The sequence below is a fragment of the Caretta caretta genome, chromosome 17 (genome assembly GCF_965140235.1).
Source record: "Caretta caretta isolate rCarCar2 chromosome 17, rCarCar1.hap1, whole genome shotgun sequence".
In the NCBI taxonomy this organism is placed as follows: Eukaryota; Metazoa; Chordata; order Testudines; family Cheloniidae; genus Caretta; species Caretta caretta.
The window spans coordinates 24,372,962-24,443,517 of NC_134222.1; the positions used below are offsets into that span (position 1 = coordinate 24,372,962).

Consider the following 70,556-nt stretch of genomic DNA (forward strand, 5'->3'; position numbering starts at 1 on the left):
CACTGAAATAAATTGCGACGGGAGGTTGTGGAATCTCCATCATTGGAGGTTTTTAAGAACAGGTTAGACAAACACCTGTCAGGGATGGTCTAGAAATAATATTTAGTCCTGCCATGAGTTCAGGGGACTTGACTAGATGACTTCTCAAGGTCCCTTCCAGTCCTATGATTCTATATATTGTAACTGCAGAGTCATTTATCTGTCAATATAGTTATTAAAATGAGAAGAAGAAAAGTGAATGATTTTATGGTTTCACAGTAGTGAGGGTAAGTGGAGTCCTGCATGCGCAGCCAGGGAGTGACGTGTTTTGTGGGCATTAAAGATTGTCTTTTCAACCCGCAATTCTTAAATGCACACACTGGCAGAAGACTACAGGGGAGCTAAGGAGTCAAAAGACAGACTAAAAAGCATGATTTGGGGGCCCCGAGTCACGTTTTTTGGTGTCTTGAGGCTGACAGCCATGTGCCCATGTACCCCAGAAGGGCTGCAGGGGAAAGGTGGCTCAGGCCACCTGGATGAAATTTTTTCTGACAGAGAATCCCAGACAGGTAGAGCCGGAAGGGATCCTGAGACATGCCTGGCAGCTATTTGCCTTCTTAAAAACCTCCAGTGGGTAGGATTCCAGGACCCAGCTTGGAAGTCTGTTCCAGAGCTTGACTGGGGGGGAGGGGAGTGTAGTGGGAGATTGCGGGGAGCAGGGGTTAGTGTTGCCAATTTTGATTGGATGTATTCCTGGGGGTTCATCGCATGACTCCTGTCAACTCCCGGACAATCCTGGTGGGTTGGCAACCTTAGCACGTGGATACTGGGAGCCCGGCGCTGGGGGATGCAGGGAGCGGGGGAATGGCTGGAGCCTGGCCGAACTCTCCAGGGCCTTGCGGGGAGGCTTGAGGCTGCCTGGCCCAGCCGAGATCCCGGTGGGACTTCCCCGCAGCGCCACAGAACCTGCCGGGAAGGAAGCGGCTGCTCTCGGGTGCGGGTGTCCCGATGGCGGGACCTGTGTCCCCGTGAGTCAGGAGCGAGTATCGGCTCCGCAACCGAGAGCCCGGCCCGCGTCACACACACGCCCCCCCGCCCTGCCCGCACCCCCCCGCTGCTGCCCCCAGTCCCCGCCCGGCGCCCGCATCCCCGGCGCCGCGGCCCCCCACCGCCCGGCCAGTTCCCGCATCGCCGGTCAGCCCCGCTCACACCGGGCCGGGGCCCGGTCGGGGTCGATCTGGTCCGGGGTCCCCGCTGGCGCCCCTGCCCGCTCCTCCCCGCCTCTCCTGGGCGCCCAATCCCGGCCGCGGAGGCCGCTCCCCTCCCAGCCGCACCTGCAGCCGGGAGCCCCTAAGCCCGCAGCCGCCGCACGGAGCGCTCGGCCGCTAGCCGCGGACCCAGGTCCCGGTGAGTGACCGGAGCGCGACCTGCCCCGGGGGGCTACCAGCGCCTGCCCTGGGGCTCCCGGACTGGCTGGCTGGGGTGCCCGTCTGGGACCTCGGTGCCCCATGGGGGGCTAGGGGGGGGCTGGCTGTCCCGACTGGGACCTCGGTGCCCCATGGGGGGCTAGGGAGAGGCTGGCTGTCCCGACTGGGACCTCGGTGCCCCATGGGGGGCTAGGGAGGGGCTGGCTGTCCCGACTGGGACCTCGGTGCCCCATGGGGGGCTAGGGAGGGGCTGCCTGTCCCGACTGGGACCTCGGTGCCCCATGGGGGGCTAGGGAGGGGCTGCCTGTCCCGACTGGGACCTCGGTGCCCCGTGGGGGGCTAGGGAGGGGCTGGCTGTCCCGACTGGGACCTCGGTGCCCCGTGGGGGGCTAGGGAGGGGCTGGCTGTCCCGACTGGGACCTCGGTGCCCCGTGGGGGGCTAGGGAGGGGCTGGCTGTCCCGACTGGGACCTCGGTGCCCCGTGGGGGGCTAGGGAGGGGCTGGCTGTCCCGACTGGGACCTCGGTGCCCCGTGGGGGGCTAGGGAGGGGCTGGCTGTCCCGACTGGGACCTCGGTGCCCCGTGGGGGGCTAGGGAGGGGCTGGCTGTCCCGACTGGGACCTCGGTGCCCCGTGGGGGGCTAGGGAGGGGCTGGCTGTCCCGACTGGGACCTCGGTGCCCCGTGGGAGGCTAGAGAGGGGCTGCCTGTCCCGACTGGGACCTCGGTGCCCCGTGGGGGGCTAGGGAGGGGCTGGCTGTCCCGACTGGGACCTCGGTGCCCCGTGGGGGGCTAGGGAGGGGCTGCCTGTCCCGACTGGGACTCCCCCTCACATTGCTGTTGCAGTCCCCTGTCCCCAAACTCCTGAATTGCTCTTGGCTCCGTCCTGTTTGGGGTTGTGTTGCTTAGCTGCACGGCTGGCCCCGTCACCGGCAGGCCTGGGCGAGCGGGGAGACAGCTTATTTTCTGGCTGTTGTTACCTGCAGTTGACCAATAGTATTTATCTGGTGCTATCCCTTGGAGCCCCTCTGCCCAGGGCCCTGTGATGGGCAGTGGGAAGCTGTGTCAAACCCATCCATGGGAAGGACAGAGAAGCCTAAAAGTCACTGGGCAAGATGTTCAAAATGGATGTCTACACGCAGGCATCTTTGTCTCTGCATCGCCCCCCGATACACTTGGTCAGACCCAGTTCTGCTCCAAGACTGTCCCTTGACGTGAGTGGGAATTGCACCAGTTCCTTGAACTCACTTTAATTTCCTCTGTCTCTAGGATTTTATACTGTGCACATTGTCATGGGACCTGAGTGCCTGGGACTGAGGATAGGGATCATCCCCACAGGGGAGGTGGGAAGGCAAATTCATGCATGTCTGGAAAGCACCCAGAGATCCTGGGATGGAAGGTGTTGGCATTAATTCATTAGTATAATTGTTATATGCGGAAAGAGGGACATCAAGTCAGTTAGGGCCTGAAGGGAAAGGAGGAGAATGAGATAATGGAGGCAGAGAGCTCGATTCACAAAGGGGTTTAGGCACGTAACTGCCACTTTGGGCACCGAAGTCCAAAATTCAGATCCTCAAACAGCTGCCACCTGATCTGCAGGTGTCTAGGCCTCCCCAGTACAGCCCCTTACATCTCTGCCAGAGGCTGCCTGCTCGGCATCTAGATCCTCAAGCCAGGCATCCCCCTGCTTATCATGCCTGCCAGGCCCAATCCCGCAGGCATGCCCAGGGGCTGCCTGCCAGGCCCCATGTGAAACAGCAAAGGAGGAGATGGTTGTGCCCCCATAGACCCAAGAGGCCTGTGGTTAGAGCATTCACACAGGACATGGGAGAACCCAGTGCAAGTAAACTCAGGGCTCCCCACCCCAAGCCCTGAGCTACAGAATCATGCCCACTCTCTCTTTTTGGTCAGGTGAATATGTCAGTATTTTAAACACAGTGAAACAGCTCCAGCCAGACCGATTAAGAGGTTGCTGTGCCTGGTGGTTCAGGCGCTCCCTGGGGAGACAGGCGAGCTGCTCCCAATCAGGCTGTGTGGGGATTTGAACTTGAGTCTCCTGTATTCTGGGTAAATGTTGTGGCACGGAACGAGGGGAAGGGGGAATGCTGCCTCCTTAGTTTTTCCTGAAAAAAGGCTGACCTGGTTCAGGCGCTAGACTCACAGCTGCCTAACTCCCCGCGAGGGCTGGAGTGCTGGCTCACTTAGGCAGCTCCTCACTCAGCTTTTGTGAATCCCTTTCTTAGTGGCTCACTTTCCCGTGCAGTGTATAGCAAGCCTGGGTGCCTACCTCGGGTCTTTGAATTCCAGTGGGTGCAGGGTGCCTAGACATTAAGTGCTGCAATGCGGAGCAGAGTCTCCTTGTGAATCTAGCCCAAATTCTCCAAGGAGCCCTTTGGGAGCTGCCACCACGAATATGGCTGAGAGGGAAGGCCTACCTTCCTGACTCCCCATGTGCCATGGGGAGGAGTAGGCTGGGCCCGGCTTCACGTTAGCGGGAGGTTATGCAACAACAGCACCCTGGGATGGGCTGGATACAGTGGTTAGAGGAAGGTCAGAACAGTCAGATTATAGTCACCTCCTGGGGTGGGGTCTGTTCCCCTGCCCCCTCCCAGTCCCCCAGAGGGCAAAGCACTGGGATAAACAGCCTGGGAAGAATCTGCTCCCGACTTCACATGGTCCCAGGCAACAGGGGCTCAGGAGCCACGAATCACAATGTTTGCGAGCAGCGGGGCCGTGCCACATGACTCCCATCCCACGGGAGCTGCACCATGGCAAGGCTTGAGAAGGGCTATGCTCCTGTCACTGAGGTGTAAAGGGGGAGGAAGTAGGTCTGGGGATCGGAGCCTCTTCCCCCCTGAGCTGCCAGAGTGGTTTCCCCCTAACTATGGGCCCCTCAGTCTGACATCGAGCCCAGGCAAAATAATGGCTTGACTGATACAGGACTTGGTTCACAGAGAATTAAAGGAGGGTAATATAGTTCATGTCTATCAGCACAGGCTTATGGAAAATAGGTCGTGTCAGACTAATCTGATATCTTCTCTTGATGAGATTACAAGTTTGGTTGATAAAGGGAATAGTGTTGATGTAATAGACTGAGACTTCTGTACGGCATTTGACACGGTACAGCATGCCATTTTGAGTATTAAATTAGAAGAATATAAAATTAACATGACACACATTAAATAGATTAAAAGCTGCCTAACTGTTGGTTGAAAAAAGTAATTGTAAATGGGGAATCACCATTGAGCAGGTGTGTTTCTAGTGGGGTTCCACAGGGAACCTTGGTCTTGTGCTATTTAAGATTTTCATCAATGACCTGGAAGAGAACAGAAAGTCATCATTGCTAAAGTTTGCAGATGACACAACTGGGGGAGTGGTCAATAATGAAGAGGTCAGTGATACAGAGAGATCTGGATCTGTTGGTAAACTGGATGCAAGCAAACAATATGTGTTTTAATACAGCCCAGTGTAAAGTTATCCATGGAGGAACAAAGAATGCAGATCATACCTACAGGATGGGGGCTGTATTGTGGGAGCAGCGATTCTGAAAAGCATGTGGGGGTCGTGGTGACAATCTGCTGAACATGAGCTCTCAGTGTGATGCTGTGGCCAAAAGGGCTAAGGCAGGGGAATCTTGATTAGGAGTCGAGAGGTTATTTTACTTCTGTATCTGGCAGTGGTGCTGTTGGATCTTGTGTCCAGTGCTGTTCCCCCCTATGCAGGAAGAATGTTGATACATTGGAAAGGGTCCAGGGAAGAGCCACAAGAATTATTAAAGGATTGGAAAACGTGCCTCTGGGCAGGGGCTGTAAACACTTCCTGTCTGATTGTGTTTCAGGAGGTGGCCTGCTAGATCCTCTCTCATCCAGAACAGACGCTCTGTTGTTGGGTATTTCATGAGGCCCTTCTTCAACAGCAGGTAAATGAGCTCTTAGCATGAATGGCAGCTCCTGTCTTGGCTAGGAGAGCAGGAGGGGTAGGATACAAAGAACAACAGACTCCCTGTCTGCCATCTTGCACTAGGGTGTGTGTATGTGAGTCGGGGCCCCTCCCCGGAGCCCTGAAACTTGTGCTGTGCAGCACTAGGAGGCCAGTGCCTGCTTCCCCAGAGGGCCCCTTGAGCTGCCTCTGTAGGGGAAGAAAAGGAGTACTTGTGGCACCTTAGATACTAACCAATTTATTTGAGCATAAGCTTTCGTGAGCTACAGCTCTCTCTAAGGTGCCACAAGTACTCCTTTTCTTTTTGCAAATACAGATTAACACGGCTGTTACTCTGAAAACTGTAGGGGAAGGTTTGCTGTACTGAGAGGGATGTTGGGAAGGAAACTTTCCCTGCTGCTCAGAGCTCGCCTGGGGACCCTGCACAAGGGCCACGCTGCAAAGCAAGGGAGGCCTCTGACTGCTAGATGCGGGACAGTACCGGGGGGTGGGGAGCATGTTTCCATTGCACTAGAATGCTCCAGGCCAGGGGCCCACGCCAACCACAATGGTCCGTGCTAGAGAGCCGATGCGGCTGGAGCACACATGCCAGTGGCCCTCTTCGCTACTGAGAGACAGAGAGTGCGGGCATATGTAATGCACATTGGTGAGAAGGTTTAACTAACCAGTTCCCTCTACTAGGTTTCTCACTGTTCTTTGGATCTGTGTTCCTTAGCTAAAGTACAAGCAGGAGAATTTATATAACTCTTTGAGGCTTATTTGCTTTCAAAGTTGTGTTGGCTAATAAGAAATTACAGAAAGCAGAATACAGATGGTTGGCTGATAATGTTTATGATGTGAAAATGGAATTTAACATGAGAAGTTACAATTATCAAGAGATGATAAATCAGTTAAATGCATTTAAGGTCTTATCACAACCTTGTTACAAAGGTAACGTTGATCCTAGTTCTGTACTAGTCTAGTGCAAGTGATTGTGGTTCCAGCACAGAATTATGGATTCTTAATTACAGCTCCTTATTTACTTCTCGTCAAGATTATATCCCAGTGGAATTATGGAACTGCTCTTGTCAGTTCCACCAAACAATTCTACAGCAGGATGTAGAATTTTAGATAAATTACTTAGTTATCAAAGAATGTCAGTTTTCAGTTCAGAATGACCTTGCCCATGACACAGAGCCATACTTTGCCACTTATACATGCACAAGACTATCATATGCTAAGCCCAAACTGTAATATGCACGGAATAATGTTGAATTTGTTCTAGTTTCTCAGGAATTTCACCAGCGCTGTGGGTTCCTATGCCACTTTAACCAAAGGTTCAAATAGTGGTCAAATAATTTTTATTTATTTTTTTTGTAATCTTTCTTGTTTGTTTCTTTATAAAAAGATGAATTACTCACAGCAATAATGGGAAAATCTTTAGTTTACAAGCCAATTCAAAGTGTCTTCCTCTTTTTGTCTAATTCTCTTGAAAGCTGTGCAATTTCTAGGTTGACCTTTTTAAAACACTCAGGATTTGACAAAATAAATTTTGCTGTAATGAAGCCCAGCTTTCAATTACATCATTATTAGGCTGACCTAGAGTGATGAGTTTCCCTTGTCCTAGCACTCTCAACTGACTTAATGAATCAGCATGACTTGTAAATAACTAAGACTAAACTTGTTAGTGAAATACAAGTACACATACATTTGAGTCATTCAGAGGATTTTAATAAAGGTAAAGACTTTCTGAGAAGCATTTAGCCTAACATGAGGAAGTCATCACATGAATAAAAGTTGTTCGGCTACTTATCAGTTGGAACTGGTATGAATGTGGGTTCTCCAGCTTAGCTTCACTGTTTCAATGACTGGTTCTTGAGTTAGATTAGAGTTCATTCAGGTGAGTCACTCAAGGCGTTATTCTTTTCCTGAATTTTGCAGTGGTCTCCCCAGATAGGACTTTAAAAAACAGAGGGACCACATTCAGAAAGGAACTTATGGCATTGCCACATTGAATCCTTAGGCGTCCCGCTGCCTAGTGGAATTCTGAGCCCTGATTTAAGCGAATGGCTCCATTGTACAGTGCATGGGGAGACCCAGGGATTTAAGACGGGTTCTCAGAAGCCAGCATGCGGAGTGGTGGGCTGCCTAAGAAAGCCGATAGGAAATGCTGAGGACTGGGGCAAGGCTTAGCTCTCAGATTCATAAAGGTACTTAGGTACCTATCTCCCATTGATCCCAGCCTGTCAGGCCAGAGGCCTGTTTTTTATTAGGGTTCCCAGGCTGGCAGTCCCCACTTTGCCTGATTTTGAGCAAGGACATGAATTCAGCTCTCCCAGGTGAGTGCCCAAACTGCCAGGCTCTTGGCTAGTCTGGCATGTGTCTCTCTTAATCTGACCTGTTGAAGCCGTTCCATTTCGTATAACTATTAAAATATTCATTGGGTCAGAGTGAGTGTGTAAGTGAGTGACTCTGTTGCCCAGTGGTTAGCGAACTCACATGGCATGTGGGAGAGTCAGGTTCAAGTCTCTGCTCCAAATCAGGAAGAGGAAGGATTCAAACGGGGTGTGCCCTAAATTGTTGGGCTACTGGCTGTCCTGGGTGTGGGTGCACATATGTGAGCCTGAAGAATGCCCAGCTTGCCTGCCCCTGACTGTTTTGTGCAGGACCTGATCCTGTAGGCATGGTCTGAGAACACCTACCGGATCAGGTCCTGCTGTGGAGACGGGTGGGGAATGTCTCATCTGAGCGTCCAGTTGATGTGTCATTGAGCAAGGGCTCAAAGCAGCTTGTTAGCTGTGGGGTGGCATCAGGATTTAGGCATCTTTGCCCATGCTTACCAGCAGAAAGTGAGGTGCTTGTGGGGTTAGGCCAGGGGTCTCAAACTCAAATGACCATGAGGGCCACATGAGGACTAGTACATTGGCCTGAGGGCTGCACCACTGACCACCCCCCACCCACTGCCCTGGCCCCGCCCCCACTCCACCCCTTCTGTGAGGCCCCGCCTCTTCCCACCCCTTCCCCCATTCCAACCCCTTCTCTGAAAGTGCTTTCATTCATGCTTCTGGGGAAAGTTTGAAATGTCAAACCAGAAGCTGAGTTTTGTCCCCTCTCCTCATTCTCCTTTATGGCTTCTTGCAACTTTGTCTCTGGATAATTCCTGTTTCTTTGTGCAAAATATCTTGTGCCATATCAGTTTGTATAGTACATGTTGGGCCATCTGCTGAATTCCCACTGGCTCATCTCCAGTCAGTAACCCGCTTCTGCAAGTTACCTTCCGTGGGCCCCTCTGTGGTGAGCTCCTTTGGCCAACTCTTCATTACTCCAACCTTCTTCCGCAAGTTACCTTCTGTGGGCCCCTTTGTGGTAAAGTTCTTTGGCCAGCTCTGTGCAACTCCATGTTCTTTTCATTAGCACTCTTTGCTGTCTGCAGACACGTCCATTTTGAAGTCAGTCTTTCTGGAAAGTCTCCTCACACTCCTGGATGGCTCTATCCTGCAGCAATGTCAAATCATTTGACTCATTTGCTTGGTCATCACCAACAGAAGAGAGCAATTAATGAAATAGCACAAAACAGTTGTTTGCATCTCTGTACCAGTCCTGGATTATTCCCTGAAACTCGGTAATAAGGTTAATAGGAGCACCATATGCAACGGGCTCTCGGTGCAGCTGCCAGTCATACAGCTGGTCAGGACTTTTGGCCTGGCACCGTTTTGGTTGGTGCACTGTGGGCTTCAGCATGACACAGGGCTGCGTCAGCTCTTTTAATGCAAAATCAATACCTTATGAGATGTAGTTATGTTAAAAATGAGTTCTCTTTCTTGTAGATGGCTGGTGTGTGGGCCAGGGTCTGCACAGGGTTTATGGGGTGCGCTGACAAGTAACCCCCAAATAAAGCAGCTCAGCACGGATCACAGCTTCTTTGCTTGACCCTCCTGCTCCTGGGCCTCTTCCCCAGCCTTGCAGCCCATCTGCTGAGGTGGGGGGAGCCCCAGGAGCCAGCCTGCTTCCTGTAGCTCCCCTTCTCACTCTAAGCCCTTCAGGGCCTAGATCCACACAGGTATTGTGGTGCCTGGTGTCCTGCCACCTAGCGGCCTTCACAGCTGGGAGTTAGGTACCAGGCCTGGATTCCCAAAGGGACGGGGGTGTTGCAATACTCAGCAATTTGGCATGTAGGAGATCACAGGAACAAACCACTGTTACCCGCAAAGCCTGGGTTAGGCACCTAGGCTCCCTCTACAAGGCACGAGGAGCAAGAGGCACCTCAGAATGTGAGTCACCAAAGCCATCACACTGGGTGGGGAGCTGCCAGCGGTAGCCAATGAGAGATGGTGACAAGATGGATGTTTCCTAAGCCCTGCCCCTCCCGTGGAGTTTGGTACCTAAGTCCAAGCTTCAGGGAGGTGCCGATCTCTACTTGTGATCCACAGCGAGGAACTCCTCTGCTGGAGCCTGGTAGCGTAGGTGTCTAAGGGTACATCTAGGCCAGGGGTCGGCAACCTTTCAGAAGTGATGTGCCGCGTCTTCATTTATTCACTTTCATTGAAAGTTTCACGTGCCAGTCATACATTTGGACGTTTTTAGAAGGTCTCTCTCTATAAGTCTATATATTCTATAACTAAACTATTGTCATATGTAAAGTAAACAAGGATTTCAAAATGTTTAAGAAGCTTCAAATGTTTAAGAAGCTTTAAAATTAAATTAAAATGCTGATCTTACGCCGCCTGCCTGCTCAGCCCGCTGCCAGCCTGGCCTTCCGTTCACCTAGGCCGGCAGAGGGCTGAGCGGGGCCTGCAGCTGGGACCCCGGCTGGCAAGGGGCTGGCAGCTGGGACCCCAGACCGGCAGTGGGCTAAGCGGCTCAGCCCGCTGCCACTCAGCCCGCTGCCGGTCTGGGGTTCAGTCCGCTGGCTCCTGCCAGCCAGGGTCCCGGCTGCTGGCCCCGCTCAGCCCGCTGCCGGTCTGGGATCCCAGCCCTGCCCACACAGAGTGGGTACCTACCTTCTCCCAGGTTCTAGCCCATTCTCTTCCTCTCTCTCTGCTCTGAGCTGAGGGTGGGAGTGCACTGAGCACAGGGCTGGGCGTGAAGGAGCAGGCTGGGGGGTGGGGTGCAGGGTCTGGCCAGGAGCTAGAATGAGGGAGGGGGCTCAGGGTTGGGGCAAGAGGTTTGGATGTGGAGTGCTTACCTGGGCAGCTCCCATTTGGTGCGAGGGGTGCAGGTGGGAATGTTGGAAGGTGCAGGAGCTCCTGTTTGGTGCTCAGGGTGGGGGTGGGAATGTGGGGGGTGCAAGAGTCAGGACATGGGGTGTGAGGGGGCTGGGTAGTGTGGGGGGTGCAGGAGTCAGGGCATGGGGCGTGGGGGAGGCTGGGTATGTGTGGGGGGTACTGGAGTCAGGGCTGGGGTGTGTGGCGGGGTGCAGGGGTCAGGGCAGGAGGCTGGGGTGTGTGGCGGGGTGCAGGGGTCAGGGCAGAGGGCTGGGTGTGTGTGAGAGGTGCAGGGCTCAGGGCGGGGGGCTGGGGTGTGCGGGGGGATGTAAGGTACAGGGATCAGGGCAGAGGGCTGGGGTGTGTGGGGGATGCGGGGATCAGGGCAGGGGGTTGGGGTGTGGGGGGGATGTAAGGGTCATGGCAGGGGGCTGGAGGGGATATGCCCTGATTCCACCCCCCTTCCCCCAAGGCCCCGTCCCCACCTCGTCTCCGCCTCCTCCCCGGAGCAGCCAGTGCCCGGTGCTCCGCTTCTCCCTCTCCCGCACAAGGGCCATCAGCTGATCGGGGGCAGGGAGGGAGAGGGGGAGGGGCAGGCACCCAGCGGGGCAGGGGAAGAGGTGGGGGAGGGGGCAGAGGGGGAGGGGCAGGCACCCAGCAGGGCGGGGGAAGAGGCGGGGGAGGGGGGAGAGGGGGAGGGGCAGGCACCTAGCAGGGCGGGGGAAGAGGTGGGGGAGGGGGGAAAGGGGGAGGGGCAGGCACCTAGCAGGGCGGGGGAAGAGGCGGGGGAGAGGGGGAGGGGCAGGCACCTAGCAGGGCGGGGGAAGAGGCGGGGGAGAGGGGGAGGGGCAGGCACCCAGCAGGGCGGAGGAAGAGGCGGGGGAGAGGGGGAGGGGCAGGCACCTAGCAGGGCGGGGGAAGAGGCGGGGGAGGGGCAGGCACCCAGCAGGGCGGGGGAAGAGGCGGGGGAGGGGCAGGCACCCAGCAGGGCGGGGGAAGAGGCGGGGGAGGGGCAGGCACCCAGCAGGGCGGGGGAAGAGGCGGGAGAGGGGGGAGAGGGGGAGGGGCAGGCACCCAGCAGGGCGGGGGAAGAGGCGGGGGAGGGGGGAGAGGGGGAGGGGCAGGCACCCAGCAGGGCGGGGGAAGAGGATGGGGAAGAGGCGGGGGAGGGGGGAGCTTGCCTGCCCTGCAGCAGCAGCCAGCAGGACCAAGCTTCTTCACCCTGCCCCCGCGGGGGGGGATGGAGAAGAGCGGGCCGGGGCGGGCAGGATTTTCAATGGCACGCTGCTGCCTGCCGGGGGCCCGCCTGGGTTCGGCAGCGGGCTGAGCAGGGCCGGTGGCTGGGACCCGGCAGGCAGCAGCGTGCCATTAAACATCGGCTCGCGTGCCGTCTTTGGCTCGTGTGCCATAGGTTGCCGACCCCTGGGCTAGGCTGTAAAAAACACTCGCAGCACCTAGTCTCAAAGGCTGGCTTGGGGTCATGGGGCTTGGGCGAAAAATTGCAGTGGAGACATTCGGACTCAGGCTGGAGCCCGGGCTCCGAGACCCTCCCCCCACACAGGGCGTCAGAACCTGGTCTCCAGCCAGAGCCCGCACGACTCTACTGCTATTTTATAGCGGAGCCCGAGCCCTGCGGGCCCGAGTCAGCTGTGGTCGTACCGTGGGGCTTTTATTGCAGTGGCGACGTTCCCTCGGTCAGTCCTTCCCAGAATGAGTTAGGTGCCTGCCTCGCTCCACAAGAAAGAGCTGGAGGAAGAGCCACCTGCCTGGTAGCTTTTCACCCAGTGGCTAGAGCACTCAGCTGGGATGTGGGAGACCCTGGTTCAAGTCCCGCTCTGCCAGAGGAGAGAGAGGATTTGAACAGCACTCCCAGGAGCGGGTGCTAACCACAGGGCTATGGGCTAGTCTGCTGCTGAAGCTGCTCCAGTTTGGATAAATAATTGAAGAGTCATTTGAGCAGGGGGACTAGACCTGGGCCTTCCACCTCCCAAGGAGGCTCCATGGCCACCAGGCTATAGGCTCAGTCTCCCTCTGGCCCTATGACTGTCCGTATTTATGCAAAGTGGAACAGCTTCCACAGAAAAGATTGAGGGACCCTTCCCCCGCCCCCATCATAACATCCCATAGGTCAGTGATTACAGCACTCTTTTGGGAGGTGGGAGACCCCTAGAATCATGGAATCATAGAATCTCAGGGGTGGAAGGGACCTCAGGAGGTCATCTAGTCCAAACCGCTGCTCAAAGCAGGACCAATCCCCAATTAAATCATCCCAGCCAGGGCTTTGTCAAGCCTGACCTTAAAAACTTCTAAGGAAGGAGATTCTACCACCTCCCTAGGTAACGCATTCCAGTGTTTCACCACCCTCCTATGAAAAATTTTTTCCTAATATCCAACCTAAACCTCCCCCACTGCGACTTGAGACCATTACTCCTTGTCCTGTCCTCTTCTACCACTGAGAATAGTCTAGAGCCATCCTCTCTGGAACCACCTCTCAGGTAGTTGAAAGCAGCTATCAAATCCCCCCTCATTCTTCTCTTCTGCAGACTAAACAATCCCAGTTCCCTCAGCCTCTCCTCATAACTCATGTGTTCCAGACCCCTAATCATTTTTGTTGCCCTTCGCTGGACTCTCTCCAATTTTTCCACATCCTTCTTGTAGTGTGGGGCCCAAAACTGGACACAGTACTCCAGATGAGGCCTCACCAATGTCGAATAGAGGGGGACGATCACATCCCTCGATCTGCTCGCTGTGCCCCTACTTATACATCCCAAAATGCCATTGGCCTTCTTGGCAACAAGGGCACACTGCTGACTCATATCCAGCTTCTCGTCCACTGTCACCCCTAGGTCCTTTTCCGCAGAACTGCTGCCTAGTCATTCGGTCCCTAGTCTGTAGCGGTGCATTGGATTCTTCCATCCTAAGTGCAGGACCCTGCACTTATCCTTATTGAACCTCATCATATTTCTTTTGGCCCAATCCTCCAATTTGTCTAGGTCCCTCTGTATCCTATCCCTGCCCTCCAGCTTATCTACCACTCCTCCTAGTTTAGTATCATCCGCAAATTTGCTGAGTGCAATCCACACCATCCTCCAGATCATTTATGAAGATATTGAACAAAACCGACCCCAGGACCGACCCCTGGGGCACTCCACTTGACACCAGCTGCCAACTAGACATGGAGCCATTGATCACTACCCGTTGATCCCGACAATCTAGCCAACTTTCTACCCGCCTTATAGTTCAAATCCTTTCTCCCTGTTCAAATCCTTTCTCCCCCCCTGGCAGAGGGGAATTGAACCTGAGTCTCCCACATCCCAGGCGAGGGCTCTAACCACTGGGCTAAAAGTTATAAGTTGGGCATGGCCTAGAGTCTGCAGGACTCCTCCATTCAGAGTCTGCATGGGACCTGATTCGGCAGGCATGTCTGTGGGATGGGCTCCATGGATGCGATGTGTGGAGCAGTGCCCCTCTTCTCCTGCTCTGTGGATCATGCTGGGGCTTGAGGCATCCAAACAGTGAACATGTCCAGAGGCAGACACATAGGCACTTAGGGAGCTCATAGCTTAGCGGGTGAGGCAGGAGCTTTGTGGATCCCAGCGGAGCCTAAGTCCGGGATTTGGCATTTGTGGATCTAGATCCTGGGGGTTTCAGGTTCCTAAAGGGTTAGGCAGCTGCTTAACCAGGGTTTTGAGGATCTAAAAATTGGGTTTAGGCACCCAAAGTGGCAGTTGGGCACCTAATTCCCCTTGTGGGTCCAGCTGTGGGTGCCTAGCTCCGGGCTGCAAATTCCACTGGGTGGCAGGGCACCAGAACACCTTCATTCCTATCCTATAGATATAATAGTGTATCCCAGTGGTGCTGGTGCAAGGGGGGGCTGCCGCACCCCCTGTCGTGAAGTCGTAATAACAAACACCAAATACATGGTTTCCATGGTTTCCGTCATCAGCATCCCCACTATAAACATTGTTCCAGCACCCCTGGTGTATCCAATATATAGTTTGATCTACTGAAGCTCTAGTACAAGTGGGTTGGTCCTGCTCTGAGCAGAGGGTTGGACTAGATGACCTCCTGAGGTCTCTTCCAACCCTGATCTTCTATGAGTCTATGATTCTTTCAGCATAAAGCATCTAAAATAGAAGAGGAGGTAAAACAGGAAGTTACTTCACAACCTTGCAAGAGTTTGTGGTTCAGCCTGGCTAGTTTGCTGTTATTTATCCTGCATCCCCAGTGTGGCACAGAAACAGCACTTGCTGGTTGACAGGTTCAAAGGCTTCGAAGGACCCTGGCCTGTGTGGCTGTCTAGAGCATCATTGTTTTTAGCAAGCGCCGTCATTTTTTCATCACTATGCCCCAAAATCCTCACTCAGTTTCTAAAGTACGGTGAAGATGGCATCTGGCTCCAGTCCAGATCCATCCTATTTTTGCTATTAGGGAGGTGCTGTGCTGGAGGGCTTGTGGGGAAGGAGGGACATACTCGCACACGGGGTGGTTGTGTCCCAGAATTAGAAGGTTTTGGGAGGAAATTATTAAAGAGATTCAACTTATGACAATATGCTTCCTAGAAATCCCCTGAACTGCTGACTTAATGCTCCAGCAAAGGAGCTACATTTTGAACAGAACAACAAATTAATTCTTTTTTATTGTTAGCTGCAAGATTTCGTAATGCACGTTATTGGAAAAATATCGCTTCTCCTCCTGTGGAATTGGGGTAAAGTAACATATGGACAGTCCTTGTAACGGAAAAGCTTTCACACCCAGCATGTAAACAAGAGAAGCACTGAAAAGAAGAAAGGTATTTAGAAATTTGGACACCCTTTTTAGTGTACTTGGAGGAAGAGGGCTCTGCAGCCAGAAAGCCAGAATTTTTAGCCAGGTTCTTTAAACATTAACCTGATTCTGACTAAGGAATAAGTCATGGACAGTGGAGTATGTGAACGTTTGTTGTAATTTTGCCTTTTTAAAAAGAAAATCATGACGTAGCCCCCCAAAATCCTGAGATTAAAAATGTGTTTTTGGCCTGTCTTCTGACGTTTGCAATACCCTGCTTTGGCAGTATATGCAGTGTTGGCCGCTCTTCCACAGGTACCGCGGGGAAGACGCTTTTGGTCCCTGCTGTATGAACTCATGCTAGAGGACCAGCTGAGATCGGGGCCCCATTGTGCCAGGCACCGTAGAAACACACAGAGACCGCCCCTGCCCCAAAGAGCGAACAGTCTAGGGGAACACAGACACTGCAGCTCTTCGCACTGCAGCACCGAATGCTTGGGCACCCTGCTGCCTGCTGCTATTCGCCATGCGGAGCTGGGCACCCAGGCTCCCACCCAGTGCATGGGGCGCCTAAGAACGGGAGGCCCAAAACCCACAAGCCGTGTTGCCTAAGCTAGCAAGTAGGCATGCTGAGTCCCTCCAGGGGATTTAGATGCATAGATCCAGGCCGCAGGGACTGGAACCGGTATTGATTTGGGTTCGGTTCACTGTCAGGTTCAGTTGCAGTCAGTGTGTTTGGATTCAGTTGTGGGTCAAGACACACACCCACACCCATACACCCCAGTTCAGCTACTGGCGCAAATCAAATTTCAATCTTAGTGGAAGTAAATTAAAAAAAAGAGACTTGAAGCTTAAAATGGAAACTATTTTGATTTTTGAACATTTATTGATTGTTTAACTTTAGCTTTCCATGAGTTTTCCTAGTGTTTTTGTGTCAAAATAAACAGGACTATTTTTTACGAGCAACTTGTTTGAGCGAACATCTTCTAGCATTTGCTCTATCACACTGGTCCTCGGGGGAGGGGAGAGAATACATTTGAGTTTGGGGCCTCCAGTGGGGCAGCTGGTGGGAGGAGCTGCCCAGGGGCTGGTGGGGGAGGCCTGGTTGGGGAGCCATTACGGTTCCCTTGGGCTTGAAGAGTTATTGTTACTTCTGAGACCAGGGAGCGTCCTACCTCTTTTTTCCCCAGAGGGGAATCTCTGAGACCATGGGGCCCTGGCTGCCTCACGTGGTGCAGCTTCCCCTCCCTGTCTGCTCGCATGTTCTCATTCTCCTCCTCAGACTGTGGCCGCTTTTTCTGATAGCGACCACATGCCAATGTGGTATTTTGTTGGCGGGGCCATGGCCCCGTCACTTTTAAAAGTGCCCTCCCACTTTTTACTGTCCATAAGAGGGAGCGATGGGGGAGAGGAGGCAGAGAGGAGTGAGCAGGGGGTAAGGTCTTGGGGGGGAGGGGTGGCATGAGGCCAGGACCTTGGGGGAAGGGGACGACAGTTTGGGCACCAGTGGCCCCCCACTCTTAGGAGTTTCCGCCCCTCCTGTTTTGTTGTCTTGTTTTATAATGAAAGAGGTCACGTTTTTTTAAAAATATTGAGCTAAAAAATGTGTACCCCACACCCCTCCTGGGTGTGGTGCTCTGGCCTCTCTAGTGGCACCGAGAGAGAGATTAATTAGCCGGCCACAGCCTTAGGTAAGGGCCAGGTGGCTTTTAGCTCACACGGTAGTTGCTCATGCAGTGAGCTCCAGAGGCCCCACGTTCGATCCTGGGGTCTGTCGGTGTTACAAATGCAAACCTTTTATTTTAACGGGGAACCCCCATTTTTTCAGTTCAGTTCTGGTTCAGGGCCAGTAGGTAGGACAAAGCTGGCGTTCAGGGTCAGTACGGGTTTGACTCTCTGACAGAGAGGTGTTTGGAGAGTAGCAGTTAAGCACCTGAGTCCCCCTTGAGACTCCCACCCCTAGTGTAAAATAGTGAGTTTGTGATCTAGGGGCAGGAACTAGGATTCACCAAACTCACCTCATGTGAAGGCCACCAAACATCCATTACATGGGAACAGCATTTAACATTGCTGAGCAGGGCAGGATTCAGACAGGCTCCGTAGCTCATTAGCAATGTCCTGAGGCCATCAGTACCCCATGAGCACCTATCTTCATGAATGAGACTGTTTTCAGGAAAGGTAAGTTCTGACCTTTTTGAGCTCACATAGGCCCAATCTCCCCTTTCCGGTCAAACAGGTAAAATCTGCCACACACTGCTGTCATTCTCAAACACAGTCTACAATAAAGTGCCCCACCCCTATTCTTAAAGGACAGCTCCCATTAACCACAATACAAACACTAACAATGCAACAGCAAAGCATGTATTAAGGCAACATCCAAATTCACTTCTAAGTACAGAAATGTTACACTAATCCAACAATTTCTTCAGGTTTCTTTGTGCATATTTTTTCACCACTCTATGGGATATCCACCGGGTTTGAGCGTCTAACTTTCAGTTCTACAACCCAAGCTCCACCTCACTTCCAGGAGCACCTGGGGGACCAGAGAAGCCTGCTGTTAGCAACTATGTGAGCCAGTGGGTGCCCACAGTGGTCTCCTGGCTACAGCGAGTGTAGCCGCCTGCCTGCATGGAACTTGTCTGCATGCTAGTTGCAGCAGCTCTGTAAATAGCTCTCTTAAGAAAGAGCTAGGTTAGTTTTACAAGCATGGTGCCCGCCCATGTTACTACCAAGCAAGCAGTACATGGCACAGACAACAGTCAGTTGCAGCATTGCCTTTGTCTGGGTCATCTGGCTGACTGACCCCCTAACTGTCTGCATGTACAAGCAGGAGCCTTATTGCTTGAGCTGAAGAACCAGCAGTCTTAGCATGGAAGCAGTTGCATTCATAAACCTCTTTATGTTATCTAGTCACTAGGGGTTGGCACAGAGCCAGACTGGGTTAATGTGGGTTACAGAAACTCCTGTATTGACTGATACAGACCTTCTGAGTCGCAAAATGAACGTGCCCTGGTCTGTCGTGTTCAAGGCCTGGGTTCTGTCCCGAGCTGTGCCTGAAGTGACCTTCTCTCGGGCACCGTATCTATTAAACAGGTAAGTGACAGTTGCCCCCAAGGCAGCAGTACAGTGCAGAATAGCGGTTGTGAAGTGTCCAGCAATATTAATAGTCATCAGTAGATGATCAGGTATTAGAACTCATGATCTCTGGGCTTACACCATTGTGAATTTTCTGCTAGGCTACCACAGAGGGTGAAATGCTCTTGCTCTGCTTATAAGAATTCCCCTCAATAGTCTGTGCCTGTTGCCCCTGCACCTGAGTCCCTAGCATAGGCGACGAGTTATACAGGCCCGTGGTGCCCATGCTCCACCAATCTTTAGGAACGTGGGCCCGGCTCCACCAATGTTTGGGCTTACCGCGCTTTGGGTGGCCCCGTGCTTCAGGGGGACGCAGGGTCCAGGGCAGCCGGGAGGGCTAGTGGGGGAACTGGTGCCGGCAGCAGCAAGAGATCTGGCCCCAGCCCACCCCTGCTCCACCCTTTCCCCCAAGCCTCCACCCCGCTTCTTTCTGGCTTCTGTCCCCTCCCCCAAGCGACGCCAGGAGCTGGTGGGGCGGAGCAGAGCGGGGTGGGCTGGGTCTGGGTTGCAGGCCCCCCGCTAACCTCCCAGTCCGCCCTGGACCCTGTGTCCCCCTGAAGCATGGGGCCCCCCCAAAGCGTGGGGCCCGGGGCAATTGGCCCGGTTCATCCTATGGACAGGACGGCTCTGCTTGAACCTGTTCTGGGCACCACCAAAAATTATACAAACCTGGCGCCCATGGTCCCTAGATGCATGTCAGTCATCTGTATCCCAGGTGGTGATGTAAGGGGAGCATCAGGAGGATTGTGGTTGTGAAAGGATCACAGTGGAGGTGACAATAACCAAGGTGATTAAGCTGTTGGGCTTTTGTTTGATTGTCTAGACGAGTCTCTGGTCTCTATGCTGGCATACTGCCCTAGCCTTGGGCCTTGAGGAGAAGCTGGAGCACACAGCTTGTTCCTTGGGATCTCCTCCCACACTCCAGAAGTCTGAGGCTTCCTCACAAGGTTACTCTGCTGTTTTCCTGCAGCATCTGTGATCCCCATTGCTCACTAGGCTGAATCCAGGGAGCTGGGGGCACTGGGTCCTGTTCTGCCATTCCCAGACAGTCCCTCCCAGATGGTGAGATGCAGACCAGGGGGATGGGAGAGGTTCTCCTCAGTGGGTAGGCTCTGATTTCTGGATCAGATACTTGTCATGAGTGGCCACTGGCTGTGTGCCTGGGATGGTGTTGCGCTGCTCTCTGGGAAGAAGCAGGGGTTCAGGACCCTGTTCCTGCCCATTTTCACTCTCTGGGTCTGGGCAGCAGTCATGGCTGCCTCAAAACCACAGCGATGGGTGTGCAGAAATGCCTAGATAGCTAGAGGGGTTTGTCTGGAGCTGGATAGACCATTTCTCCGTTGTCTCTATTTCCCCAAGAACCTGTGCCCTCTCCATTGCCAGCTGGTGGCTCTGCAGCTTGGGACCTAGCTGTCTCTTCTCACAGAATATCAGGGTTGGAAGGGACCTCAGGAGGTCATCTAGTCCAACCCCCTGCTCAAAGCAGGACCAATCCCCAATTTTTGCCCCAGATTCCTAAATGGCCCCCTCAAGGTTTGAACTCACAGCTCAAACCACTGAGCTATCCCTCCCCCTGCAGTGGATTTCCCTTCAGAAGCAGCATAAGATCCCACTTGTGTCCCAGCCCAAGCTAAGGCCGTGAGTCAGCAGTAACTAGCTGTTCTCCCAATGAGCGCACCCCGTGACATGGGCCCATTGTGACCTGGGGTGAGGTGGGGAAGTAGATCTGTCTTGGGCTCCCCAACACCCCTCCTGGGCCAGGCCCATGACCTCCTGTGCCTTTGTCCTGATAGCAAGGGTTTCTCAGCCAGGTGTGGTGTGGTGTAGTTTCTCAGGCCCATGGGTGGTGGTAGCTGCCTGCAGACCTCAGGGGTTGCTACAGCCCAGCTATCAGCCCCAGCTGCCCCAGGGCAAAAGGCAGGTCTGCACCACTCCCTGCCCTGGTCTGTCTGTTCCTCCCCCAGCCTCTCTCTGGGCAGGGAGGGTGAGGAGCGTTCTGGGCTGAGTCAGCGATTGGGACAGCAGGGCAGTGTGGTGGCTGCAAGTGCTGTGTGACACTGCTGTGCTGGAGAGGAGGAAGGGAGGGATGCTGCGTAATGACAGTCCACAGAAAGCTCTTGTGTGCAGTGCTTGTTCACAGGGATCTGCCCCAGCCCTTCCTCTCTGCAGCAGCCAGCAGCTCAGACCGGTTTGGGGCTCTCAGACGCACTGGGGACACCGCATCCCTGAGGCCTGATTCACACTTGGATGCTGTCAACAACCAGCCTTGGTACAAACGAGGGCAGAGGCTTGTGCTCTGTCGGCTGGGGTTGGGCGGGATGAGGTGACAGGCTCCCAGCAGTGCACAGTGCCACTGTCCCCTCTAAGCTGGGTGTGCGCACACACGGATCCTAAACCCCGCACACACAGCAAAACACCTCGCATACTGAAATTTGCGCAGAACACATTTTTTGCGCACATGGCCTGTCAAAGATTAGAGGGAACATTGGGCTGTGCTAATAGCGGGGAGCGTCCCAGAAGTGACAGCTGTGGAGAGCACAACCCTATAACAGGAGTGACCCCCGGGAGCACCATTCTACTGGGGGCAGAAACTGAGGCACAGATGGATCACATGTCATGGCCAAAATCACACAGTGGGTCAGTGGCAGAGCTGGGAATAGAGCCCAGAATCCTGCTCCAGCACTTAGACCCTCTCTTCAAGCTTCCTCCCCTCCACCTGCAGAGCCTGCTCCCCCCACCATCGGAGGAGGCGGGGGGGTGCTCTTTCCAGATGGGATTTTAGCAAAGCTGGGAAAAATCCTAATTTAGGATAAATGGTGGGAGCTGTAAGGCAGCCCAGCTATTTGCCCCTGGGAGCAGCCTCCTTGGTAGGGCGTGAGAGCTGGTCCCTCTGTAATCTGCCCTGGGGCACCACTGCTGTGATGAGAATGCAGAGCCCAGGAATCCTGGGGAACTGGTTTTACACATTCTGTCTGTGCAAAGTGGATGGAGCAAGGGGGATGAAACTCCACCCCCTGCAAAGGTTTATAACTTCTCCAAATGGTCCAGCCGTGGAGCATTGCATCTCCACTTCCAAGGACACCAGTCAGCTCTGTCGGGGCTTGTGCGAGGCAGAAATCAGGGAGTGATGGCCTCTATGGGGCTTCAGGTGCTGGGCATGGCCCTCTCTGTCATTGGCTGGCTGGGCACCATCCTGTGCTGTGGGCTGCCCATGTGGAGGGTGACGGCCTTCATCGGGAACAACATTGTGGTGGCTCAGATCATCTGGGAGGGGCTGTGGATGAACTGCGTGGTGCAGAGCACGGGCCAGATGCAGTGCAAGGTCTACGACTCCATGCTGGCGTTGCCCCAGGACCTGCAGGCGGCTCGTGCCCTGGTGGTGATCGCCATCGTGCTGGCCGTGCTGGGCCTCCTCCTGGCCATCATTGGAGGGAAATGCACCAACTGTGTGGAGGATGCTTCTGCGAAAGCCAAGGTCATGATCGTCTCTGGAATCATCTTCATCATCGCTGGCATCATGATCCTCATCCCCGTCTCCTGGTCAGCCAACAACATCATCCGGGATTTCTACAACCCCATGGTCACTGAGGCGCAGAAGAGAGAGCTGGGGGCCTCCCTGTACATTGGCTGGGCTGCATCCGCTCTCCTGCTCATCGGGGGGGCCCTGCTTTGCTGCAGCTGCCCCCCCCGGAATGAGAAACCCTACTCTGCCAAGTACACTGCTGCTCGGTCGGTGCCGGCCAGCAACTACGTATAGGGACCATGCGTGCTCTGAGCCTCGGCCACCCCTCCTACCCAAGACAATCAAGGAGCTGCTATCCTGCTCAAATCCAGCCCGCTGCTCTGCTTGTACCTCTGCCTGAGCCCAGCTCTCCCCCCTGTGGCCCTGGACCTGATGGCTGAACACAGACAGAAGCTGGCAAGGAGCTTCCCGAAGGAGAAGACTGTGGCCTTTCCACGGGCTGGGGCCTTGGGAGAGCAGCTCGGCCTCCTGAGAGCAGAAGCCCCACGGTGCCAGGGCTGGCTGGCTGCTCAGACACACCCTCAGCACATCCCTGGCTGACGTGCACAGCTGGTGAGCGGCTGCACAGCCCCAGTGCTAAGAATCTGCCACTGCAGCTTGTTTGTGCCAGAGCACAGAGCTCTTGGAATTCCTCAAGGTCACCTGAGCGAAGCCAGCCTGGGCTTGGACCTGGCAGCCCATCAGGGCTCTGCTGGGCATCTCCACAAGGCGCGGCCAGCTCCGGCGCTGTCAGCCAGCCCCCTTGCAGCTCTGGCACCGCCTGTGCCCACCTCGGAGGGGGAGGGGGAGGAGGGGTGCACTGGGCGATGTGTGCGGGGTGGGGGGTGGAGAGTAGTAAGAAAGTTTGCAGGTGCTTCTCTGTTTCCCTTGAGATTTCAGCTGGTTCTTTAATCCGAGTTAAAATGGAGAATAGATAGAAACAGTCCCTGACTGCTCTGGCAGCACTATGCTTCAGGGGGACAGAGAGATGACGCTGGGGCAGGGCAGGTCCTCCCTGGGAGCAGTGAGCCCAGCCCTTGCAGAGGAAGGAAAGCTGCAGCGAGGCCCAGGCGTTGCCATTCCTCCCCTGCAGCACCTGAGGGAAGGGTGGGGACCTCTAGGCCTCCTTCCAGTACCAGAGCTCGGGTCTCCAGCAGGTGCTGGCATTTCGGTCGGGCCCTTGCCCAGGGGTCAAAGCAGGAGCTTTTAGTCTGAGACTGCCTTATTAGAGTGAAACTGAAACAGGGCCCCTTTGTGTCTCCATGTGTCTGTCAGTGTCTCAGGCTGGGTGTGAGTCATGATGTCTTGGTGACTGCGTTTCGGTCTGTGTCTCTGTCTCTGGGTGTGTCTGAGTTTCTGTGTTTGCCTGTTGACTCACAGGGTTGTTGTTCAGTGGGTGTCTCTGTCTCACTCTAGGGGTCTGTCTTGCTCTTGGTGACTCTGGCCAGGTCTACACGAGAAACTTTTGCTGGTAGTGCAGTGTCACGTAGGGGATGTGATTTGTACCACATTTCTGTGCTGGCAAAAGCTGCAGAGAAGGTGCAGGAATGCTAGCAAAAAAGTCCTTTGCTGGCATAGCTTATTTCTCTCAGGGAGCCAGGATAAGCTGTATTGGCTACAGCACTCTTGCTGGGACAAGCTGCATCTCCCCTGGGAGGTTTGCCCCCGTGGCTGTACCTAGAGAGACACACTGGCCAACGCTCCGAGTGGAGACAGGGCTCTGGCCTGCTCTTAGCATCCACCAGAGACAGTGCTTGGTTCAGATGGTCCATCCTGAGGGGCTGGGCTGCTGAGCAGGGAGCTGTTTCCCGCCATCCCACCCCTGCCCTTGTACGGGGAGACTTTGGCAAACCAGTAAAGTGCCTGAAGCCTTGGGTTGAAAGAGCCCCGGGTAACACCCTGTGTTTCTGCTTTGACCCATTCTCAGGCCTGTATTTGTTTAGCTGCACCTGTGATTTCTGTGTGAGTGGCACCTGCGGGAGGGGCAGTGCTGGGGACTGGATGTCAATGGCCCAGCTGGGCAAACCGGTTTGGGAGGTGGGAGCAGAGCCAGGCAGGCTGAGCAAGAGCAGAAAGGAAGGGTACTTCCACTGGTGGCACACCCCCTCTTTGGGAGCCTGAGGCCGCACATGTCCAGCTCCGGCTGAGTCTGGAACAGGGGAGCTGCACCCGGACCACTGCAAACAGGAACAGCCTGAAGGCTGCCCAGATTAATCAGCTGGCTACAGCTCCTGTGGGCTGCCAAACCTGGGGAGGGGCAAAGCCACTGTAACAGGCACCCAATGAGGCACCAGGCGCATCCTGTGGCCTGATGCTGGCTCCCACCTATGCAGACTAGACCAGGCGGTTCCAGGGTTCACCTCTGGGAAGGGGGCCCCCCGTCGGCATGGCTGATTTGCTTCCTCAGTGGTGACCCATAGGCCTCCCCCGAGAGCTGGAGCATGGGGCAGAGCTCCGCTCATGACAAGCAGAGTGGCTCTGGAGGCTGGAAGTGCCAGGCGCGGGAAGGGTGGAGCGAGCATGGGCGCTGGGATGCCAGGAGAGTGATGGAAGGGGGCTGTGCCCCAGAGTGACCTGGGAGCCCCCTTCTGCAGACTGGGGGCCAGGCTGTGATCTTCCTGCCAATGTGAAATATTAATAAATTAGTGCCATTTTCTACATTAAACCGCAGCTGCTCCAAACCCGGCTGTGCCGTCTCTCGTTTCCCGTCGAACAACCGCGGGCTGAGCCGGGGCCCCCGCCTCCCGGCAGCTCGTTCACGGGCGCGTAGGCAGCTTTGGGGGACGGGGCAGGGATGGATTGGGGGGTTCCAGCATCAGGGAACTGCAGGACTGGTCTTGAACTACCTGCCCTGGGCCTGTGCTCCCCACACATCCCCCCAGAGCCCTGCCCCCAGCCTGTGGTCCCCACACATCCCCCCAGAGCCCCGCCCCCAGCCTGCTCTCCCCACACATCCCCCCAGAGCCCTGCCCCCAGCCTGTGCTCCCCACACATCCCACATCCCCACTCCAGAGCCCCACCCTGCCCAGAGTCTGTGCTCCCCACACATTCCCCCAGAGCCCCGCCCCCAGCCTGTGCTCCCCACACACCCCATTTCCCCGCTCCAGAGCCCCACCCCACTCCTGGCCTGTGCTCCCCACACATCCCCCCAGAGCCCCGCCCCCAGCCTGTGGTCCCCACACATCCCCCCAGAGCCCCGCCCCCAGCCTGTGCTCCCCACACATCCCCCCAGAGCCCCACCCTGCCCACAGCTTGTGCTCCCCACACCCCCCCCAGAGCCCTGCCCCCAGCCTGTGCTCCCCACACATCCCCCCAGAGCCCCGCCCCCAGCCTGTGCTCCCCACACATCCCACATCCCCACTCCAGAGCCCCACCCTGCCCAGAGTCTGTGCTCCCCACACATCCCCCCAGAGCCCCGCCCCCAGCCTGCTCTCCCCACACATCCCACATCCCCACTCCAGAGCCCCACCCTGCCCCCAGCCTGTGCTCCCCACACATCCCCCCAGAGCCCTGCCCCCAGCCTGTGCTCCCCACACATCCCCCCAGAGCCCCGCCCCCAGCCTGCTCTCCCCACACATCCCACATCCCCACTCCAGAGCCCCACCCTGCCCCCAGCCTGTGCTCCCCACACATCCCCCCAGAGCCCTGCCCCCAGCCTGTGCTCCCCACACATCCCCCCAGAGCCCCGCCCCCAGCCTGTGCTCCCCACACATCCCCCCAGAGCCCTGCCCCCAGCCTGCTCTCCCCACACATCCCCCCAGAGCCCTGCCCCCAGCCTGCTCTCCCCACACATCCCCCCAGAGCCCTGCCCCCAGCCTGCTCTCCCCACACATCCCCCCAGAGCCCTGCCCCCAGCCTGTGCTCCCCACACACCCCACATCCCCCCAGAGCCCCACCCTGCCCCCAGCCTGTGCTCCCCACACATCCCACATCCCCACTCCAGAGCCCCACCCTGCCCAGAGTCTGTGCTCCCCACACATCCCCCCAGAGCCCCGCCCCCAGCCTGTGCTCCCCACACATCCCACATCCCCACTCCAGAGCCTCCCCAGCCTGTGCTCCCCACACACCCCACATCCCCCCAGAGCCCCGCCCTGCCCACAGCTTGTGCTCCCCACACATCCCACATTGCCCCCTCCAGAGCCCCGCCCCCAGCCTATGCACCCGATACATCCACGTCCTCCCTGCAGAGCCCCACCCTGCCTCCTGGCTTGTGCTCCCCACACACCCCACATCCCCCCTCCAGAGCCCCATCTTGCCCCCGGCCTGTGCTCCCCACACACCCATGTCCCCCCCTCCAGAGCCCCACCCTGACCTGTGGCCCCCCCACACCCCATGTCCCCCCCAGAGACCCACCAAAGGCCTGTGCTCCCCACAGACCCCACATCTCCCCTTCCAGAACCCCAGCCTGTGCTCCCCACACACCCCATTTCCCCGCTCCAGAGCCCCACCCCACTCCTGGCCTGTGCTCCCCACATACCCCACGTCCCCCACGTCCCGAGCCCCACCAAAGGCCTGTGCTCCCCACAGACCCCACGTCCCCCCTCCAGAACCCCACCCCACCCCCGGCCTGTGCTCCCCACTCATCCCAAGTCCCCCCCCTTCAAAGCCTGCCTCTACCCCCAGGGTTGGCTCCCCACACATCCCACATCCCCCTCCAGAGCCCTGCCCCCAGCCTGTGCTCCCCATACACCCCATGTCCCGCTCTCCAAAGCCCCACCCCCGGCCTGTGCTCCCCACATATACCACATCCCCCTCTCCAGAGCCTCACCCCCAGCATGTGTTCCCCACACACCCACATCCCCCCCTCCAGGAGGCTTAACTTTGTGATTGTCCTCACCCACAACTATTTCACATTGTCCTCACCCACAACTATTTCACATTGTCCTCACCCACAACTATTTCACATTGTCCTCACCCACAACTATTTCACATGTGGGGACAACGTATATACCTTCAAGTCAGCAGCACTGCTATGGGTACCCGCATGGCCCCACAGGATGCCAACATTTTTATGGCTGACTTAGAACAACGCTTCCTCAGCTCTCGTCCCCTAGCGCCCCTCCTCTACTTGCGCTACATTGATGACATCTTCATCATCTGGACCCATGGAAAAGAAGCCCTTGAGGAATTCCACCACGATTTCAACAATTTCCATCCCACCATCAACCTCAGCCTGGACCAGTCCACACAAGAGATCCACTTCCTGGACACTACAGTGCTAATAAACGATGGTCACATAAACACCACCCTATACCGGAAACCTACTGACCACTATACTTACCTACATGCCTCCAGCTTTCACCCTGACCACACCACACGATCCGTCGTCTACAGCCAAGCTCTATGTTACAACTGCATTTGCTCCAACCCCTCAGACAGAGACAAACACCTACAAGATCTCTATCAAGCATTCTTACAACTAGAATACCCACCTGCTGAAGTGAAGAAACAGATTGACAGAGCCAGAAGAGTACCCAGGAGTTACCTACTACAGGACAGGCCCAACAAAGAAAATAACAGAATGCCACTAGCCATCACCTTCAGCCCCTAACTAAAACCTCTCCAGCGCATCATCAAGGATCTACAACTTATCCTGAAGGACAACCCATCGCTCTCACAAATCTTGGGAGACAGGCCAGTCCTTGCTTACAGACAGCCCCTCAACCTGAAGCAAATACTCACCAGCAACCACACACCACACAACAAAAACACTAACTCAGGAACCTATCCTTGCAACAAAGCCCGTTGCCAACTGTGCCCACATATCTATTCAGGGGACACCATCATAGGGCCTAATCACATCAGCCACTCTATCAGAGGCTTGTTCACCTACACATCTACCAATGTGATATATGCCATCATGTGCCAGCAATGCCCCTCTGCCATGTACATTGGTCAAACTGGACAGTCTCTATGAAAAAGAATAAATGGACACAAATCAGACGTCAAGAATTATAACATTCAAAAACCAGTCAGAGAACACTTCAATCTCTTTGGTCACTCGATTACAGACCTAAAAGTCACAATTCTCCAACAACAAAAACTTCAGAAACAGACTTCAACGAGAAACTGCAGAACTGGAATTAATTTGCAAACTGGACACCATTAAATTAGACTTGAATAAAGACTGGGAGTGGATGGGTCATTACACAAAGTAAAAACTATTTCCTCATGCTAATTTTCCGCCCATTGTTACTCACACCTTCTTGTCAACTGTTTGAAATGGGCCATCCTGATTATCGCTACAAAAGTTTTTTTTCTCCTGCTGATAATAGCCCACCATAATTGATTAGTCTAGTTACAGTTGGTATGGCAACACCCATTGTTTCATGTTCTCTGTGTATAGATATCTTCCTACTGTATTTTCCACTGCATGCATCCTTGAAGTGGACTTTAGCCCACAAAGGCTTATGCCCAAATAAATTTGTTAGTCTGCAAGGTGCCACAAGTACTCCTCGGTTTTTTTATTGATGAAGCTCTTGAGCAAAAACCGCCCCAGGACCGACTCCTTCTTTTGTCCTTAATGCTAACATTGTTTGTTCCATCCTGACCCCAAGTGAGGAGGGCATGACACTTCCGTAACAGCTCTGGGAAGAGATGACCCCAGCATCTAACATGGGTCAGGTTGATGAACAGATTACACTTGTCACATGTCAGTTTCCAGTGTCTCCATGGGCTCCTGTTACAAAGGAGGGGCTCTGATGTGTTCCCAGGTTAGCAGGAACTTCTGATAGGTCAGGAGGATGGGATCCCACCCAGGGGCACCGGAACGGGGTGGGGGAGAGTGGGGCCAACAGGCCATGGCCCTCCCACTTTTCACCACTGGCCCAGCCCCCTGCCCCTCATCTTCCCCCCCCAAGGTTCCTTCCCTTCGCAAGGCCGGAAGCTGGAACCCGGCCCAGGTAAGAGCAGCCCAGGGAACCTGGGCAGCTGTGGGGAGCCGCAGACCCTCCACCTGCCCAGGGTGGGGGGCCCAAGAGCAGCCCCTGGCCCGTGTCCCCACCCCCTGGGCTCCCTGGCCAGGGCAGATGGAGGGTCCACAGCTCTTACCATGGCCTGGGTGTGGCTCTTCGGCCCCAAGGCCCCGCCCCCCAGCCAGGCTAGAAACCAGAGCCGGGTTGGGGTAACAGCTGTGCAGGCAACTGTGGGGAGCCACAGATCCTACACCTGCCCTGGGAGGGGGGCCTGCAGGGCAGGGACATGGCCAGGGGCTGCTCTCAGGCCCCACGCGGGTGGATGGGCCCAGGATCCCCAGCCCAGCTCCAGCTTTGGGGGAAGAGGAGGGGCAGGGGTGGGGCCACAGAGAAGGAATGGCTACGTGCCCCCCCCCCCCACTTTTAGGAGGAATCTGTTACCCCTGAGCCCACCCCAGAGAAAGAGGGAAGAGGAAGAAGCTAGAGCAAAATGGAGGAGAGGGGAATGGGGAGCAGGGAAGTGAGACTAAAACCAAAGACAATGGAACAAGTGACACAAATAGCAGTGTCCTTTCTTTGGAGCAGTAACAGGGCGTGTCCACTCTGCAGGGCTTTGTGACACTTACCTAGTGATCCACAGCTGTGTCTGGTAATTAAACACTATCACTGATTCATATGCTGCTGTTCTTACTTCATTTCATTCTGTAATGAGAACTACACTTAATCAGCCAGCGAGTAACTTCAGAGTTACCAGCAATTGCTGAGCATTCTTCCACAGTCCCTGCACAATAACTTCTGTGGTTAATGACACCTTCCAGTCTGACAGCTGACCAGCCAACCACAGCAGGACAAGCTACAGCTCAACAGACACCCCTACCAAAAGATCAGCCTTCTACAAGCCACTCAGAGCTGGTATCCAGCAGTGAGAACCCTTCGACTGGCCAGCTCTTTGCTGAAATTGGTGCAAACCTTGCAGGAAGCACGTAACTAGGAGAATATGTTAGAATCCTGGAATTGCTTTCAGAACAGTCAGGGATCACATACAAGTGAAGCCCAGCACTAGGATCACCTAACTCTTTCCATTATAAAACCATGTTTTCAGTTGCTTATAACTTCGTCAAACTTCAAATATTTGGTCTAATTTAGAAATTGGTCCAATAAAAGATATTATTTCAGCCACCTTGGCCTGGGACCAACACATCTACAACAACACTGCAAGAATTAAAGTTCTCCATGCAACCTTAATTTGGTCCCCTTGGACATACCATTAAAGACTATATCAGAATGCATGTGATTACACACTAGTTTTCCGGAACGCTTCCGATGAAGTGAGCTGTAGCTCACGAAAGCTCATGCTCAAATAAATTGGTTAGTCTCTAAGGTGCCACAAATACTCCTTTTCTTTTTGCGAATACAGACTAACACAGCTGTTACTCTGAAACTAGTTTTCCAGAAGATTCTTGCCTTATTCTCTGCACAGGATGGATACTGCTCTGGGATGAATCAGGATGGTGCAGTGAAGGAGTCTCTTGTCTGTAGAACCTCATTTATTGCAGAAGTTGGAAAGTGTGTAGTGCATGGGGAAGGAGTCTGCAAGAAGAGAAAGGATGTTCTCATGGTTAAGTCACAGAGTTCCTGTAGGATGCAATGTTCACAGTTGGTCATTAATTGTTTGTTCCTTGTTTTCTGGGTGCCCAACATGAGACTCCTGGGTTTGAGTTGCAGAAGTGCTGAGCACGCACAGCTGCAGCTGAATTCAACAGGAGCTGTGTGTTGAAGATATTGTAACTGCCTGTTATGCTATAAATAAAAAGTGTTAAGTCAAATTCAGGTGTGAGGCATCTCAAGTTGGACACCCAAATTAATATTTTTGCCTTTACTCTCTCTGTGCTTTAGTTCTCCAAGTGTAAAATGAGAATAACACCACCTCCCTACCTCCCACAGGTGTTGTGAAGAGCTCAGCTACCGTAGTGATGAGCACCACAGGAAATTAGTAATTCTGTCTTTGGTGCAGGTTTTGAATAGTGGGCAGTAAATAAAGTGCTGGGCCACACCTTAAATGATGAAGATGAAAAGATATTGAACAGCTGCCTCATTCCAGAGCACAAGGCATCCTGAGCACTGAATGAGGCCAGAAATGTGGAAAAATTAGCATGTGATCATGTAATAAAAGAATGCAGCATAATGTACAAGGGGGCCAAATTAAAGTTGCACAAGTAACCTTTCATTCTGGTATTTCATAACTTTTGGCTACTTGACTATGCAGCCTTAATAAAGTTCCTTTATTTTAGTTTGTTGTGTGGAAAAAACAACCAACCAACCCAAACAGAAATTCCATTTTGTGGAACTGTACTGACCCCTCAAGCTGGGTAGAACCCAGGATAGTCATATCCACAGCACAGCCCTCTGCCATTTGAGCTTAAGGACTAGCTTGTTATCCTCTATGTGTACCAGCCACTGACTAGAGGGTAGTCACTTGCCAGTGGGTTACACAACTATTTCCTTGCCAGCAGCGGAACACAGTGAGCCAGGATTCATGGATTCTGTTCTTGGCTCTGGTAGGGGAATGTTGTCTAGTGGTCAGAGAGCAATAACCAAGCACATGGACCTGGCACCCTACTTCTGAGCGATAACGTGGCTAAGGGGATGAGACTTGAGTCTGCCCTACTAGGGACTTGTGTTCTATCTCAGGAGCCTTTGCTCAGGAATAAGGGAGCACGGGGCACAGAATTATCACCCCCAGTCAGCAAGTGAGGTGAGACTTGTACTCCTGGCTCTCAGCCCAGTGCACTTCCCCCTAGGCTAAGAGGTATTGGAATTGGGGGCAGAGGCTAGCTAGTGTGGGCCACTCACTGAGACTGGGGAGTATGGCCTGGGGAGCTGGCCTCTGCCTTGGTGGGTCCTGCGCTTATTGGCGGATTTGCTCGCCTCAGAGATTCACGGCAGCCCTCAGTCTGGCCACTTTCGCTAGTGGCTCAAACCTGCCGTTCACTCAGCTAACCTCATCACTGGCCAGCATGGGGAAAAGGAAGGAGAACAATCCCCACAGTCTCTGCTGGTCTACCTAGTGGGTCAGGGGACAGGTCAGGGACCTTCCTCTCTGGTGGGACCCACAATCCAGGTCAACTCCTCGTGTATCCAATAGGGAGTTGGGGGGAACCCAGGCCCGCCCTCTACTCCGGGTTCCAGCCCAGGGCCCTGTGGATCACAGCTGTCTACAGTGTTTCGTGTAACACCTGTGTGACAGCTACAACTCCCTGGGCTACTTCCCCATGGCCTCCTGCCAACACCTTCTGTATCCTCACCACAGGACCCTCCTCCTGATGCCAGATCACGTTTGTACTCCTCAGTCCTCCAGCAGCATGCCCTCTCAGCTCCTTGCGCACCCCTCACTGAGTGAAGTGAGGTCCTTTTTAAACCAGGTGCCCTGATTAGCCTGCCTTAATTGATTCTAGCAGCTTCTTAATTGGCTCCAGGTGTCCTAATTAGCCTGTCTACCTTAATTGGTTCCAGCAAGTTCCTGATTGTTCTGGAACTGCCCCTGTTACCTTACCCAGGGAAAAGGGACCTGCTTAACCTGGGGCTAATATATCTGTCTTCTATCACTCTCCTGTAGCCATCTGGCCCAAACCTGTCACAACATATACACATGTACATACAGGTACATGTGCGCACAATCCATGCACATGCACACAATCCACATTCATGCAAGAGCAGGCACCGAAAAAGCTCAGCCTGAACAGGTAAAGTTTGGCATCGGGGGATATAATGGACAGGGTTGAGCGAAGGTAACCATGGGTATCGCGGCTGCTCTGCCTACGGGAAGCCAGCTCTGTCTCCTAGAACTTGGCCTCTGGCCCAGACGCCCAACATAAGACCCCAAGTGCCACTTCTTCTCAGATCGTAATGATATGCAACCAAGGCACAGCAAGGTCAGAGTGACTTGCCCAAGGTCACCCAGAGAGACTGTGGCAGAACCAAGTCTTCTGAGTCTGACCAGCTAATTTGGGGCCTTGATCCAGCTCCCCCTGCTGTTGCAGTCCCTGGTTTCATCTCCTACAAATTACTGGCATTCAGCTTGGGATGTGTGTGTGTGTCTGCTGTGCAGCATCTCTAATCTGCTCTTCCCACTGTCTCCAAAGGTGAGAGTGTGACTTGCCCGTAAGCCATGTCGGTGATGGCCGTGCAGATGGGGGGCCTGGCCCTGTCGGTGTTGGGCTGGATGGGCACCTTCCTGGCCTGTGCGCTGCCCATGTGGAAGGTGACAGCCTTCATCGGCTCCAACATCGTCGTGGCCCAGGTGTTCTGGGAGGGGCTGTGGATGAACTGTGTGTACGAGAGCACAGGCCAAATGCAGTGCAAGATCTACGACTCGCTGCTGGACCTCTCCTCGGACCTCCAGGTAGCCCGCGCCCTTGTTGTGGTCTCCATTTTTGCATCCTTCTTTGCCCTCCTTTTTGCCTTCTTTGGGGCTGAGTGCACCAGGTGCGTCGATGACAAGGAAGCCAAGGCCAAGATCTCCGTTACCGGCGGGGCTGTCTTCATTCTGGCTGGGATTGTGCTGCTCATCCCCGTGTCCTGGTCGGCCAACACCATCATCAGCAACTTCTACAACCCCATGGTGCCAGAGGCTTTAAAGAAGGAGCTGGGGGCTTCCCTCTATGTGGGCTGGGCCTCAAGTGCCCTCTTGGTGCTTGGGGGGGGCATACTGTGCTGCTCCTGCCCCCACAGCCAAGAGGCGCCATACCCCATGAAGTATAAAATGGTGAAGCACTCCAGCCTGGGGAGCTATGCCCTTAAGAACTATGTGTGAGGGGCCCTGCCTTGCCACTCCTGCCCCGGCCCATCCCACGTGCTCACAGGGGCCCCTTTACAGCCATCCAAATGGATGTTGGCTTCAAGCCGAAGTGTGTGAAATTTGTAGGGGTTCCCCTCCCAGTCCAGATCCTGCCCCACATGTATCCTCCACCCGTATCCCACCCCAACCTGTCTCACCTCCCCACGCATTTCCCTGCCTGAATCCCACCCCACCCATCCCACCTCCCCACATGTATCCCCCCACCTGCATCCCACCTCCCAATGTGTATCCCACCCCACATGTTTCCCTGCCTGAATTCCACCCCACCATGTGCATCCCAGCTGCATCCCATCCCACCTCCCACATGTATCCCTCCTGCCTGCAACCCACCACACACATCCCACCTCCCCACATATATCCCCCCCGCCTGCATCCCACCCCACCTGTCCCACCTCCTGATGTGTATCCCCCCTTGCATCCCACGCAACCTGTCCCACCTCCTTACGTGTATCCCCCCTGCCTACATCCCACCCCACCCCACCCGTCACATCTCACGTGGATCCCCCACACCTGCATCCCACCCCACCCTTTCCACCTCCCCACATGTATCCCCCGCCTGCATCCCACTGTGCCCATCCCACCTCCTCATTTGTATCCCCCCTGCATCCCACACATATTCCCTCCTTTCCCATGTCCCACCCCACATGTCACCTCCTTACATGTATCCCCTACTTGCTGGTGTCCTGCCCCATGCATCCCCCATTTCTGCCCATGTCCTGCTCCACATGCCTTCTCCGCACCCACATCCCCCTTGACATGTGCTCTGGACCCCCATAGTATCTAAGTGCCTTCTAGTCATGCATTAAGAAACGTGATTAACGTCTATCACATGTCAGAGGGAGATGTGTGTGCAGTGTAGTGCTTTGCTTGTTTGTATACACACACACACACACTCAGGAAAGGCTGGTTAGAACAGTGCAGCTTGCACTCAGAGAGGAAGGCGATGAGGTTGGAGACGGCCCACGTAGGTTGGTGAACCTGATCATCAGCCTGGGCCAATCAGGCATGTCCAGGTCAGTCTGTAGCCCTTTCCTCAGGGCTCTGTTTATTCTTTAACACAAAAAAGAAGCATGGAACAATAACAAAAAGCAACAGTCCTGTTCTCAGCTGTGACTGTGGGGCTCCCCAGCCTCTGATAGCTTAAGGGGCTGGACCTTCCCCACCCTGGAGCAGGGGAACGGGATTTCCTGCCCTCTCACACCCTCCTGCTGCAGCCACAAGAGACCACACTCCCAACCCTCTCCTGGGGCTGGGCTCTCCTTTATATCCCCTGGCTGGGAATCATCAGCCCAATCACTCAATGCTACCCAGAAGGGCCAGACTGGGTAGTTACAGTCCTTGCTTCCAGGGGAGGTCAGTGCAGGCTGGGACTAGCCTGCACCAATCTCTGGCTCCTGCATAGACCAGTTGTGCCCTGATGTGCAGAGTTCCATTGGCCTGCGGGAGCAGAGTTGTTGACCATGGTTCTCATCCCAGGGCTTTAGGTGCTGTCAGGTATCCTGGGGCCAGGCCACGGAACCCCTTGAAGATAAGGCCCGAGGCCTTGCTCTTGATCCGAGGTGCTGTGGGAAGCCAGCGCAGAAAGCAGTGGACAGGCTGGATGTGCCAGCCTGTGGAGATGTGCTGCAGCATTCTGAACTAGCTGGAGTTTCCCAAGACCTGAAGGCGTCATGCCCACTGTCGCTCTGCTACAGTCCAGCTGCAAAGGGACGATGGCGTGAGCAACAGAGGCCAGGTCTTTGTCTCCAAGCCAGCCTGGGATGGTAGAAACCAGCCACATCTCGTCCCTGCATGCGCCCTCCCCACTTCATCCCATCTGTGTCTTGTCCAAGTGCCCTCACCACCTGTTCAACATGTGATGCCTCCATGTCTGTGCCTTGCCCCTCAGCCCTCTGCCTGCGGTTGCAGAGTCTGGCAGCCGTGTTCTCGCTGTCCCTCCCAGCAGTTGGGGAATGTGGGACCAGGAAGAGGTGATGGGGGAGTTTTGCTTAATGCCCCTTGTCCATGAAATACCCCTCCCTCCTGGGGCTCAGCAGTGGGCTGCCATATCCATGAGGGAGTACCACAGGCTAGACAGATATTACGTATATAGCCTGATATTTCAGAACTGGGGCTTAGTTTTGGGTGTCCAACAGGAGACCCAGTGGGCCTTATTCGCCCATAGAACCTCTTGGCTTCAGCTGGCACTTCAGAAGATGGGCCCAGGGGGTCTCAGCTGGGCTCTGCAAATCAGCAGCCACATCTGTAAATGGTTGCCTTACTGTGTGCCGCGTACAGCCCCCAGAGCCACTAGCACCAGCAGCTGAGGAGACAGAGGAGTTGGCTAGCTGTGCCATGCCAGGGCTGGGGGAGAGGAGCGGGCAGCCAATCACTTTGTGCTTTGGGTGGTGGTCATCCCCCCTGGAGATCTCTGTGCCTGTGTGAGCAGGTCTTGGCGTCTGAACCCTGCAGCATGAGGTCTGAGCAGTTCCAGCAGCTCTGGAGGAAGATGCTGTTTATTGCCGTTGGCCTTGTTGGGCCAGCTGACCCAGGCTGGTTTTAATAAAGGCTTTGGTAGCTCGAAGGCTCAGTCTGGGCTGATTTCAAGGGAAGCTGGAGACCGTCTGAGAGGGAATCTGCTGCCCTGCGGGTGGTGGGGGGTGATTCTTGGGGGCTAACATTTCCTGAGCAGGGGTGCAGGATCGGGGCGGGTCAGGGGGCCATGGTCCCATCACTTTTGCCTGCCTTAAGGGTGAGCAACAGGGGGAGGGTTTGGAGAGGAGCAAGGAGTGGCTGGGGCCTCAGGGGAACAGGCGGAGCGAGGGCGGGGCCTCGGTGGAAGAGGTGGAAGAGTGGGGTGGGGCCACAGAGGGAGGAGCAGAGGATGGGCAGGGCCTCAGGGGAGGGGTGGCGTGTGGGGCGGGACTATGGTCCCGGCACCGGTGGCCCCCCGCATGGCTAGGGAGATTCCGGCACTCCTGCAAGCTGGCTGGCCAGCATGTGGGTAACGTGGCCTCGGCTCTCCCCAGGGCTCCCAGCTGTGCGCCCCGAGCAAGACAGTCTGGCTTTGCCTGGGCCCGGGGAAGCAGCTCCTGGGCACACAGGCTGCGGCTCCAGGCCCTTGGTTACTGGTATAACCAGCTGTGGAACAGGCAGTGCTGAGGGACAGGCCTAGGAGGTTGGAGCCCCTGCCCAATCCACAACCCCCCAGCCATGACCCCCGCACAGCCCCTGCCCAGCCACAACCTCCCTCCACAGCCCCTGCCCAGTTCATGACCCCCTGGCAGTCCTGACCAAGCCATGCCCCCTCCAATCAATCCACAACCCCACACGGCCCCTGACCCAGCCATGACCCTTGCACAATCCCATCTCAATCCACAACCCCCGCACAGCCCCTGCCCAATCCACACACCCCACCAAGACCCCTGACTCAGCCACAACCCCCCACAGCTCCTGCCCTAGCCATGATCCCTGCCGAGCCGCTGCCCAATCCACAACCTCCCTCCACAGCCCCTGACCCAGCCATGACCCCCCCACAGCCCCATCCCAATCCAGATCCCCCCAAGGCCCCTGACCCAGCCACAATCCCCCACAGCCGCTGCCCAATCCACAACCCCCATAGCCCCTGACACAGCCACGACCCCCCCACAGCCCCATCCCAATCCAGATCCCCCCAAGGCCCCTGACCCAGCCACAATCCCCCACAGCCGCTGCCCAATCCACAACCCCCATAGCCCCTGACACAGCCACGACCCCCCCACAGCCCCATCCCAATCCAGATCCCCCCAAGGCCCCTGACCCAGCCACAATCCCCCACAGCCGCTGCCCAATCCACAACCCCCATAGCCCCTGACACAGCCACGACCCCCCCACAGCCCCATCCCAATCCAGATCCCCCCAAGGCCCCTGACCAAGCCACAACCCCCCACAACCCCAACCCAATCCAGATCCCCCCCACAGCCCCTGACCCAGCCACGACCCCCCCACAGCCCAATCGAGCCATGACCCCCACACAGCCCCTGCCCAGCCATGACACCCTCACAGCCCCATACCCAGCCATTACCCCTTTGCAGCCCCTGCCCAGCCATGACCCACCCCAGACACTGGCCAATCCATGACCCCCCACAGCCCCTGACCCAACCACATCTCCCCCACATCCCCTACCATAGCCTTGACCCCCCTACATCCCCTGATCAATCCACAACCCCCCCACAGCCCCGACCCAGCCATGACCTCCCCACAGCCCCTGCCCAATCCACACGCCACACAGCCCCTGTCCAATACACAGCCCCCTAGAGCCCCTGACCCAGCCATAACCCCTCCGACAGCCCCTGCCCAATGCACAACACCCCCCACAGCCCCTGCCCAGCCATGACCTCCCCCCACAGCCCCTGTCCCAGCCCCAACCTGCCCACCATGTGCTGAGGGAGATGCAGGAAGGAGTGTGTCTATCCTTGCTCAGGTTTCAGAGTAACAGCCGTGTTAGTCTGTATTCGCAAAAAGAAAAGGAGGACTTGTGGCACCTTAGAGACTAACCAATTTATTTGAGCATGAGCTTTCGTGAGCTACAGCTCACTTCATCGGATGCATACCGTGGAAACTGCAGCAGACTTTATATACACACAGAGAATATGAAACAATACCTCCTCCCACCCCACTGTCCTGCTGGTAATAGCTTATCTAAAGTGATCATCAAGTTGGGCCATTTCCAGCACAAATCCAGGTTTTCTCACCCTCCACCCCCCCACACAAATTCACTCTCCTGCTGGTGATAGCCCATCCAAAGTGACAACTCTCCACACAATGTGCATGATAATCAAGTTGGGCCATTTCCTGCACAAATCCAGGTTCTCTCACCCCCCACCCCCCTCCCAAAAACCACACACACAAACTCACTATCCCGCTGGCAATAGCTCATCCAAAGTGACCACTCTCCCCACAATGCGCATGATAATCAAGGTGGGCCACCCCCAGCACAAATCCAGGCCTTCTCACCCCCCCCCCCACCTCACCTTGCTCAGGGCCTCACCTGAGACACCAAACAAGGGGCAGTCAGGGTGGTAATGACAACTCAGTGCTAGCTCCTGGCTGGGGGCTGAGCAGGACTGAACAGCATTTGTCTGTGTAGGCAGCTCACACAGACAGTAAGGGGTCTGTCTGGGTAGGTGTTCAGTTCCCTGCTCTGGGGGATCATCCACCCCTTAGCTAGTGGGGTTAGAAGGAAACTTCCCTCCTGCAGGGGGTCACAGACCTTCCCCTGGAGCACCTGGCACAGTCCATTTGGGAGCAGACCCACGCTAGCAATTCCTGCATTGTGAATGTTGGAGAAATTGTAGTTACCTCCTGAGACACAAGTCCAGTGACACAGGCCATCTCAAGGCCAGGCAGCAGCTGGCTGTGGGGCTTGGTGCTCCAGGACAGCCAAATCCTGCCAGAACAGAAAGCGGTTGTGGGGACAGGAGACAAAGTAAATGGCCCATGGGAGTCAGGGGCAGGGAGGGGGTTCAGGAGATGGATAGAGATGTGGCAGGAAATGGACAAACAAATACGTCCATCAGTAAGGATGGTAGGGCAGCGTCCCCTGCACCTGCAGGGATTGGGTGTCACTGGCTATATGGCAGCAGAGGGAGTCCTCCACAAACCCTGCTGTCATGGGAGTGAGTTTGCAGGGCCAGGACTGTGGGCCTGACTGCATAAGGCTCCCTGCACGGCTGGGCCCCCGTACTGGTAAGTCTTTTATCTTACTTTCACCCCTGCCTAGACCAGCCCTGACAGGTGTTTGTCCAGCCTGTTCTTAAAATCTTCTAGTGACGGGGATTCCACAGCCTCCCGTGGAAGCCTGTTCCACAGTTTAACTACCCTGAGAGTTAGAAAGTTTTCCTAATATCAAACCTAAATCTCCCTTGCTCCAGATTAAACCCAGTAATTTTTGCCCTACCTTCAGTGGACATAGAGGACAATAGATCACTGTCCTCTTTATAACAGCCCTTCACATATTGGAAGACTGTTATCAGGTTCCCACCTCAGTCCGCTTTTCTCAAGACTAAGAAATGTCCAGTTTTTTTAACCTTTCCTCATTACTCAGGTTTTCTAAACCATTTATCGTTTTTGTTGCTCTCCTCTGGACGCCAATTTGTTCACATCTTTCTTAAGTGGACACAGTACTCCAGCTGAGGCCTCACCAGTGCCAAGTAGAGCAGGATAATTATCTCCTGTGTCTTACATACGACGCTCCTGTTAACACACCCCAGAATGATATTAGCCTTTTTTCCAATAGCATTACATTGTTCGCTCATATTCAATTTGTCATCCACTAGAACCCCCAGATCCTTTTCAGCAGCATTACCACCTAGCCAGTTATTTCCCATTCTGTAATTGCACATTTGATTGATCCTTCCTAAGGATTTGCACTTGTCTTTTCTGAATTAAATCTTGTTGATTTCAGACCAGTTCTCCAGTATGTCAAGATCATTTTGAATTCTGATCCTTTCCTCCAAAGCATTTGCAACCCCTCCCAGCTTGGTGTCATCCACAAATTTTGTAACCTGCTCTCCATTCTGTTATCCAAGTTATGAAAGAAAATGTTGAATAGTACTGGACAGACCCCTGGGGGATGCCACTAGATATGTCCCCCAAGTTTGACAATGAACCGTTGATAACTACTCTTTGAGTATGATCTTTCAACCAGCTGTACACCCACCTTATAGTAATACCGTATGTTGGGCTGGTTATTGTGGAGTTTAACATATGACTACATTGGGTTATCTCAGTAGAGGGTTGTCTGGGAAGCAGGCAGGAAGAAAAAGCCATCTCTGAGCAAACAGTGAAGAGTTAAGAGACAATGCCAGGATCAATACTTTGGTTTAAGAAGGCAGTTTTGTCTCTACACCGTGGTTACAGACTCCCAGAGGGAAGAACTGCAGATGTCCAAATTCAGGTTTGCAGGACAAGCACAGGCTGGTCTATTGGGAGCGTTGCTGAATTGCTCCCCAGTAGAGATAAAGGCAAGATGCTGACACCTGAGGAGATGCACCAGAGAAGGGTCAGAGGTGCGGCTAGCCCAGTAACTATGACGTAGCTGCTTTACGGAGTTCAGCTACAGTGCTAGGTTGTCTGTCTACATTGCTTGGAGCAGCGAGTTTCCCAGCCCGGGTTGACTGACTCAGGCTCAGGACTCATGCTAAAAACAGCCGTGCAGACAGCACGTTGAAAATGCAGCTCATGCTGAAACACAGGCTCTGAAGACTAAGGAGGAGGGTGGGCTTCAGAGCCGGAGCTCCAGCCCCAGCCCCAGCCCCAGCCCCAGCTTCAAAGTGCTGTCTGTACAGCTATTTTTAGGGTGCTTGCATGAGCTCTGCTAGCCCATGTCTGTTGGCCCAGACTGGGAGGCTTGCTGCCGCAATCTGTGCAGACGAGCCTCCAAGGCTCCTTAGTGCCCGGGGTGAAATCCTGGCTCCATTGACATCAGTGGGAGTTTGCCCCTGGGCTTCTGAGCCTTTGGCTAATGAAGCTAAAACAATACAGGGAGTGCTGATGGGGAGCCTGGGGCTGTGTGGTGGGGTTCAAAGAGCAGGGGAGCTGGAGCTGGATGGACCTTGACAAAGCCCTGGCTGAGATAATTTAGTTGGGGTCGGTCCTGCTTTGAGCAGGGGGTTGGACTAGATGACCTCCTGAGGTCCCTTCCAACCCTGATATTCTATGATTCTATGATCTGGATCACAGGAACAATGCGAAACTGGCAAAAAACAAGTTAAATAGTCTGGATCTGTAAAAGCGGCAAAGAGTCCTGTGGCACCTTATAGACTAACAGACGTATTGGAGCATAAGCTTTCGTGGGTGAATACCCACTTCGTTGGATGCATGAGAAACTAGTTGTTATCACTGCTTAACAGGCAGCTAGGAGGCCTCCCAGCTCTCCTGGCATCCATCCTTCAGAGATGCTGCTACCTCATCCATATGGCAACTATTGTCTGGCTCTGCATTATCTCTATGGCAACAAATCTGGGGCTCTGGCATCACCATAACAACCAGATGGGGCTGCCTGGTGGCCATGGTAACTGCTGGGGGTCTGGCTTGTGCCTTGCAGGGTGGGCCTGATGTCACAGTGTATGCTCAGTGTGAGCTCAGCACTGGGGGCTGCCAGTGCTGGAAGAAGCTGGAGGGCAGGAGGCCTCACTATGGGCACACGAAGGGCCATGGCTAGCCTCACTGATGTCTTGATGCAGCTGGTGAGAACGGTCACCCTGGTGGCTGAACAGAGAGCCTGGGGAAGACACCAACTCAGCCCCAAGGAAAACCTCCCCCGGGATCTCTGGACACATTTCCCCAGTGCACCCATCCACCCCCAGACCTACTGCACTGGCCCCAGGACACTGGATGCACCCTGGGGGTGGGGCCGTCTTGCCCTCGGTCCGGGGGCAGCCCTGAGGGTGGGGCCGTCTCTCCCCTCTGTACCGGGACAGTGGGTGCCCCCTGGAGGTGGGGCCATGTCTCCCCTCAGTCCTGGGGCAGTGAGAGCCCCCTGGGGGTGGGGCTGTCTCTCCTTGGTCCCGGGGCACTGGGTGCCCCCTGGGGGTAGGGCCATGTCTCCCCTCAGTCCCGGGGCAGTGAGAGCCCCCTGGGGGTGGGGCTGTCTCTCCTTGGTCCCGGGGCACTGGGTGCCCCCTGGCGGTGGGGCCATGTCTCCCCTCAGTCCTGGGGCAGTGAGAGCCCCCTGGGGGTGGGGCTGTCTCTCCTTGGTCCCGGGGCAGTGGGTGCCCCCTGGGGGTAGGGCCATGTCTCCCCTCAGTCCCGGGGCAGTAGGTGTGCCCTTGGGGAGGCTCTGTCTCTCCTTGGTCCCGGGGTGCCAGTGGTGCCCCCTGAGGCCTGGGCCCTGTCTCCCCTCGTTCCCAGGGGAAGTGGTGCCCTGGGGGTGGAGGGTCTCCCCTGGGTTCTGGGGCAGTGAGTGCCCCCTGCTGGCGCTATGCTCCTCACTCTCACTTTTCCCCACAGCCTTATGTGAATCATGTTTGTTTCTACAAATGGCTGCTCTGGAAGCTTGCCCCTTCCAGTTGCTGGGCTGCCAAGCTGCCCAAGGTGGCTGATATGCATGTTGCCTGTTCTGAGCTACAGGATGCCCCAGACCCGGCCTCTGAGCAGGGGCCAGAGGCCTCTTTGCCCACGAGGCACAAGGTTGTTGTGCGAGGTTTTCTAAACCCCTTCTGCCTTTCGCTGCTGTCTCTCCGTGTGAGCCTGCTCGGCTGGTACTTCTGCCTCTGGAAGGTGCAGGAGGACGTGGTGAGCTGCATCCGTCTCTCGCTGGAGCTCTGCACTGACATGTTCTTCTACTGGGCCCAGAACCTGCTGCTGGGCTGCATGCTGCTGCTGCTGCTCGTATGGAAGGCTTCCCAGAGAGTCCAGCAGCGTGTCCAGGCGCAGCTACAGCAGAGCTGGGTGAGAAGTGGTGGGGGAGGGCTGTAGGGACACAGGGCGCCCCACTCACAAGGGAATCTCCAATCTGGGGTCTCTGCCACACCCCTGGCAGTGCCGGACATGGTGCAAGCTCCTCCCGGCCCTGGGGCTGTGGGGAGGAGAGTGAGCTCCCGCTGGAGCTGGTGGGGGGCGTTGTGGGGGGGGAGCGAGGGAGAACGTGACCCCCCAAAAGGGATCAAAGTAAATTCCTGCACACGCCCCTGGTCTGCCTGCCGTCTCCCCTCCGAGAGCCAGCCTGCCTCTGTGGCAGCCTCCGCAAAGTCCCCCTCACTGTGTGGATTGGCCCTGGCTAGCCCCACACCTGCCTGGCCAGCTGCTGGGGCCGCATTTCTGAACTCCCCCTCACTGGGTCCCTGCCTCCCTGGCCTCTCTGCCATGCTGGCCACCTGAGCAGGCCTGGCAACTGGAGCTGTGCAACCTGCCCTGGTGTCTTCAAGCCCCGTGCTGCACCTGTGTGCTGGCATGGACTCTGCCGCCTGTGCTGGCCACTCATCTCCCTGCCCTGCCTTTGTCTCCGCCAGAGGGCACTCGAGAGGCCGTTTGTCACTGTGCTCTTGCTGCTCCTGAGCTGCTCCTGGCGCCTGGAGCGTCTGGTGGCCCCGGTAGCCTGGGGCCCTGCCTACTGCATCACCAGGCTCACTGGCCTCACGGCCTGGCTCCTGCAAGCTGCTTTTGAACATACCACCAGTGTCGCTAGCCAGGCAGAGGAGGGCGTGGAGATGGTGAGGATGAAGACTGAGAGGGGAGGAAGGCCTTGCGCTTCCCTCGCACCAAAGGATTCACATTTCCTTGGGAAGGAGGCCAGAGTCGAAGTTTCTTCCCATGGCCTTTAATAAACACTGCTGGAAAAAAGAAAAGGAGTACTTGTGGCACCTTAGAGACTAACCAATTTATTTGAGCATAAGCTTTCGTGAGCTACAGCTCACTTCATCGGATGCATTCAGTGGAAAATACAGTGGGGAGATTTATATACACAGAGAACATGAAACCATACACACTGTAACGAGAGTGATCACTTAAGGTGAGCTATTACAAGCAGGAGAAGCTGGGGGTGGGGGGGGGAGGAGGGAAACCTTTTGTAGTGATAATCAAGGTGGGCCATTTCCAGCAGTTGACAAGAACGTCTGAGGGTATGTCTACACTACGAAATTAGGTCGAATTTATAGAAGTCGTTTTTTTAGAAATCGGTTTTATATAGTCGATTTGCTCTAAGTGCATTAAGTGCAGTAACTCGGTGGAGTGCTTCCACAGTACCGAGGCAAGCGTCGACTTCCGGAGCATTGCACTGTGGGTAGCTATCCCACAGTTCCCGCAGTCTCCGCTGCCCATTGGAATTCTGGGTTGAGATCCCAATGCCTGATGGGGCTAAAACATTGTCGCGGGTGGTTCTGGGTACATATCCTCAGGCCCCCTTTCCCTCCCTCCCTCCGTGAAAGCAAGGGCAGACAATCGTTTTGTGCCTTTTTTCCTGAGTTACCTGTGCAGACGCCATACCACGGCAAGCATGGAGCCCGCTCAGCTCACCGTCACCGTATGTCTCCTGGGTGCTGGCAGACGTGGTACTGCATTGCTACACAGTAGCAGCAACCCATTGCCTTGTGGCAGCAGACGGTGCAATAGGACTGGTAGCCGTCATTGTCATGTCCGAGCTGCTCCTGGTCGTCTCTGTGAGGTCAATCAGGAGTGCCTGGGCAGACATGGGCGCAGGGACTAAATTTGGAGTGACTTGATCAGGTCATTCTCTTTAGTCCCTGCAGTCAGTCCTATTGAACCATCTTATGGTGAGCACAGATTGCTAGCAGTCTTGTACCATCTTCTGCCGAGCAGCCATAAGATGTGGATGGCATGCAGTCCTTCTGCACCGTATGCTGCCAGCCAAAGATGTAAAAGATAGATGGAGTGTATCAAAACAAGAAATAGACCAGATTTGTTTTGTACTCATTTGCAACCCCCCAGCCCCCCATCTAGGGGACTCATTCCTCTAGGTCACACTGCAGTCACTCACAGAGAAGGTGCAGCGAGGTAAATCTAGCCATGTATCAATCAGAGGCCAGACCAACCTGCTTGTTCCAATAAGAACAATACCCTTAGGTGCACCATTTCTTATTGGAACCCTCTGTGAAGTCCTGCCTGCAATACTCCTTGATGTAAAGCCACCCCCTTTGTTGATTTTAACTCCCTGTAAGCCAACCCTGTAAGCCATGTTGTCAGTCGCCCCTCCCTGCGTCAGAGCAACGGCAGACAATCGTGCATCTGAGTTGAGAGTGCTGTCCAGAGCAGTCACAATGGAGCACTCTGGGATAGCTCCCGGAGGCCAATACCATCGAATTGTGTCCACAGTACCCCAAATTCGACCCAGCAAGGCCGATTTAAGCGCTAATCCACTTATCAGGGGTGGAGTAAGGAAATTGATTTTAAGAGCCCTTTAAGTCGAAATAAAGGGCTTCATCGTGTGGACGGGTGCAGGTTTACATCTGCTAAATTTGACCTGAAGTCCTAGTGTAGACCAGGGTTGAGGAACAGTGGGCGGGGGGGTGGGGATAAACAAGGGGAAATAGTTTTACTTTGTGTAATGACTCATCCACTCCCAGTCTCTATTCAAACCCAAGTTAATTGTATCCCATTTGCAAACTAATTCCAATTCAGCAGTCTCTCGCTGAAGTCTGTTTTTGAAGTTTTTTTGTTGAAGAATTGCAACTTTTAGGTCTGTAATCCAGTGACCAAAGAGATTGAAGTGTTCTCCGACTGGTTTTTGAATGTTATAATTCTTGATGTCTGATTTGTGTCCATTTATTCTTTTACATAGAGACTGTCCAGTTTGGCCAATGTACATGGCAGAGGGGCATTGCTGGCACATGATGGCATATATCACATTGGTAGATGTGCAGGTCAACGAGCCTCTGATAGTGTGGCTGCTAGGAAAGCTGCTCATCCCTCACACATGGGGTTGGGGAGAGGGAGTGGGAATACGCAGAGCCCATTGTCCAGCAGTGGCCAGAGCGCCCCTCCGGGCAGAGACCCTATCTGAAGAGCTGAGGGTCTCCAGGGTGAGTGTACGTCCCCCAATGGCTGCGTCAGTGGCCCCGGAGCAATGTTTATGAGGCACAAAGGGCACAAGCAACTGTCTGCACTTGCCCCCTCAGGATGCCTCCAGCACAGCAGCCTGGGCCTCTGGTAGGTGGCTGGGGGCAGGCACTTAACTTGGACAGCCTCTCTAGCAACTCAGCTGGAGGGGAGGGATAGCTCAGTGGTTTGAGCATTGGCCTGTTATACCCAGGGTTGTGAATTGTGAGGGGGCCATTTAGTGATCTGGGGCAAAAATTGGGGATTGGTCCTCCTTTGAGCAGGGCACTGGAACAGATGACCTCCTGAGGTCTCTTCCAACCCTGATATTCTATGATTCAGCAGCTTTGCTAGCTGGGCAGGCCCAGACTCTACATGTTTGGATGCACTGGCTGAGGTGCATGGCCTGCACTTGTCACTGCACAGTGCCCCACTGCACAAGTGGGGGCTTCATCGATTTTCGAGCCAGAAGGGACCATGTGGTCATCCTGTGTCTGGCCTGGATAGACCAGAGATTCCCACCCAGTGAGTCCTGCATGGAGCCCAGCAACTTCTGGCTGAGCTAGAGAGACTCCCCCCTCCTGCTCATCACCTAGAAAGCTGTGGCTTGCTCAGCTCCAGCCTGGCAGCCAGGGAAGCGTGTGCTGCCTTGCTGCTCCAGAAGGGGGTGCAGAGCAGGCAGGCTCTTAAGGGCAGGGATGAGTTCTGGGTTTGTGCAGCACCCAGCACCGTGGGGCTGATCCTAGCTGGGGCTCTGGTGCTTCCCATCACACAGAGAGCACAGAACAAGGGAGGGGCCCTGACCCAGCCCTCAGGAGAGCTCAGTTCCGTTTTTGTCTCTGCCATTGACATCTTGTGTGACCTCAGGTGAGTCACATGACCTTCCTGTGCCCAACGGCTGGCTCGTCAGACACGAGATAAAGGGAACCAGCTGTGTGTGCCCAAAGACAGCTGGGATTCCTCCCGGGCCTCCCCTCTGAGGTTGGTGCAGCCCAGGGCCTAGAGCATGGATGGGATTCAAGGGCAGGAATGGAGAAGATGCTGCCCATCCTGTCTTTGTGCTGCTGGCTGGGTTTGCTGGCTTGTGCCCATGGTTCCTGTGGGGCTGTGCACACAGGGTTCAGCCATGGGCTTCCCAGGGTGAGCCATCACCAGAATATGCACCTCTTCCACAGAGCAGTACTCACTTTGGGCCTCTAGAGGGCACCATCTACCCACAGGTCACTGCCCCTTGCTTGGCAAACCCACTGCAAGCTGGAGCCTGCTCTGTACATGGGGAGAATGGACTTTGTGACACTGCTCCTGGCACTGCCCTGGAGGAACGCACGAGGCCCCCAGTGCCTCCAGCAGTTGGGCCAGGCCCCAGCCTGTGCCCAGCATCCCCAAAAGGAACACACAGAGCCGTGGATACATTTGTAAGCAGTATGATCAAACTATAACTGGGTTCAGAAAAGAATTAGACAAGTTCCTGGAGGATAGGTCCATCAATGGCTATTAGCCAGGATCCCTGGGGGGGGGACGGATAGGTCAGTGGTTTGAGCATTGGCCTGCTAAACCCAGGGTTGTGAGTTCAATCCTTGAGGGGGCCATTTAGGGATCTACGTCAAAAACTGGGGATTGGTCCTGCTTTGAGGAAGGGGTTGGACTAGATGACCTCCTGAGGTCCCTTCCAACCCTATGATTCTATGATAACCATGTGCTGGGTGTCCCTAAACCTCTGACTGCCAGAAGCTGGGACTGGATGATGGGATGGATCACTTGATAATTGCCATGTTCTGTTCATTCCCTCTGAAGCTCCTGGCATTGGTTGCTGTTGGAAGACAGGATACTGGGTTGGATGGACCATTGGTCTGACCCAATATGGCCATTCTTATATTGTTATGCCCCACGGCCCTGTGCTATCCCTGAGTGGGGTCCTCGCCCTGTCCTGTGAGCACCGTGCCCCACAGCCCCATGCTGTCCCTGGGCAGTGCGGTTATCACCATTGTACAGCTAGGAAACTAAGGCACAGAGGACACATCTATGCTGCATCTGGAAGCGAGCCACCCAGCCTGGGGCCACAGGCTCTTCTTGGTGCCCTAAAAAGGGCTGGGTAGATGGTGCAGCTCAGGCTGGAACCTGGGCTCTCAAATCTGAGGTCTGGAGAGAGCTCAAGCTCCAGGCCAAGCCAAAGCGTCGCAGCAATGTCTGCACAGCTATTCACAAGGGGATGGCTCACTCCCAGCTGCAGTGCAGACATCCCCAGAGAGGTTAAGTTCACACAGGGACTGTGGGGAGGAGCAGGAATGAACTCCGACCTCCCATGGCATTGGGAGCTGTTCTGTCCCTATCTGTCCCAGCTCTGTCCCTATCTGTCTGTCTGTTCCCAGATACATCTCTCTCTCCCTGAGGAGTGTGGGAGTGTTTGGGACAGAGGCTACACATGGCTGTGCTTTGTTCTTCTCTCTTTTGGAGTAATGGGGGTTTGGGTTTTGGTCATTGGGTGTTTAGTTTCAAGGGTTCTTTTGTCTTGGCGGGTTTTTGTCTGCCCCATTTGGGCTGGGCTGGCTTGCCTGGAGGCCAACACCACACTTTGTTGTGGATTTGCAGGGTTTAACCTGTGGCCATAGGTTGGGATTTTGCCTCCAGACTGAGTCTGGGGAGGAGTGTGTTCTAGCTGTGGGGAAGGAGTTGGGGTTATAAATGTGAGGTGCCTTGCAAATGTTGTGTTGCTTTTCACACTTAGCCTTGTTGAGCTTATGGTGGTGGAGGGGATGGTTATGTGGTATGGTTTTGTCCCTGTTCTGTCCCTCTCAACACTTGTTGTTAAAGTCACGATCTCTGATGTCCAGACAAGCAGCTGGCCAGAGACCTAGCGACTTGTGGTAAGGGCACTAGCCATGGCCTTTCATAGGGCAGGTTTTATGACATTAAACAATGCTTCCAAGGTGCTCAAAGTTTCCCTGAGGCCTGTGTGTGTGTGTGTGTGAGAGAGAGAGAGACTTTGGCTAGTGAGGGCATGACCTGCTTTCCTTGTGGGCGTCTGACACTTTTGGTCAATCAGGCTGCCCCTGGGAATGTGGGGATTTCTGTGAGCGAAGCACACGTGGGGTGGCAGAGAATGGGCCAGCAGGCGCCAGATGTCTCTGCTCTGGGGGTCTAGCGCCCCCTTTGCATGCTGGCAGATGGCATTACTGGGTCTGTGGCTCCTGACTCAGTGGTCTCACGGCCTGGGCTTGGCTGTGGAATGGAGGCTGAGCCTGTTGCTATGGAATCTGCGGCCTTGGCTGGGGATTCTGGCTTGCTGGCAAAGCCCACAGTACAAATTGGCTGTTGAAAGTGGAGAGGGCCCTATTCTGAGGGTGCTGGCTGGTGCAGTTGGGGAGCACAAGGCTGCTGAAAGTGGTTCTTTAGTTGGAGGCATCAGACATCAGTGTTGCCCCCTCAGTCCCTGCAGCCCTCTCCCTCTGAGTGCGTCATCTCCCACCCCTTTCAGAGTCACTGCCATCTAAGGATGGCAGTGACTCTGAAAGGGGTGGGAGATGACGCACTCACAGATCCTTCGGGTCCTGAACTCCCTAAAGAGGGATTCATCCTGGATGCAATTGGCAGATTTCTGGGTGAGCCTAAAGGGAAAGATGTGGTAGAGGAGGCAGCTTGGTTTTCTCATCTTAATCTGTTTTGTACTTTGAAACGAGTCTCTGTGGCTGAGCCTTTCAACTACCTGAAAGGGGGTTCCAAAGAGGATGGATCTAGACTGTTCTCAGTGACAGCAGATGACAGAACGAGGAGTAATGGTTTCAAGTTGCAGTGTGGGAGTGTAGCGGGGCAAGACTCACTGGTGCGGCACCTCCTGCTGGTCGCCTTGGGAATTAACTCTTCCAGCCCAGAGCGCCCTCCGCAGGCCAGCATCTCACCTGCTGCTGGCCCCCGTGTCCCTCCCAGACCCTGGTGCCCCTCTACAGCAGGGTTTTGCTCCCAGCAGTAACCCACAATCTGGGTCTCCCCTTTCAGGGGAACCCCCTAACCCCACCTTGCCTCAGTGGCTACTGCCAGTCACCATCTAGCCCCGCTCACTGGGGCAGACTGCAGTCTGTAAACCACTCATCATCGGCAAGGGGGGTTTGGACCTGCTGCCTTTGCCTAACCCTGGGCTGTCCCTATGCAACCCCAGTACCTGCTTTGGGCCTTCAGCAAGGCCTGCAGCCTGGGGGTTCTCCAGGCTGGAGCTCCCCAGGCCTTTCCCAGCCCTGCTCCACTCAGGTTCCCTGCTCAGCTCCCAGGCAGCCAGGTCCTTCTTTCTCTGCAGCTAGAGAGACTCTTTCTGCCTGAGCTCCTGGCTCACAGCCCTTTTATAGGGCCTGTTGTGGCCTGATTGGGGCATGGCCCCAGCTGTGGCTGCCCTCCCAATCTAGCCTTTTCTTGCAGCCCCAGCCCTCCCCCAGGGCGGGCTTTAACCCTTTCACGGCCGGAGCGGGGTGACCGCCCTGCTACACCCCTCCCCCCTCAAGGTCACCACCCCTGGGAGTAGGAGGTGGGTCTCCTGGCCTGGACCACTTGCCCATGCGCCTCCAGAGCCGCTCGTTTCTTCTCTGACTCCCCCAGCTGCTTATGCAAACGGGTCTCCTCTTCAACGACGGCCGCATACTTGTTACCGAGGTCCAGGGCTCTCGCTTCGGCCTCCTGGTGGGTCTGCTCTGCAGCCTCCAGCCGCGCACGCAGGGCAGACTCCCCCGGGCCCTCTTCCTTCAGGGTCTGAGTGCCTACTCCGACCTGCTCCACTACAGCCTGGGTCCCGGCCTCTTGCTGGGCCCGCTCTGTCCCAGGCTCTTTGTCTGCCATCCTCCACGGGTGGCTCTCGGTCATGTCTACTGCTATCTTTGTATAACCTTCCTGGCCGGTCCTTGACACATTTGGGTCCTCAGGCCCCTCCACCTGAGTTTGTCCTCCTCTGAGGGGGCAGTTCCTCTTTATGTGTCCCGTTCCTGGCAGCCAAAGCAGGTTCGCTGCCCCTTTGCTGCCTTAGGCCCCGGCTTCTTCTTTTGGTCCTTCTCAGGGACGGCCCTCCATGGGCTGCCCTGGGCCATGCTCCTTGGGGCAGGGCACTCCCTCCATAGGTACCCCCACTGCCCACCGGCTCAACACCTTCTTCGCCTTCTGGCTTCAGTCGCCAGGTGGCCTCTCATAGAGGTATGTCCCTTCCCACATCCTGGGCGAGGCTCCCTGCCCCCATCCCAGTAGGGACAATTCACCCTCACATGTCCATGCTGCCCACAGGTGTAATGAGCCCGACACTCTCCCCCAGGCCTCCTGGCCCCAGTGCTGGGCTTCTCCCACCAGTCTCGGCAGTCTTTTTGGAACTCCCTTCGCAGGAGTTTCACCAGGGCCTGCTGCCCCTCTGCTAGCTGCCCCAGTTGTGCCTAAAAGGCCCACTGTACCTCCCACTGTCTCTCCTGGTTCTCCCGGACCACACGGAGTAAGGTCTCATGGCTCTCCTGTGTTCCGTCAGTCCCCTTCTGTTGGGGCCCTGGCACCAGAGACCAGCAAGGGAGAGCACAAGAGCCTTCAGCAAAGAAAACCTCTGTATAGGCTGGGTTCATTGTCCCCTCCTCGTCCAGGCAATAGTCCCAGTCCTGTCCCTGCCCCTTGTATCGGGGCAAGACTCGCTTCTGGCCGCATTCTCCACCACCTTGTAGCGGGGCAAGACTCACCGGTGCGGCACCTCTTGCCAGTCATCTTGGGAATTAGCTCTTCCAGCCCCGAGCACCCTCTGAAGGCCAGCATCTCATCTGCCGCTGGCCCCCAAGTCCCTCCTGGACCCTGGTGCCCCTCTACGGCAGGGCTCTGCCCCCAGCAGTAACCCACAATCTGGGTCTCCTCCCCACCCCTCTATCCCCACCTTGCCTCAGTGGCTATTGCCAGTCACCATCTAGCCCCCACTCACTGGGGCAGACTGCAGTCTGTAAACCACTCATTATCAGCAAGGAGGGTTTGGACCTACTGCCTTTGCCTAACCCTGGGCTGCCCCTCTGCAACCCCAGTATCTGCTTTGGGCCTTCAGCAAGGCCTGCAGCCTGGGGGGTTCTCCAGGCTGGTGCTCCCCAGGCCTTTCCCCAGCCCTGCTCCACTCAGGTTCCCTGCTCAGCTCCCAGGCAGCCAGGTCCTTCTTTCTCTTCAGCTAGAGAGAGACTCTTTCTGCCTGAGCTCCTGGCTCACAGCCCTTTTATAGGGCCTGTTGTGGCCTGATTGGGGCATGGCCCCAGCTGTGGCTGCCCTCCCAATCTAGCCTTTTCTTGCAGCCCCAGCCCTCCCCCAGGGCGGGCTTTAACCCTTTCAGGGCTGGAGCGGGGTGACTGCCCTGCTACAGGGTGGTTTAGGTTGGATATTAGGAACAACTTTTTCACTAGGAGGGTGGTGAAGCACTGGAATGGGTTACCTAGGGAGGTGGTGGAATCTCCTTCCTTAGATATTTTTAAGGTCAGGCTTGACAATGCCCTGGCTGGGATGATTTAGTTGGGGATTGGTCCTGCTTTGAGCAGAGGGTTGGACTAGATGTCCTCCGGAGGTCCCTTCCAACCCTGATATTCTATGATTCTATGAAACAGAAGCAGTATAGATTGAAAAAACTGATGACTAAAGTATGTCTCTTTGACCAATTGTACTGTTGCGATTAATGGATATTGAAAATTCTGGTGGTTTTGTTGAGGTTTTGGGTATTCCCCACTCCCGTTTCTGTCGTCTTCTTTTGTCTGATGAGTACTGGTCTGATTCATGATTTTGTATGTGAATGGGTGCAGGGACATTTAAAAGTACCTGCCTCTTTTCGAGTACTTGCCCCAGAAAAGGGTGGGTAATGCACTTCTGCCAGAGACACACACGCATTCAGGCACCAAGCGTGGTTGGCCTGCTGACTGGAGAGAAGGTTTTTCTGAGTCATGGTCCCACTGCAAGTGCAGGGGCTGCCAGTCTTTTTGCGGACGAGGTGAAGCCTGATTCAGAGATTGTGCACGGTGTTATTCCAGGCTCTTAATGACAGTTCGAGCTACTTTTGAGCAATATTCTCTTTGTTTTGATTACTCTCTGCTCCTACTGTCAGGAAAGACGGGATCCTTTTCCCAGACTTTGGGTGCTCTTTTGTCAAATTGTTTGACAAGTGATGTTTTACTTTTTGAGGAGTGGGGGGTGATTTTAATTGTACTGTTAATGAAGGATTGGATAGGAGTCATCTGGAACCACATCCACTGTCTTCCTCAGCAACTTTTAACTCTTTTACAGCCTTCTGACCTGGCAGATGTGTGGTGGCATTTTCCACCTTGGGCACAGCAGCACGCCTGGTTGAGTGCCGGTGGCAGGTCTTCCTCTCTGGGCCATTTGGATCATTTATGTGGTTTTACTCATCACTGTTTGCTTTCTAGCTGTATCATACTCCTGGGATTTCAGATCATGTTTGGTTTTATTTGTGTTAGCCCTTCCCCTTACTCAAGACCTTATTGGCATTTTAATACTCACCTTTTACAAAATGTCTATGCTAATCATTTTTGGGAAGCCAGGGTTGCCTTGAAGGATGATTTTCCCTCCTTGAGGCATTGGTGGGAGGTGGGTAAAGTTAATATTACATGTTTTTGTCAGCAGTGCTTGGAGCCGACAACCTGGGCCTTCGCTGGAGTATGAAGGAGTTAGAGTTGGGGATTGTGGAACTTGAAAAAGCCTTTCCTGGCAGTAATGATGCTGGATTATGTGAGAACTTGAATGTAAAAACCTGCTCTTGCAGGACTTTCCTAGCAAAGATCAGGGTGCTCTGGTTAGGGTCCAGATTCAGGACCTTTCTCAAATGCATGCGCTTACTCAGGTGTTTTTTGGCCTGCAGAAGAAACTTGCGGAGTGGAAGATGGTTGGCTCTTTCAAGGCGGTTGTTGGGTTGAGTGTTTTGGGGTCCTGTGGAGATCAGGAATTCTGCTGTGGACTTTTTCTTAGACCTGTTTGCCGCATAAAATGTATCCATCTGAGACTCAGCAGTTCCTTGAGGATCTTCCCAGGATCTCAGAGTTGGATGTGGAAAACAGGACCTGATGCTCTCAGAATTGACTTCTGTCCTAAACAGCTTTGCTCCAGTGAGGCACCTCGTACTTATGGTTTTCCTATTGAGTTCTACAAGGCCTTTTGCACCCTTCTGGGATCTGATTTTCTCCAGGTTTTCAGGAGAATATCAGGGAGAAGATATTGACACTCAGTTGTCATCGAGCAGTTCTTACTCTGTTGGCTAAGAAGGGGGATCTTGGGGAGGTGAAGAATTGGAGACCTATGTCCCTACTTTGCTCTGACTATAAACTTTTTTCAATGACCTTGGCAATTAACAGAAAACTGTGATTGGGTCAGTCATGCACCTTGTTGCATCCCCAACAGGTACATTTTTGATAACCATTTCCTGTTGAGTGATTTAACTGGGGCCTCAGAAATGTTTGATTTGAATGTTGGGTTGATTTTCTGTGACCAGGAGAAGGCTTTTGATTGCATAGATCATGGGCATTTGTTTCACACCCTTTGAACTTTTGGTGTTGGGCCCAGGTTTGGCCCCTGCTTTCAGTTACTGTATAATGATATATATAGTCTTCTTAAGGTGACTGGGGTTTCGAGCACCCCCTTTCCAATCTGTAGGGGAATGTTCCCTGTCTGGGTTATTGTAAGCTCCTTCGATGGAGCCTCTGTTAAGAACTCGTCTTTCTGGCTTTTCTCTCCCTGTTCCAGCTTGTACTTTGGTGACAGTCTCCCCACATGCTGATGATGTGACTGTATTTATTCTCATGTGTGCACTGTCCGGGTTTTGACTGAAGGTCATAGACTCATAGACGTATAGATATTAAGGTCAGAAGGGACCATTATGATCATCTAGTCTGACCTCCTGCACAACACAGGCCACAGAATCTCACCCACCCACTCCTGCGAAAAACCTCTCACCTATGTCTGAGCTATTGAAGTCCTCAAATCGTGGTTTAAAGACTTCAAGGAGCAGAGAATCCTCCAGCAAGTGACCCGTGCCCCATGCTACAAAGGAAGGCGAAAAACCTCCAGGGCCTCTTCCAATCTGCCCTGGACGAAAATTCCTTCCCGACCCCAAATATGACAATCAGCTAAACCCTGAGCATGTGGGCAAGATTCACCAGCCAGATACCCAGGAAAGAATTCTCTGTAGTAACTCAGATCCCACCCCATCTAACATCCCATCACAGGCCATTGGGCCTATTTACCATGAATCTTTAAAGATCAATTAATTGCCAAAATCATGTTATCCCATCATACCATCTCCATCACTCTTTGAAGCAGGCTTCCTCAGCTTGCATTAATTGGGGGAAGAGTGACATACTCCTGTAAGGGGCCTAGGTGACTTCAGCTCCTCCAGCTTTGCTGGAGGGTTGGTTATTGTGGAGCTGAACTGGCTTTAAGGCATTGGAAATTATGTTGTAACCAGATGATATTTTGGGCTGCAATAGTGAGGGAGTTATGGAGAAGTTGGAAGGGAGGTTGCAGAAGTTGCCAGCAAATTAAAAAAGTATGGATTGGATGAATGGACTACAAGGTGGATAGAAAGCTGGCTAGATTGTCGGGCTCAATGGGAAGTGATCAACGGCTCGATGTCTAGTTGGCAGCCGTTATCAAGTGGAGTGACCCAGGAGTTTTGTTCAACATCTTTATCAATGATCTGGATGATGGGATTAATTGCACCCTCTGCAAGTTTGCAGATGACACTAAGCTGAGAGGAGAGGTAGATGCGCTGGAGGGTAGGGTTAGGGTCCAGTGTGACCTACACAAATAGGAGGATTGGGCCAAAAGAAATCTGATAAGGTTCAACAAGGACAAGTGTTGAGTCCTGCACTTAGGAAGGAAGAATCTGATAAGAATGGCCATACTGGGTCAGACCAAAGGTCCATCAAGCCCAGTATCCTGTCCTCTGACAGTGGCCAATGGCAGGTGCCCCAAAGGGAATAAACAGACAGATTATCATCAAGTGATCCATGCCCTGTCACCCAATCCCAGCTTCTGGCAAACAGAGGCAAATATGCACCGCTACAGGCTGGGGACCGACTGGCTACGCAGCAGTTCTGCAGAAAAGGACCTAGGGGTTACAGTGGATGAGAAGGTGGATATGAGTCAACAATGTGCCCTTGTTGCCAAGAAGGCCAACGGCATATTGGGCTGTATTAGTAGGAGCATTGCCCCAGATCGAGGGAAGTGATTATCCCCCTCTATTCGGCACTGGAGTATTGTGTCCAGTTTTGGTCCCCCCACTACAGAAGGGATGTGGACAAATTGGAGAGAGTCCAGCAGAGGGCAATGAAAATGATTAGGGGGCTGGGACACTTAACTTGTGAGGAGAGGCTGAGGGAACTGGGCTTATTTAGTCTGCAGAAGAGAAGAGTGAGGGGGGATTTGATAGCAGCCTTCAACTACCTGAAGGGAGGTTCCAAAGAGGATGGAGCTTGGCTGTTCTCAGTGGTGGCAGATGACAGAACAAGGAGTAATGGTCTCAAGTTGCAGTGTGGGAGGTCTAGGTTGGATATTAGGAAAAACTTTTTCACCAGGAGGGTGGTGAAGCACTGGAATGTGTTACCTAGGGAGGTGGTGGAATCTCCTTCCTTTGAGGTTTTTAAGGTCAGGCTTGACAAAGCCTTGGCTGGGATGATTTAGTTGGGGTTGATCCTGCTTTGAGCAGGAGGTTGGACTAGATGACCTCCTGAAGTCTCTTCCAACCCTAATATTCTATGATTCTATGAAGTGGAAGTGGTGTTTGCCTGGACTCTCCTTCCGAGGGCACATGTTAGTCATTAACAATTTAATCTCCTCTATGCTGTGACATAAGGGGATTGTTTTGGATCTCCCTCCACTCCTTTTAGAAAGAATTCAGAAGGTCCTTTTGGACTTTTGCTGGGATGGCCAACTGCCATAGGTCCATAGGCTCAGTACTATGCCCCGGCTTTTAAACAGTTACTTGGAGGGAGCCTTCAGTGTGCCAGATCCCCACTCTTTCTTCAGGGTAGGGCATGCAGCCTTACTGCCTCCGAAACTGAGCCTCTTGGCTCCAGCACTCTGCTTCACACCATGAGCTCTGCCGAGAGAGTCTGGTTCAGACTCCTGGTCAGAGACTTGTACACTCTTCAGGGACTAATGCACCTCAGCAAGTTTGCAGTGACTTTTTCAAAGTCATTTTCAAAACACGCTGGCTGAATTAGGGTCAGTGGGTCAGTCAGCCACTCTGAGACTCTGCCAATTGGACCTCAGGGGCAGGGCCTCAAACTGGGCTTGGGCTTTGTGTGTCCCAGGTGAGCAATTGTCAGAAGGCTGCCAGGTGGAGGGTAGGAGTGTGGCTGTTCCCATGAACTCAGCTTTGAGACCCATGGATGAAGACATCATCCCCTCCCCTTGGGGTGACCTTCAGGAGATGTGGGTCTAGGTTTCTCAGGGTTGCTCCTATGGAAGGCCTGAACCAGGGTGGCAGTGTGATGGGTTGGATCACAGAAACCCCCTTGGGGCTGCCAACTGATGTGCCAAGACTACTTCTGCCCCTGCTTTCCTGCCAGCCGGGGACTCCAGCACCCTGTCTTGCTGAGCCAGACACACCCGTCTGCTCCAACACAGACCCAGGGTCTGAACCTCGTGCCCCAATGCTCCAGACTTAACTGAAAGCAACTTTAGAAATGTTCCTGTCTTTAACACTCAGATGGCCAACTCCCAGTGGGGTCCAAACCTCAAATAAATCCATTTTACCTTGTATAAAGTTTGTACAGGGTAAACTCATAAATTGTTCGCCCTCTATAACACTGATAGAGAGATATACACAGCTGTTCCCTCCCCCTCCAGGTATTAATATATTCTTTGGGTTAATTAATAAATAAAAAGTGATTTTATTAAATACAGAAAGTAGGATTCAAGTGGTTCCAAGTAGTAACAGACAGAACAAAGTGAATTACCAAGCAAAATAAAATAGAACACGCAAGTCTAAGTCTCGTACAGTAATAAAACTGAATACAGTTAAAATCTCACCCTCAGAGATGTTTCAATAAATTTCTTTCACAGACTGGATGTCTGCCTAGTCTGGGCACAATCCTTTCCCCTGGTACAGCCTTTGTTTCAGCTCAGGTGGTAGCTAGGGGATTTCTCATGATGGCCACCCCCTTTGTTCTGTTCCACCCACTTATATATCTTTAGTAAAAGTCGGGAATCATTTGTCCCTCTGGATTCCCACCCCTCTTCTCAATGGAAAAGCACCAGATTAAAGATGACAGGTTTCAGAGTAACAGCCGTGTTAGTCTGTATTCGCAAAAAGAAAAGGAGTACTTGTGGCACCTTAGAGACTAACCAATTTATTTGAGCATGAGCTTTCATGAGCTACAGCTCACTTCATCGGATTGATGAAGTGAGCTGTAGCTCACGAAAGCTCATGCTCAAATAAATTGGTTAGTCTCTAAGATGCCACAAGTACTCCTTTTCTTTTTGCAGATTAAAGATGGATTCCAGTTCAGGTGACATGATCACGTGTCACTGTAAGACTTCATTACCCACTTGCCAGCCCACAGGTATACAGGAAGACTTACAAGTAAAACAGAACCATCTACAGGTAATTGTCCTGGTTAATGGGAGCCATTAAAATTCCAAACCACCATTAATGGCCCACACTTTGCATAACTACGAGAGGACCTCAGAGTTATATTTCATATTTCTAGTTTCAGATACAAGAGTGTTACATTTATACAAATAGGATGACCACACTCAGTAGATTATAAGCTTTGTAATGATACCTTACAAGAGACCTTTTGCATTAGCATATTTTTATAAAATCATATAGAATGCAACATCACAGGGAGCATGAACATTTTCAGATGGTTCCTAAGCGTGTTCCTCTGGGCCATAATGCTCCCAATCAATCAGGTACCATAATTTGCCCTGCTTGATCTTACAGTCAAAGATTTCATTAACAATGTATTCCTCCTGACCCTGTACTACACCCATGGGGGCAGTGATAGGGCTTTGCCAGGAAATGTATTCTCAGTGTATAGTTTGAGAATTGAGACGTGGAATACATGGTGGATTTTAAGGGATTGAGGGGGCTGGAGCCTGAAGGTGACAATCTTAATTTGTCACTGAATCTGGTACAGGCCAAGGAACCAATAGGTTAGCTTCTGAGAGGGTCTGTCCATGTGGAGGTGTTCTGTAGAAAGCCATACTTTTTGTCCAGCAGAGTAAGCAGGATCCTATTGTCTGTGCTTCTCCACGTGCTTTTTGTAGTTCTCATTCACCTTTTGAAGGTGTCCCTTCACCTCCTCTTGCATGTGATGGATGTGTTGTACTAAGTCATAGGCAAATGGATTGGCAGAAGATGTGGGTAGATGTAGGTGAAATTGGGGATGATGTCCAGAGCTCATAAAGGGAGGGCTGTGGCCTGCGGATGCATGGTCTGCATTATTGTACAAGAACTTGGCATAGGGTAACATGAAAACCAGTCACCCTGGTGATGGTTGATGTAGCATTGTAAGTATTCTCTGAGGATTCAGTTGATTCTTTCCATTTGGCGTTTCGACTGAGGATGGTAGGCAGAGGACAGGTGCACATGGACTCCTAATAAGCACAGGGCTATGTGCCAGAAGTGGGCAAGGAAACTGTGTCTCCTGGTGGGAGATGACCAGATCTGGGAGGCTGTGAAGACAGACTACATTGTTTATCCAGAGCCCTGGGCAGTTTCCTCCATGGAGGGTAAACCCATGCAGGGAATGAAGTGAGTCATCTTAGAAAAGTGATTTACCACTGTCAGAATGGTGTGAAAGCTCTGGAATCTGGCAGTTGCACCACAAAGTCCAAGGAAATGGCCTCCCAAGGCTGAGATGGGGTGTCCAGAGGTTGGAGGAAACATCAGGGTTTCTGAAGAGGGATCTGTGACGTGTCAGTCCCTATTCTTTATGAAAATATGCTTATGATATAAACATGGCATAACTGAGATATACTTTATGCAAGATGGCTCATGTGAGATATCATTGGAAAGGTTATGATTTACTGAATGTGATTATCCTATTTGTATGCCTGTATCTTTTCTGTATCTGAAATTAGGAATATTGACTATATAGCTGTATTTCAACTATCTGCTTTGGGTGACGCCCACTGCCAACACTTCAGGTACAACAACAGAAAAGCCAGACAGTGCTGATGGCCTATCAACAAGGACAATGGACTGTAAAAGAGCTTAGTCTTCCTGTAACCGTGTGGTCAGCCTGTGAAGAATGGCTACAAGGGCCATACAGAGTCAGGTGGTCTTGTCACCTGATACTGAAACATTACCTGGGACTTCTAGCTGTATTTCAACTATCTGCTTTGGGTGACGCCCACTGCCAACTCTTCAGGTACAACAATGGAAAAGCCAGACAGCGTGGATGGCCCATCAGAGAGGACAATGGACTGTGAAAAGCTCGGCCTTCCTATGGATGCTCCATACTGCCCCTGGCTCATGGACGCTGTGATCCTACAGAGTCAAGTGGTCTTGTCACCTGATACTAAACATTACCTGGGACTTCTTGTAACTTTCCACTGTAAGGGAAGGGGGGTCAAACTAGGAAACAAAGAACTTACGCCTTGTGCAAATCCTATTTAAGGGTGGGGAGTGAGGTGATCCTGGTCATCAGTTCTCCCCTGTTACCCTACCCAAGATGACTGCTGGAAACAACTAAGACTGAGTCCCTTCTTCTCAGAGCTGATCTGCAGCTGGGTGTGTCCCTGCCTGTGTGTGTTAGAGGAGGTTTTAAGAACCTGGCTCACAAGGTAAAAGAGGGCCATGCTGGCAGAACTGGTAGACTCAGTGGTATCTCAGCACATCAGGTGACTTCCCAAGGGGTCCAACCTGTCACAGTGGTGTAGTTGGCAGGATCGTGTGCACAGCTTATTGCCCTGAAACACTGGTGGTGATTTTAGGTGAGTTTTAAGTGTGGTGGCTAGAGAACAGACAAAGTGGTTGCTGAGTCAGGCTCTTAAAACCTCCTCCAGCACTCAGCTGTCCACCTCCCTTGGAGTACAGACCCAAAAATATATTATGAAATTCGCCTCTTCCCTCAGTGTGGAAAAGGGATGTGCACACTTTTCGCACCGCCCAGTTAGAAATTGCATAAACTGGGTTATATTATAAATAAATAAATTAATTAAATTAAAATAAATTTATTCACTATAACAGGTTTATTTTAAGTAGTTCAGGAGATATCAGACAGAACAAGGCAGATTACTAAGAAAATAAAACAGAGCACGCAAACTAAGCTTAATACACTAAAGAAACTGGTTACATGTAAATTGTCACCCTAAATGTGGTTCTAATAATCTTCTTCACAGGCCAGCCTGGGCCCAGTTCCTTCTCCCAGTTCAGTCTTAGTTGTTTCCAGCAGTCATCTTGGGCGGGGTAGCAGGGGAGAACTGATGACCAGGATCACCTCACTCCCCACCCTTAAATAGGATTTGCATAAGGCAGGAGTCCTTTGTTTCCTAGTATGACCCCCCCTTCCCTTACAGTGGAAAGTTACAAGAAGTCCCAGGTAATGTTTCAGTATCAGGTGACAAGACCACCTGACTCTGTATGGCCCTTGTAGCCATTCTTCACAGGCTCTTTTACAGTCCATTGTCCTTGTTGATAGGCCATCAGCACTGTCTGGCTTTTCTGTTGTTGTACCTGAAGTGTTGGCAGTGGGCGTCACCCAAAGCAGATAGTTGAAATACAGCTATATAGTCAATATTCCTAATTTCAGATACAGAAAAGATACAGGCATACAAATAGGATAATCACATTCAGTAAATCATAACCTTTCCAATGATATCTCACATGAGCCATCTTGCATAAAGTATATCTCAGTTATGTCATGTTTATATCATATTTTCATAAAGAATATGGAATGACACGTCACAGGATCTTAGTTCAGGCACACACCTTGCAGGAAGTTACAAAGGTCTCTATCATGGGGCACATTCAGGGCCACCAGAAGAAATGGGATGTTAATTGTTGGGTATTATATCATCCTAAGTGTCTTGCCAAGGTGGAGTCATGGCACAGTTTCTTCAATTGCCACTCTTGCAGGTCTGGGGGAACATAGATGAAGTCCCTCATGAGTGTGATCACCTCCCGAGTGTCATATGGTTCCAGGTTGATGATGGCCAATCCATTGGGTGGAATTACAGAGACAGAGACAGAGTGGATGACCATGAGCAGGTCCTGGCAGCAAGTTACATTAAGGTAATTATGGGACTTGAGAATGCGGGCTGGTTCTGGACTGGGGCCTCATGAGTCAGAGCCATATCTTCTGGATAAGGCTAGGCCTTGCTGTTTCTGGTTCCAGGTCAGTAGGTCAAAAAGTAAAGTTGAACTGGGAGAAGAATAGGGTCCACTGGAGTTGTTGGTTCAGAGTCTTGGCCTTGCACAGGTACTCCAGGTTCTTATGATCAGTAAATACTTGGACTGGGTGACAGGCCTCTTCCAAGTAATGTCGTCATTCTTTGAAGTTGGTCTTCAAATGCCAGGAGCTCCTTATCCAAGATCTCATTTTTTTCACTGAGCACATGTAATTTTCCTTGAGTAGTAGGGGATGGGTGCAGTATTTGGTCGGGTCTATGCCTTTGGCAAAGGACTGCCCCAGCCACTGTAACAGAGGCATTGGCTTCCACAATGAACACTTGTGTCATGTCAGGATGGGCCAATACTGGAGTGGTAGTGAAGGTAAGTTTCAATTGCTCAAATGTGTGCTGGACCTCGGGCAACCAATGGAATTAGGTGTTTTTCCAGCATAGGCCTGTGAGGGACTCAGCTTGTTTTGAAAAATTTGAGGTGAACCTCTGGTAGCTGTTTGTGAAGCCTAAAAGATGTTGTAGGTCGTGCACATTGCAGGGTGCTGCCCAGTTGTGGACAGACTGGACCTTGCATGGTCTGTTGTGATGTCTTCTGGGGACAAGATGAAACCCAGGAGCTTGGTTGAGGTCTGATTGAATGTGCTTCTCTAATTTAGTGTAGAGACTGTGTTTCTGTAGTCTGTCCAGGACTGTGTGGACTGTGAGTTGGTCCAGATTGTCTGAACAGATCAATATATCATCTAAGTATACCACCATGAACTGGTTCAGTAGGTCTCAAAGCACATAATTAATGAAGTGCTGGAATGTTGCTGGAGCATTAGTCAGTCCGAATAACTAAATATGCAATGTGGCCAGGTCCGAAAGGTGATCTTCCATTCGTCTCTCTCTCAGATATGGATGAGACTGTAAGCTCCCTAGAGACCCAGTTTTCTGACAATGTGGATTGCCCCCACATGGTCCAACAACATAGGGGTCGGGGTAGTGGGTAATGGTTCTGGATTGTTATCTGAGTTAGGGGTTAGTAATTGGCACATAAATGGAGGCTCCCATCCAGGGCCATCCCTAGCAATTCTGGGGCCCTACGCAGCCCCGTGGGGGCAGGCCTCCACAGGGAGGGAGCAGGCCCCAGGCCTCTGCAGGGGGGTGAGCGGGGGGGGCATACTGCAGGTCTCAGTGGGGGGGGGCTGGCTTGGGGGGAAGTGGGGAACCACCCCTCAGCACTCACTGGCGGCATGGCTGAGGCTGGGTTGCTGCATTCCTGCTGCCGGTGAGTGCAGGCCCAGTCCGGCTGCAGAGCCGGTGAGTGCTGGTGGGGGTGGGCTGAGGCAGGGAAGGGGTGGGGGCCCAGGAGAAAAGGTGGGAGGGCGGAGCAGGGTTGGGGCCCTGGGGAAGAGCCGGAGCAGGGGCTGGAGCCAAATTTTCTGGTGCCCTACACAGCTGCATGCTTTGCGTATGGGTAAGGACGTCCCTGCTGCCATCCTTTTTTATGAAAAGGACTGCAGCATGGGCTGGTGAAGTCAACTTGCAGATGAACCCCAGGGCCAAGACTCACAACGCCCCCAGTTCAGGCTCTGACATTGTGTGTATCCACCCAAATGGTATCTTCACCCCTGGCTGAAGTTCTATGGGGAAGTTGTAGTCCCAATGTGGAGGGAGGCTTTCTGCATTCTTCTTATCCAAGACATCAGTGTAATCATGGTACTTAGGGGGAAGTTCCATAGTTTTCCCAGTGGGTGTTTCAATGCTGGTGACTGCACCTACTTGGGCCTTCTTGGGTCTGGATGCAACGTTTGCTGGTCCCCGGACATGCTGTCAGCAGAATTCTAATGGGACCTTCTGCCCTTGCAATAAATGTGGGGGTCATGAAGGGTCAGCCGGGAGATGCCAAGGATCAGGGGAAAATGCGGGGAATAGTTCATGCCAATTTGTTTCTCTGTGTCCTTGAAAAACGGCCTTGGGGGGCAGTCTCCTCCACAACTGGACTGAAGAATGCGAGGAGCCATCAATGATTTCAACTGTACAGGGCAATGGCCTTGTGTAGGAGGGAATCTGTAGGACCCGAGCTGTTGCTGCACCCATGAAATTGTCCACTGCTCCTGAATCAATGAGGGCCTGTTGGAGGGGAAACTGTCAGGGGTCCCCTGGGATGTTCAGCTGCATAGGCACCTGCAAATGAGAAGCCTGTAGATGGGGCTCAGGGTCTGTCTCAGTGAGAACTAGGATACGGAGAAGTTCTTTTCTCTTAAGGTTCTCCCCACTGTGAGCCTGGGTCAGCTTGTTTCCCTGAGCTCTTCGGTATTCCTACTGGGCGGGCCGAGGTGGCGTGATCAGTTTCCTGAAGGAGAAACATGGTTTGTGCTGATGGCACCATTCCTTTTCTTTGGGTGTGAATTGCTGATGAGCAAGATCAGCTTGCACAGGCTCATTGGGCGATACAGAAGCTGAGGTCCTGGCAGGTGTGTAGTGGGGCTGCAGGGAATCTTTTTTCTCCTCTTTTAATTCTCACAGCCGTTTATCTATGCAGATGGTAAGGTCCAACAGGGCATGTAGGCCCATAGCCGTCTCTGCATGGACCAGTTTGCCCAGGTTTGATTTCTTCCTGCAGGCCCTGTTGGAACTGGTACAGCTGTGCTGCTTTGTTCCACTCTCCTCTGGGAGGTGAGGGAAAGCTGCTGCATCGGAGGCCACTGCTGGAGTCCCCGCAGGGCAGCCTTGGCTGTTCGAGCTCGTTGTGGGTCATCAGAGTTGGTTGACCAATTGGAGAAAGGCATCCCAGTCTGACAGCACCGGGCTGTGGCCTTCCAGCAGAGGGGAGGCGCAGCCTAATGCATCTCCTGCCAGCAGGCTGATTGCCAAGGTCACCTTGGCCAGGTCAGGGGCATTGATTTGGGGACACATCACAAACAGAAGGCGGCACTGGTTCATGGAGCACCAGGACTGCTGGCAGTTCCTGTAGAACCATTCAGGCAAGCGCATCAGAGGCCCTGTTCTGGGCAAGGTGCTGCAGGCCCTGTTCCCAGCACGGCGCTCTTGGTGCTGAGCTGCCTCACTTGTTCCGGCAGCCCCAGGCTGTCTGAGGTGAGCTGCACAACTTGGGCCTGCAGCGCCTGATTATCCACCGGGCAGCCGAGGGCCCCTTAGGCGAGTCCAGGGCTTTTGCGGGCTGTGTTGGTACTGCTGGGTCCATCCTTCTTGTACGGGGCTCGGACCCTCAGGGTTACTGGGGCTGAACCAGCTGTCCTGGCTGGGTAATGGGTGGCCAGACCTAGTCGTTGGAGCCAGAGTCACGAGACAGGAGTCAAGAATTGGCTGGGGCAGGAGCGTGGAAGTCAGAACCACTAGCTGGGAACCAGAGGGCCAAGTCAGAGGCAGGAGACAAACTGGAGATCAGAATCATGAGTCAGATGCCAGGAGTCACACCAGGTCGGGATGCCAGGAAATCAAGCCAATGGTCCAGGAGCAGGGAGCACAAGTCACATACGCCAGAGCAGGATGGAGCCTAATTGTACAGCTTCCTGTTCCTACTGCTGGCTTAATTAGGGCTAGTGGGCCAATCAGCCACTCTGGGACTCTGCCCATCGTACCTCAGAGGGGAGCCTCAAACTGTGCCAGGGCTATCCCAGGTAAGCCATTGACAGCAGGCTGCCGGTTGGAGTATGGCTGCTCCCATGAACCCTGCAGACCCAACTTTGAGACTTGTGGGTCATTGCATCACCCTCTCCCCTATGGGCACCTTCTGGGTGATGTAGGGCCAGGTTTCTTGGGATGGCTTCTATGGAAGGCCTGAACCAGGGTGGGAGCATGAATAGTTGCATTCTTCTGGGCCATAGCCTTCCCAGTTAATCAGGTACCACAACTTTTCCTGCTTGGTTTTAGAGTCAAAGACTTTGTGAACAACATATTCCTCCTGACCTGCTTGCACCAAGGGGCGGAGATGGGGCCTTTTGGGGAAATATGTTCTCGGTGTATGGTTTGAGAAGTGAGCTGTAGAATGCAGTTAAAGCAGATTAACACATACACAGACACACATGCACAAATGAGTTACAATCCTAAATTTCAAAAGGTAATAGAAGCTTCTATTATAAGCAAGCTCTATCTGCCCTTTAGGGCTAACCCAGGCTAAGCAGCTGGTTATCCCTTGCTTATGCCTAGAAATCTTGCCCCCAGAGTGCAAGCAGCAATGAGATTCCTTCATGGAAGGGGTTTTATTTGCTTCAGCTCTTCAGCTTTGAGCTGCAAACTCAGCTGATGGGAGGAGTTAACTTGCAAGACTCATTTTCATGGGGTGGGGGAGAGTAAACAACAAAGTATGTCTCCCTGAGCTGGAAATTACACTTCCAGGTCCAGTGTAGACATACCCAAAGATAATAAAAAGGAGTTTAAGTCTATCAAGAATAAAAGGTATCCTAAAAATGGCATGGGTCCATTACTAGATGGACATGGTAAAATTGTCAATAATGTAGAAAAGGTGGAATTTTTCAGTAAACATTTTTGTTTTGTATTTGAGGAAAAACAGATGATGTATTCATATCATATGGTGATAAAAAAACATTTTCCACTCCAACAGTAACTCAGGATGATGTTAAACAACAGCTACTAAATTTAGACATTTTAAAATAAGCAAGTCCAGATAACTTGCATACAAGAGTTTTAAAAGAGTTGGTCGAGGAACTCTCTGTCCGGTTAATGCTCATTCACTGGGGAAGTTCCAGAAGACTGGAAGAAAGCTAATGTTGTGCCAGTATTGAAAACAGGTTAAGGGATGGACCAGGTAATTATAGGCCTGTCAGTCTGATGGCGATTCCAAACAACATAGTAGAATGGCTGATATGGGACTTGAATAATAAAGAATTAAAGGAGGGTAATGTAATTAATGACAATCAACACAGGTTTATGGAAAATAGATCCTTTTGAACTAATGTGTTTTTTTTTATGAGATTAGAAGTTTGGTTGATAAGGGTAATAGTGTTGATGTAATATACTTAGACTTTCATAAGGCATTTGACTTGGTACCACCTGACATTTTGATTAGAAAACTAGAAAGATACAAATTGATCATATCACACAATAAATTAATTAAAAGTTGGCTAACTGAAATGTCTCACAATGTAATTGTAAAAGGGGAATTGTAAGCAAGCAGGTGTGTTTTTAGTGTGGTCCTACAGGGATAATTTTTTGGCCCTACACTAAATATTTTTATCAATCACCTGAAAAAAAACATAAATTCATCACTGATAATGTTGCAGAAAACACAAAGATTGAGGGAGTGATAAATAATGAAGAGGACAGGTCACTGATTCAGTGTTACCTTGATCACTTGGAAAAAACGAGGAGTACGTGTGGCACCTTAGAGACTAACAAATTTATTTGGGCATGAGCTTTCATGGGCTAAAACCCACTTCATCGGATTCTGCAGTGGAAAATACAGTAGGAAGATATATATACACAGAGAACATGAAAAAATGGGTGTTGCCATACTGACTGTAACGAGACTAATCAGTTAAGGTGATTATTATCAACAGGAGAAAAAAAAACTTTTGTAGTGATAATCAGGATGGCCCATTTCAAACAGTTGACAAGAAGGTGTGAGTAACAGTAGGGGGAAAACATTAGAATGGGGAAATAGTTTTTACTTTGTGTAATGACCCATCCACTCCCAGTCTTTCTTCAAGCCTAATTTAATGATGTCCAGTTTGCAAATTAATTCAAATTGTGCAGTTTCTCATTGGAGTCTGTTTGTGAAATTTTTGTTGTTGGAGAATTGTGACTTTTAGGTCTAAAATTGAGTGACCACGGAGGTTGAAGTGTTCTCTGACTGGTTTTTGAATGTTATAATTCTTGACGTCTGACTTGTGTCCATTTATTCTTTTGCGCAGAGATTGTCTGGTTTGGCCAATGTACATGGCAGAGGGGCATTGTTGGCACCTGATGGCATATATCACATTGGTAGATGTGTAGGTGAACGAGCCTCTGATAGTATGGCTGATGTGATTAGGTCCTATGATGGTGTCCCCTGAATAGCTATGTGGACAGAGTTGGCAACAGACTTTGTTGCAAGGATAGGTTCCTGAGTTAGTGTTTTTGTTGTGTGGTGTGTGGTTACTGGTGCGTATTTGCTTCAGGTTGGGGGGCTGTCTGTAAGCGAGGACTGGCCTGTCTCCCAAGATCTGGAAGAGTGAGGGATCATCCTTCAGGATGGGTTGTAGATCCTTGATGATGTGCTGGAGAGGTTTTAGTTGGGGGCTGAAGGTGATGGCTAGTGGCATCCACTTCCTGGACACTACAGTGCTAAGAAGCAATGGCCACATAAACCGGAAACCTACTGACCACTATACTTACCTACATGCCTCCAGCTTTCATCCAGACCAAACAACACGATCCATTGTCTACAGCCAAGCTCTAAGATACAACTGCATTTGCTCCAATCCCTCAGACAGAGACCAACACCTACATCTGTAATAGAGAGAGTAAGTAGCCATTGGAACTACTTACCAAGGGTCTTGGTGGATTCTCCATCACTGGCAATTTTAAAATCAAGATGGGATGTTTTTCAGATCTACTCTAGTTCAAACAGGAATTAACTCAGGGAAGTTCTCTGGCCTGTGCTATACAGGTCAGTATAGCTGTTTCCAATGGTCCCTTCTGGTCTTAAAATCTATGAATATATGAGCATCCTTATATCCTTATATTCAATAAGGATAAGTGCAGGGTCCTGCACTTAGGACGGAAGAACCCAATGCACAGCTACAGACTAGGGACCGAATGGCTAGGCAGCAGTTCTGCGGAAAAGGACCTAGGGGTGACAGTGGACGAGAAGCTGGATATGAGTCAGCAGTGTGCCCTTGTTGCCAAGAAGGCCAATGGCATTTTGGGATGTATAAGTAGGGGCATAGCGAGCAGATCGAGGGACGTGATCGTTCCCCTCTATTCGACATTGGTGAGGCCTCATCTGGAGTACTGTGTCCAGTTTTGGGCCCCACACTTCAAGAAGGATGTGGATAAATTGGAGAGAGTCCAGCGAAGGGCAACAAAAATGATTAGGGGTCTGGAACACATGAGTTATGAGGAGAGGCTGAGGGAGCTGGGATTGTTTAGCCTGCAGAAGAGAAGAATGAGGGGGGATTTGATAGCTGCTTTCAACTACCTGAGAGGGGGTTCCAGAGAGGATGGCTCTAGACTGTTCTCAATGGTATCAGATGACAGAACGAGGAGTAATGGTCTCAAGCTGCAGTGGGGGAGGTTTAGATTGGATATTAGGAAAAACTTTTTCACTAAGAGGGTGGTGAAACACTGGAATGCGTTACCTAGGGAGGTGGTAGAATCTCCTTCCTTAGAGGTTTTTAAGGTCAGGCTTGACAAAGCCCTGGCTGGGATGATTTAACTGGGAATTGGTCCTGCTTCGAGCAGGGGGTTGGACTAGATGACCTTCTGGGGTCCCTTCCAACCCTTATATTCTATGATTCTATGATTCTATGAGCACTTCTGTGCCCCAGTTGCTGGCTCCGGGCTTCTCTTGGCCTGGGAAACCAAATTCCTCCAGCACCATCTCTGTGCCTGGGCTGATCCACTGGAATTATCTCTGGAAAGATTCTGCAGCAGGGCCTAGTCTCCAGAGAGACAGTGCATTGTCATGGTGTCCACAGAGAAAGAAGAACTCAGGGCTAGCCTCTGAGAAACACCAGAGGAGGGAGAAAGTAGCCCTAAGCTGTGTCTGGGGCTTCAACAATAGCATTTGTGGGCATGGGGTGGAGGGAGAGGGCCAGGGGCCTGAGGGAATTGGACTGTCGGACCCAGACGCTGACTCAGCTGGAAATAGAATTCCCAGGGTCTTGTCCATCTGCTGCCGGTAGCCCTTTGAGTCCAAACTCCACCAAAAATGTGAGTGAGTACGAGAGTTGCAAGCTTGGGTCACACCTGTGTGCGCACAAAGCACTAGTGCTAGGCTTACACGCCCAGTGGTGAGAGCAGCTGGTGCTAACCCTGCCCCCAGCACTAGTGGTGATT

At 53.1% G+C, this 70,556-nt stretch overlaps 2 protein-coding genes across 3 annotated transcripts; both read left to right on the top strand.

The window, feature by feature from the left end:
• The first annotated feature begins 1,140 nt into the window (after positions 1-1,140).
• On the top strand, positions 1,141-36,264 carry LOC125623894 (claudin-4-like). 2 transcript variants are annotated; one of them, XM_075120763.1, is made up of 3 exons: positions 1,142-1,386; positions 5,242-5,322; positions 32,986-36,264. In XM_075120763.1, the coding sequence occupies exon 3, from the start codon at positions 33,012-33,014 to the stop codon at positions 33,654-33,656; it is 645 nt and encodes a 214-aa protein (XP_074976864.1). In that variant the 5' UTR covers positions 1,142-1,386; positions 5,242-5,322; positions 32,986-33,011; the 3' UTR covers positions 33,657-36,264. The 2 variants fall into 2 exon arrangements, with proteins under 2 accessions (XP_074976865.1, XP_074976864.1); XM_075120764.1 differs by lacking the exon at positions 5,242-5,322 and having other exon boundaries at positions 1,141-1,386.
• LOC125623897 (claudin-4-like) lies at positions 21,488-22,728 on the top strand. The gene has a single exon (XM_048823956.2). It carries the CDS (start codon positions 21,555-21,557, stop codon positions 22,182-22,184), a length of 630 nt encoding a protein of 209 aa, XP_048679913.1. The 5' UTR covers positions 21,488-21,554; the 3' UTR covers positions 22,185-22,728.
• Positions 36,265-70,556: the final 34,292 nt, after the last annotated feature.

What these genes read in the sequence shown, in the direction of transcription:
- LOC125623897 (XM_048823956.2), top strand. Translation starts at nt 21,555, where the DNA reads ATGGCCTCTATGGGGCTTCAGGTGCTGGGCATGGCCCTCTCTGTCATT.
- LOC125623894 (XM_075120764.1), top strand. Translation starts at nt 33,012, where the DNA reads ATGTCGGTGATGGCCGTGCAGATGGGGGGCCTGGCCCTGTCGGTGTTG.